General features: G+C 36.4%; 2 protein-coding genes and 3 pseudogenes across 2 annotated transcripts; all 5 read right to left on the reverse strand.

Annotated features, from left to right (window-relative positions):
• Positions 1-6,515: 6,515 nt before the first annotated feature.
• LOC139177704 (olfactory receptor 4C3D-like) lies at positions 6,516-8,954 on the reverse strand. Its single transcript, XM_070774263.1, has 2 exons — positions 8,034-8,954; positions 6,516-6,557 (listed from the first exon to the last, which is right to left on the reverse strand). The coding sequence occupies exons 1-2, from the start codon at positions 8,952-8,954 to the stop codon at positions 6,516-6,518; spliced, it is 963 nt and encodes a 320-aa protein (XP_070630364.1).
• Positions 8,955-28,167: 19,213 nt separating this feature from the next.
• Positions 28,168-29,117, reverse strand: LOC139177705 (olfactory receptor 4A47-like; annotated as a pseudogene).
• An 11,389-nt stretch (positions 29,118-40,506) lies between these two features.
• On the reverse strand, positions 40,507-42,247 carry LOC139177706 (olfactory receptor 4C3D-like; annotated as a pseudogene).
• Positions 42,248-58,256: 16,009 nt separating this feature from the next.
• Positions 58,257-59,598, reverse strand: LOC139177744 (olfactory receptor 4A15-like; annotated as a pseudogene).
• Positions 59,599-68,541: 8,943 nt separating this feature from the next.
• LOC109569067 (olfactory receptor 4C3D-like) lies at positions 68,542-69,468 on the reverse strand. The gene has a single exon (XM_019974391.2). It carries the CDS (start codon positions 69,466-69,468, stop codon positions 68,542-68,544), a length of 927 nt encoding a protein of 308 aa, XP_019829950.2.
• Between the last annotated feature and the right edge of the window lie 2,621 nt (positions 69,469-72,089).

Here is a 72,089-nt window from a genome sequence, read left to right on the forward strand (position 1 = left end):
TAAAGGATTTAAAAATGTACCTCAGGTTTGAAAAATAATAACCAAATTATTTCTCAATGCATGCATGATGCTAAGTCATTTCAGTCCTAACCAATTTTTCAAGGCCACGGGGACTGCAGCAGCCAAGCTCATTTGTCCATGGGATTCTCCAGGCAAGAATACTGGTGTGGGTCTCCATGCCCTCCTCTAAGGGATCTTCCTGACCCACGGATCAAATCCACGTCGCCTATGTCTCTTTCATTTGCAGGCATGCTATTTACCACTAGTGCCACCAGGTAAACTCTTATCAGTGCACAATGATTAGTATTAGCATGTGACATACTTTCACTTTAGAAATATTTAGGGTTATAGCCTTCATTATTTTTCTAACATCATTTGTAGTAAATATCAATTTACAACACATTTCACAACAGATTACAACTTGTCCCTTAATGTAGTTAGCCACTTAATGAAGTCTCCCGAGAAGGAGGAGCATCTGAATTTTACTGAGTATGATTCTTGAATGTGATGGGTCATGTTCCGTGTTTGGATGATCTTTACTATATTTCTAAAGTTACTCCATGATCTTACCTAATGGCTTAGAGACAAGTTAGTGATTTTTTTTTCTTTCACTATTAATCCCAGATGTGCTTTCTTAGATATTTTGCTCCTTAATTTTCTCTGCCTTGAAAAGAGTAATACCACAAATATACCAGCTATTAAGTTGATTTGTGTATATCTGTGCATTATAGCCAAAAAAATACTAAGAAATATTCAACTCCCAAGGAATAAGTTTTGCTTTGTTGGGAGAGATATTTCCTCTATTTCAAATGCATGTTTTTAAATAACCTACTTCTTTTTCAAAAGGAAGATGTATAATGCAGTTATTTAAACTTGGATCAAACTGAAAATCTGTCTTTACTTCAAATAACTACACAATTAGTTCTTCAAGGTGCTACCTTCTACTCAAACAGAATATCAATTTCCTTGCTGATTGAGCTGCTTATTTTTCCTTAAATACATCTTTCACCCAAGTGTCACTTCCTTTGAAACTCAGACACTTGAATTTCATTTCCTGAGCCTATTTCATCCCATTTATCATGATGCACAGGAAGGGAATATATCTGCAGAAAAAATCATCAGGTGGATTTTCATTAACACCAGAAGAGTCTACAGAGTATAAATAATCTAGGAAATGAAGGTAAGCAGGGAGATGAAGGAAAAAAAATACCTCCCACTGAGAATAATGTCTCAATGACACTCTTCACAATGTGGCCAATGATCAGATAAGTGCTTAGCTATATTTCACTTCATGATATCAAGGAGAATTGATAAGTGAGAAGAGTAGAGGAAGTAAAGACTAAAAGACCTGATAATGTTGTCTAACTTCACTGAATCACATTTTCCTCCTGTATAAAATGGAGTGAAGACCTCTCTAATAATACTTGCTGCTACATGATGTAAAGAACCTATCAAAGTGTATGCATCATACACGCCTCCAACAGTTATACACTCATTCCACTCACTTAATGCCTAATATTTTTATGGAATTAAAAGTTCAGATTAAACCAAAATATCCTTACATAACAGATCCAAACATTGTTTATGCCATTATTTTTAGTGAAAAACATATTTACTACTTTTTTTTTTTTTTTTAAGTATCAGAAATAAGCAGACGACAGTTGGTTCTTAGGGGAGATTCGTGGTGATGGAGCAACGGATCATCTAAACAAGCATTAAACTTACAAACCATCAAGACTATCCACTGACAATGCCAGAATGCTTTGCATTTCCTCTTCAGTTCTTATACTTTGATAGATTGCTGTTTGCAAATAATAATTTATACATCATTAACCTCCTCGCCCTTCCATTGAGTCCCAGGTATAGCCTCTAAGACGTAATCATTGGCCTGAGTTTCCCTCTCCAAATCCTCTGTTTGATCTTAGCATAGAAACCACACTTATTTAGTGCTATTCCCATCCTTACCCCCAGAACACTATCCTCTCTTCTGTAAAAATCATTAGACAAAATGAACCACATAGCATTTAGTCGAGATTCTGTTGAAATGTTTAATTCTCATCAGAATTACAAATTGGATAATTTTATTTTATTTTTAATATGCTGCTGCTAAGTCGCTTCAGGCATGTCTGACTCTGTGCGACCCCATAGATGGCAGCCCACCAGGCTCCCCCGTCCCTGGGATTCTCCAGGCAAGAACACTGGAGTGGGTTGCCATTTCCTTCTCCAATGCATGAAAGTGAAAGGTGAAAGTGAAGTCGCTCAGTCGTGTTCAACTCCTAGCGACCGCATGGACTGCAGCCCACCAGGCCCCTCTGTCCATGGGATTTTCCAGGCCAAGAGTACTCGAGTGGGGTGCCATTGCCTTCTCCGTATTTTTTTTAATATATTTTTTTTTGATTTTAATTGAAGATTTATTACTTTACAATATTGTATTGGTTTTTAGATTAAATACTGATGATATGTTTTAGACCTAGACTTTGTTGGAAAATGTTTGGTTTCTTATGAACTGGAGACATTTAGTGCGGGTGGCTGTGACCAGCCCATTTAGCACGGGCGACTGCGACCTGCATCTTTAGTGCGGGCGAGAGGAGCCACCCCACATCAGAGGTCAGAGGCAGAAGCGGGAGGACCACAAGCCTGAGAGGAGGCAACCAAGAGGAATTACCCCATGTCCGAGATCAGGAGCAGAGGCCGAGCAGGCTGTGACAGCGCAGAAACAGCCTAGAGGAGCTACCCTGTGTCCGAGGCCAGTAGTGGCGACCAGGAGGACCTACCCTGTACCCAAGGCCAGGAGCTGTGGCCGGGAGGAGCAACCCCACTTCCAAGGAGCGGAGGTTGTGCTGGTGCTGGAGGGCCTAGCTATTCCATGTTCAAGGTCAGAAGGGGAGGTGGTGAGGAGATACCCCTCATCCAAGGTAAGGAGCAATGGCTGCAATTTGCTGGAGCAGCCATGAAGAGATACCCCATGTCCAAGGTAAGAGAAACCCAAGTAAGACCGTAAGTGTTGCAAGAGAACATAAGAGGGCAGACACACTGAAACCATAGTCACAGAAAACTAGTCAATCTAATCACACTAGGACCACAGCCTTGTCTAACTCAATGAAACTAAGCCATGCCCGTGGGGCCACCCAAGACAGGCGGGTCATGGTGGAGAGGTCTGACAGAATGTGATCCACTGGAGAAGGGAATGGCAAACCACTTTAATATTCTTGCATTGAGAACCCCATGAACAGTATGAAAAGTCAAAATGATAGGATACTGAAAGAGGAACTCCCCAGGTCAGTAGGGGCCCAATATCCTACTGGAGATCAGTGGAGAAATAACTCCAGAAAGAATGAAGGGATGGAGACAAAGCAAAAACAATACCCAGTTGTGGATGTGACTGGTGACAGAAGCAAGGTCCGATGCTGTAAAGAGCAATATTGCATAGGAACCTTGAATGTAAGGTCCATGAACCAAGGCAAATTGGAAGTGGTCAAACTGGAGATGGCAAGAGTGAACATTGACATTCTAGGAATCAGCAAATTAAAATGGACTGGAATGGGTGAATTTAACTCAGATTACCATTACATCTACTACTGTGAGCAGGAATCTCTCAGAAGAAATGGAGTAACCATCATGGTCAACAAAAGATTTCAAAATGCAGTACTTGGGTGCAATCTCAAAAATGATAGAATGACCTCTGTTCATTTCCAAGGCAAACCATTCAATATCACAGTAATCCAAGTCTATGCCCCAACCAGTAACACTGAAGAAGCTGAAGTTGAACGGTTCTATGAAGACCTACAACACCTTTTAGAACTAACACTCAAAAAAAAGATGTCCTTTTCATTACAGGGGACTGGAATGCAAAAGTAGGAAGTCAAGAAACACCTGGAGTAACAGGCAAATTTGGCCTTGGAATACGGAATGAAGCAGGGCAAAGACTAATAGAGTTTTGCCAAGAAAATGCACTGGTCATATCAAACATCCTCTTCTAACAACACAAGAGAAAATTCTACAAATGGACATCATCAGATGCTCAACATGGAAATCAGATTGATTATATTCTTTGCAGTTAAAGATGGAGAAGCTCTATACAGTCAACAAAAACAAGACCAGGAGCTGACTGTGGCTTAGATCATGAACTCCTTATTACCAAATTCAGACTGAAATTGAACAAAGTAGGGGAAACCACTAGACCATTCAGGTATGACCTAAATCAAATCCCTTATGATTATACAGTGGAAGTGAGAAATAGATTTAAGGGCCTAGATCTGATAGATAGAGTGCCTGATGAACTATGGAATGAAGTTCGTGACATTGTACAGGAGACAGGGATCAAGACCATCCCCATGGAAAAGAAATGCAAAAAAAGCAAAATTGCTCTCTGGGGAGGCCTTACAAATAGCTGTGATAAAGGAGAAGCAAAAAGCAAAGGAGAAAAGGAAAGATATAAGCATCTGATTGCAGAGTTCCAAAGAATAGCAAGAAGAGATAAGAAAGCATTCCTCAACATTCAATGCAAAGAAATAGAGGAAAACAACAGAATGGGAAAGACTAGAGATCTCTTCAAAAAAATTAGAGATACCAGGGGAACATTTCATGCAAAGATGGGCTCGATAAAGGACACAAATGGTATAGACCTAACAGAAGCAGAAGATATTAAGAAAAGGTGGCAAGAATGCACAGAAGAACTGTACAAAAAAGATCTTCACGACCCAGAAAATCACGATGGTGTGATCACTGACCTAGAGCCAGACATCCTGGAATGTGAAGTCAAGTGGGCCTTAGAAAGCATCACTATGAAGAAAGCTAGTGGAGGTGATGGAATTCCAGTTGAGCTATTTCAAATCCTGAAAATGATGCTGTGAAAGTGCTGCACTAAATACACCAGCACAATTGGAAAACTCAGCAGTGGCCACAGGACTGGAAAATGTCAGTTTTCATTTCAATACCAAAGAAAGGCAATGTCAAAGAATGCTCAAACTACCGCACAATTGCACTCATCTCACATGCTAGTAAAGTAATGCTCAAAATTCTCCAAGCCAGGCTTCAGCAATATGTGAACCGTGAACTTCCAGATGTTCAAGCTGGTTTTAGAAAAGGCAGAGGAACCAGAGATCAAATTGCCCACATCCTCTGGATCATCAAAAAAGCAAGAGAGTTCCAGAAAAACATTTATTTTTGCTTTATTGACTATGCCAAAGTCTGACTGTGTGGATCACAATAAACTGTGGAAAATTCTGAAAGACATGGGAATACCAGACCACCTGACCTGTCTTTTGAGAAATTTGTATGCAGGTCAGGAAGCAACAGTTAGAACTGGACATGGAACAGCAGACTGGTTCCAAATAGGAAAAGGAGTATGTCAAGGCTGTATATTGTCACTGCACTTATTTAACTTATATGCAGAGCACATCATGAGAAACTCTGGCCTAGAAGAAGCACAAGCTTGAATCAAGTTTGCCAGGAGAAATATCAGTAACCTCAGATATGCAGATGACACCACCCTTATGGCAGAAAGTGAAGAGGAACTAAAAAGCCTCTGGATGAAAGTGAAAGTGGAGAGTGAAAAAGTTGGCTTAAAACTCAACATTCAGGAAATGAATATCATGGCATCTGGTCCCATCACTTCATGAGAAATAGATGGGGAAACAGTGGAAACAGTATCAGACTTTCTTTTTTTGGGCTCCAAAATCACTGCAGATGGTGACTGCAGCCATGAAATTAAAAGACTCTTACTCCTTGGAAGGAAAGTTATGACCAACTAGATAGCATATTGAAAAGCAGAGATATTACTTTGGCAACAAAGGTCCGTCAAGTCAAGGCTATGGTTTTTCCAGTGGTCATGTACGGATATTAGAGTTGGACTGTGAAGAAAGCTGAGCACCAAAGAATTGATGCTTTTGAACTGTGGTGTTGGAGAAGACTCTTGAGAGTCCCTTGGACTGCACGAAGTTCCAACCAGTTCATTCTGAAGGAGATCAGCCCTGGGATTTCTTTGGAAGGAATGATGCTAAAGCTGAAATTCCAGTACTTTGGCCACCTCATGCGAAGAGTTGACTCATTGGAAAAGACTCTGATGCTGGGAGGGATTGGGGGCAGGAGCAGAAGGGGACGACAGAGGATGAGATTGTTGGATGGCATCACTGACTCGGTGAACGTGAGTCTGTGTGAACTCCGGGAGTTGGTGATGGACAGGAAGGCCTGGTGTGCTGCGATTCATGGGGTCGCAAAGAGTCGGACATGACTGAGCAACTGAACTGAATTGTACTGGAGACAGCACAACTTAGTAAACGTAGTCACACCAGTATGATGCTCTGGTATTACAGTATGTGTAAATTATGGGGAAAAAATGGTTTCAGTTGATCATTGGATTTGAGAAAGTGATATTTCTGAGAAGTAACAGAAGTAACATTTGCTACAAGTGCTGTAGTCAGAGAACTTAAATTTATGAGTTATATAATGTAGGATGACTTTTTTTCCTTCAGATGCATAGAGGAGCATTGCAGACTTGCTATAGTTCATCTTAGCTATTTTATTTTTATGATGGACAATTTTAATACTGGGAAAGTCTGAAATGAATTTTTAGTTTTATAAATGGGAAAATTTATATTAATATATATCACATCATTGCTGATATTATAAATTACTAATAATATTAATATGATATATTATTGAATGTTTATTAATGGGAAAATCTGAAAGAAATTTTTAGTTTTATAAAAGAGACATACTTTGCAATACTATCAACTTGTGGTGCTGTATCTCTGAGACCTTTGCTATGAGGCTGCAGCAATACCAATATGATTTTCTTGAAGGATAAAGTGGATAATTTTGAATTATATAGATAAGAAACTACAGGTAAGTTTCGTATCTATATACCTAAACATAGTATGGACTACTAAGTTTCATTTGAATGAAAGCAAAACTAAGTTTTAAAGTTCTGGTCAGAAGTTCATAGCTGAAAGTTTTGAAAGGAAGCTGTATTCTAGCTTTCCTGACACACACTGTGGGATAAAAATGTGTGATTTGATTTCAGTAAATTAATAAATATTCATGGTTTCAATTTGTTTCTTTGTAAAATGGGGATAATGATAATGGAACCCCCAGTTTACATGGACAAATCAACTGAAGCAAATATCCCTTATAGATAATAGGGGGGTCATTTAATGTAAATATATGTATTAGACCCACACATAGCTACATATAGTTCCCTTCATAGCTTTGAATCTAATTAAATGACTTTCTGTTGAAACTTGATTTTAAAAAAAAATGCTTGCCATTCTTATTTCAAATATTTCCTCAGTCTTCATATGGAGGAAAACATTTCCTTCATATTCAAGGAAAAATGAGCTATAAGGATATTTAAACAAAAAAGAAAAAGCAAATTAAGAGTAATTTCAAAATTTCTGGCCTAAATTATGTGGAAAAAAAAATGAAGTAGACTGTGAGTTATTCATTCTCCTTTTGTGGGGCACTTTTCTATTTGTTTTTAGTAAATTCTTATTTCAGAAAAAGAAAATCTGTAGTGATTCTTGCACTTCCCATATGTCTCTTATCCATATATCTATCTGAAAATTTCTATACCAGACTACTTTCTCACAGGCTAAGCATAAATTAAAGAAGTTATGAAATCAGATCCTATGGAAAGCAACTTTCATCCAAGAAATACATATGAAGAATTTAGTAAAGGAGCGGTAAGACTCTGGAGAAAAATTATGCAACCATGATCCACTAGGGGATTAGAGTTCTTTCCCTTGCTTATTTAGAATCTATAAATGTCAACATACAAGCCTTGGTAAAGTGCATTAAGAGTTATCAAAAAGACTAAAAAATAACTAGCCATTATCAAATACCCAACAAATGTTAGCTTCTAGTCATTTTTTCAGTGGATGAAATACCTTTTTCTGGGGAGAAATCAGCTTGGAAAATATTTTTAATGGAAATGATCTAAAAATTTTCCTAAATTACTTTCACAATTTACAATAGGTAAAATCTTCCCTATGTATATAATTAATTACTTTCTCAGCCTCAAGGACAGCCTAAGCTACTCTCCTCTTCAACAAACTCCACGTGGCATTTTTCACCTCTGTGTTTCTCACTGTGTAAATGATAGGATTTAACATGGGAGTGATTATTATAAAGAACACACTCACCAACTTGTCCCCAGGGTAAGTGGCCACAGGACGCATGTAACTAAATATACAAGGGACAAAATACAGCACCACTACTGTAAAGTGGGAGCCACATGTGGAGAGGGCTCTGCGCCGTCCTTCAGAACCATGGGATTTCAGGGAGCTCAGAATGACTATGTAGGAGATGAGTAGCATGAAAAAAATGAGCAAGCACATGGCCCCACTGTTGGCTGCCACCACCATTCCAAGTGTGTGTGTGTGACTGCAGGCAATTTCCAAGAGTGAGAAGAAATCACACATGAAGTGGTCCATGACTTTGTGACCACAGAAGGTCAAGTCTACTGTAAAAAGAATCTGTACAGTAGCATGCAGGATCCCCCCAATCAAGGCCACCACAACCAGGAGCTGGCAGAGCCCCTGTTGCATGATGGCTGTGTAGTGCAGAGGCTTGCAGATGGCCACATAGTGGTCATAGGCCATGACGATGAGGACTATAATCTCTGATCCTCCCAGGAAGTGTACCAAAAAGAGTTGAGCCAGGCATCCATGCCAAGAGATGGTTCTCCTCTGGTACAGCAGGTCAATGGCCATTTTGGGGGTTGTGGTAGATGTGTAAAAGGCATCTATGAAGGCCAAATAAGTGAGAAAAAAGTACATTGGAGCAGAAAGTGTGGGGCTGAGGGAGATGGTGATGGCAATGAGCAGATTGGCCACCATGGTAAACAGGAAAATAAGCAGAAAGACAATAAATAGTACTTTCTGCAAATGTGGATTTTGTGTGAGTCCCAAGAGAACAAATTCAGTCACATTGTTTTGAAGCATAAGAAGATCCATTCAGCATGTAACAACTTCTTAGGGCCTGAATTACCTAAAAAGTAATAAAAAACAGTACTTGTTAATATTGAAAGGCTTCTGTTCTGAATTTCTGAGAACAAAAACAGTGCAGTCATTGTAAACATGGAGCATGTCTTTGGCATTCTTGCTCAGTATTTCCTTCAAGACTTTCTTACTTCTTCAATGATGGTTTTTATCTCTTCAGACTCCTAGTATCTATCACCTGTAAAATATTGCTAAGGACATTTGATACATGATTTACTGAAAAGCACTGCACTATGTATGTGAGGCAAGCTGGAATCAAGATTGCCGGGATAAACATCAGTGACCTCAGATATACAGATGACAGCACCCTTATGGCAGAAAGTGAAGAGGAACTAAAAAGCCTCTTGATGAAAGTAAAAGAGGAGAGTGAAAAAGTTGGCTTAAAGCTCAACATTCAGAAAACAAAGATCATGGCATCTGGTCCCATCACTTCATGGGAAATAGATGGGGAAACAGTGGAAACAGTATCAGACTTTGTTTTTTGGGGGCTCCAAAATCACTGCAGATGGTGATTGCAGCCATGAAATTAAAAGATACTTACTCCTTGGAAGGAAAGTTATGACCAATCTTGATAGCATATTAAAAAGCAGAGATATTAATTTTCCAACAAAGGTCCATCTAGTCAAGGCTATGGTTTTTCCTGTGGTCATGTATGGATGTGAGACTTGGACTGTGAAGAAAGCTGAGTGCTGAAGAATTGATGCTTTTGAACTGTGGTGTTGGAGAAGACTCTTGAGAGTCCCTTGGACTGCAAGGAGATTCAACCAGTCCATTCTAAAGGAGATCAGTCCTGGGTGTTATTTGGAAGGACTGATGATAAAGCTAAAACTCCAATACTTTGGCCACCTCATGCAAATAATTGACTCATTGGAAATGTCTCTGATGCTGGGAGGGGTTGGGAGCAGGAGGAGAAGGTGATGACAGAGGATGAGATGGCTGGATAGTATTACCAACTCGATGGACATGAGTTTGGGTGAACTCCGGGAGTTGGTGATGGACAGCGAGGCCTGGCGTGCTGTGATTCATGGGATGGCAAAGAGTCGGAGATGACTGAGCGACTGAACTGAACTGAACTGATGTATGTGAGATCTGGATTTTCACTTTGATTCCTTCTCCATTGGACTTTGCTGCATCATCTCAGTATCTCAAACTTTCAAGCCCTCCTCTGTGTCTATGAGGTTATAAGTTATAATTCTCAGATGTATCTTGTAGGCTCAGAGGTCCTGTGCAAATATAATTCTTTCCTCCATAATAATTTATATTTGAACACTCAGTTTTAACTGTGAAAACAAATACATGGTCAACAATTTTCTATCACAGTGAAGTGTGAGTCGCTCAGTCGTGTCCAACTCTTTGTGACTCCATGGACTATACAGTCCATGAAATTCTCTAGGCCAGAATACTGGAGTGGATAGCCCTTCCCTTCTCCAGGTTATCTTTCCAACCCAGGGATTGAAGCCAGGTCTCCTGCACTACAAGCAGATTCTTTACCAGCTGAGCTACCAGGAAAGCCTCTATCTATCATAAGCAAGTAATTTATGGAAATGTATATAAGTCCTTGGTGACACATCCACCCTGGTACCTATCAGAATACATAAGCTATTCAGGTGTGTTTTTTCTTTCTGGGAACTATAGTGTCTGGCATGATGTCTGCAGTGCCTGAAACCTATTAAGTGATAAGACATGCTTGGTAAATAGTCATTCTCCATGGATAAGAATAACTCTGCTTTTCCAGATTATGGGCTTTCCTGCTGGCTCAGTCAGTAAAGAATCCATCTGCAATGCAAGAGATGGGGGTTTGATCTCTGGGTCGGGAAGATCCCCTGGAGAAGGAAATGGCTACCCACTCCTGTATTCTTGCCTGGGAAATCCCATGAACAGAGGAGCCTGGCAGGCTAGAGTCCATGGGATCACAAGAGTTGGATACAACTTAGTGACTAAACCACCACCACACAGACCAGAAAACTACATGGATTCAAGTGCTGTTGTCCTCTAGCTATGTTTATTATTATTCTTTATGAGAAACATAAATTAATTATTGAAAGGTAGTTGCAGTCTAGGTTTATAATTTCTGGCACACATTATGTGGTAGGTATAAAAATAATTATTGCCTCTTGGAAAGAGCATGTTAGTATATCAAGATAATTATATTATTTTAAGTGATTTTTTTCTCCTTCGAAATTATATTCCACATATAATTTAACATAGTCACCTTCAAAAAATTGATAGTTTCAGTAGACTTGGATTAAAAAAAAGAACTTGCATAGGTATTCAGTGGAAGAGAATTTGTTAAGAAAAGGAAATCCCTATTTTCAACATTCTAAAAGAAAAAAATATCGAGAACAGAGAGAAATAACATTAATAGATAAGTTATAGAGATAGGTAATACACTATACATACAAACATATTAAAACCAACTAATAGAAACACATATGAAGTATATTACTATATTATATGTATATGTATATGTGTATACTGCATGTTCACTCATTCAACAAATATTTCTTTGATGCCCACTAAGTATGCTGAAGTATCCCTAGTAAATGCCCTTAAATGCCTGAAATGCTCTTACCAAACAGTAGCAGTTCATCCATGACAGGAAGGACCTTCCCACCCCTTCCTGTTTCTGCTACATGTGTTCTCATGGCCCCTTCTCCCATCTTCCCACAGCATCCATTCTGCAAAAAATATGTCTTTTCCTTTCAATGATACATGGATACTTTTTAAATTATCCAAAATGAAAATTCTATACTTATGGAAACAAAGTGAAAATACAGTGGAGCAAATACAGCTCCACTGTATATCCTTATTCTGAGATGGCACCCCCCTGCATACACCCTTACATAGAAAGAGACTAGTATGCATAAAGCAAGAATTAGACATATTATAAATACAAGTATTTTAGACGTAACTATGAAGAAATAGTTTTTATTTTTTTTCTCTCCATAATACCTTTTTCTGGGAGGAAATCAGATGAAAAATAATTTTAATGGATAAAGATCATGATATACAAATATGTTAAACATATTTTGGAAAATTGTGGAAAATTCAAAAACTACAATGATCACTTAACATCAGAGGAATGGATAAGTAATAGATAGTGCATCTTTTTTATTTAAGTGTAATTTTTAATATAAATGTTTTATTTTTTATTTTTTTTAAATTTTATTTTATTTTTAAACTTTACAAAATTGGTCAGGTTCTTAAAGGAAATTCTTATGTTGTATTGCTAACTGGGAAACATTTTGATGTTATTCTTAACACTAATTATTTTTAATCCTAATTTAAATATGCATTAATAGGAAAAAAGCAAAATATCTTCATTTCTATATCGGTAGTATTGTAGTTGAGTCTACCTTTCTTGATATTTTGCATGTTAAAGAAGGGTGCCAAATTTCAGATAAGTGTGGATAAGGCATGATTCTATGATTTATAAAACCCATTTAAACCTGAGTTTATGATTTTATGTTTTCCTGAAAATAAAAATCTTACCTATGAACTTGTCTAATATACACGTCCATGGCCAGAGCCCAAGGCAGCTGTTAGTTCATAAACAAAGAAGTTATATGATTAAAACTGTCTGTAAGTGTCTTCATTAATTTATAAATATTACCTTTCTGTAAGGTCTGTCTGTTGACTCTTAAAAGTACAATCACATGTTCTATTTGTAGGTAAATTTTATGAACTTTCTTAACTCTGGCTAATTGGACCCCAAGGGTATTTAATCATCCTTAGCATACCATGTCAACAATTCAATTATTTCATATAAATTAAATGGGCTTTGGAGGATAACTTTTTGTACTCATCTTTAATTTTGAACTTCTCCTTAGGTCTACATGAAAACAAAACACTATGACAAGAGAACAGAATAAGTTAATCATTCATGGATTTATGCATTTGATAACAAATGAGATTAATATGGAGCCTGAATATCACCATTATATAAATTAGTCAAAGTGGATAACTATCTGATGTAAATTTTTTTCATGATAATACTTATTACTTTCCATCTGTCTACCATTCATGCAAATCATAATTTTTACTACTGTTTTCAGATGCACCTTAAATGATAATACAAACTTTATAATAATACTTGCCACAAAGAATTGGGCATGACTTAACAACTGAACAACAGCAACAATAATATTGGCACTTCAAAACAAATAAAGCTTACAATACTTTTTCAAAATGGCTGCATCTTGAATTTATTCTGGGATTAGATTAATGTGATAATTATGAAAATAAGTCTATCAAATTATATTCAGAGATGGTAGAACACTATATTTTAGTCTTTTAAATTTACCTCATAATAGGCCTACTAAGTAGAGAAAAAAATAAGCATAATAAGTCTACTAAATAGAAAAGAAAATAGCCACAATTAATAGCAAGGAAATACATGAGACAGAATCAAAACACCATTTGCAAATTCAGAATAAGAAGCCAGGGCACTAAACTCAGGGACAAGATTTCTTTAAATTACTGTTTTTCAACATAAGTGTCATGAGAAGCTCAGGTTGCCACCTCATGTAAGGCCTATTACAATTACTACTAAAATAGACTGATATTTGAAATTATATTGAAAATGTATTTAATTCAATTTAATTGAGAAATTTTCTTATATAGAAACATACACTGTTCAAATATGGTTGTATTAATAGAAGAAAAAATAGGTTGTACCTAACTTTTAATTGGCTCCAGAATATGTGTCACTGTGAGCAGCACATGTCATGAAGGAAAAGAAAACTGAAATGACATGATTAAACCTAGTTTGACTAAACACTCCAATATTATAAAAGGCAGTAATAATATGAGTGATGGTAGATTCCAAAGACAGTCTGAATGAGGATTTGAAGCTATCTAACAAATTATAGAAATATGGATTTTTCTGATTGTCACTCTGGAATGAAAGGCAGAATCATGTCAGAGAAACATCATGTACTGACAAGGGCATCAATTCCAAGCTCATAAAGATTGAAATCCATTCACTATGCTCATTGAGTGGCTGTTCAACTTTTACTTAAATAGCTATGGTACAGTGTAAATAGATTGCTTTACAACTCTTATACCTGTCTAGTCCAGCTGTCTAAGGCCTAGAGTTGCACCAAAATGGAAATAGAGTTATGTCTAAATCAGTGAAGACTGTCCATGGCAATATATATATATATATATATATATATATATATATATATATATATACACACACACACACATACATATATATATATATATATATATATATATATATATTTTTTTTTTTTAAAGGAAGTCCTGAAGCTATACCAGGAAAGTGTGGTTTCAGATTACAAATCCAAGGACAGAATGGTTGAAAACCACTGAGAAAGAGCCACACAGATTCTCAAACTTAAAGGCTAAAATGGAATGAAAGCAGAAGAAATTATATATGAATCTTCTCATAGTTGATTGGAAAATAGTTGAGGAATGGTTTGACTTTTGATAGTTTCAGGGACTAATTTCACAAAAAGTGGGTACCTGCCAAATTATTCTTATGGGCAGTGTTGTGCATTTCCATGAGTAGAGAAGCATAATATCAAAGGCAGAAGGCACTTCAAAGTAGGGCTCATATTATGTTAATCCAATCCCAAGGTACTTTAATCGCAGAGAGCATCTCCTAAATTGTTTATCAGAAATGGAACAGTTTGGGGAAGTGGATTGTAGTCACATAATTCTTCCCATTTTACTTCTAAATGAAGCAGAAGCAACTATGTTTATGGCAATAATCATACTTGCTTGGGCAGAATCACAGAAATTGGAAACAGTTTCCATTTACTTAAGTAAACTACTTGTAGAAATAGGGATGACTGGTTTAAAGTTATAGAAAATGATGACATAATGTGAAATAAAACTCATATCTTCTTATCCTAAAGATAGTGTTCTTACTCTACATCATAATTTTATAGCAATAACATTTCCTAAAGATTGCTGCACTACAGCATTGATTGATTTTATTTTTATTTTTAATAAAACATATGGACCCTTGAAGTTGCACGCAGGATGTTTATGTCAAAAGAGAAAATGATAAACACATATATGACACATACACACGTTTTTTATTTTGAATCAGACTTCACTTATGAAATATTCATATTTTAAAACAAAGTCTTATAATTTATTTGAGTTGTTTAGATGAGAAATATTTTCTTTGGTCAACAGTGGACTAATGATTCCTGTTTTGTTTTTGTATATCCCATTTAAATGATTTCTTAAAGCAGTTTTCAATAAAGATTCCATATTCAAGGGGCTAAGTATTAAGCCAACATTCTAATAGTAAATGTTTTCACAGGTCTAGTTTACTATGTGCCTTTGAAAAATACCTGCACTTAGTTGCTACTAATAGTTAATAATTCAATAATCAAAAATATTTTTATTTTCTATATTTATCTAATTTCTATATATTTTCTAATTTCTTATATTGTAAACCATAATCACATACCATTCCCAAGGAACTCTGTATAATGTAAAGTTCATAGGATGTGGATTAAGAGTATTTGGGTTTAAAGCTGACTTACCTGTTGTATGGTCTAGTTATTTAGCATTTCTTCGCAAAGGGTCAGACACGACTGAGCCACTGAACTGAACTGAACTGAATCTTCCATTGTTTCTGTAAAATAAGAACAGTAAATTTTAATTTTTTAATGTCCTTCTGACCATTTTAGAGTGCCAAAGAATTGATGCTTTTGAACTGTGGTGTTGGAGAAGATTCTTGAGAGTCCATTGGACTGCAAGGAGATCCAACCAGTCCATTCTAAAGGAGATCAGTCCTGGGTGTTCTTTGGAAGGAATGATGTTAAAGCTGAAACTCCTGTACTTTGGCCACCTCATGAGAAGAGTTGACTCACTGGAAAAGACTGATGCTAGGAGGGATTGGCGGCAGGAGGAGAAGGGGACTACAGATGATGAAATGGCTGGATGGCATCACCAACTCGATGGACATGAGTTTGAGTGAACTCCAGGAGTTGGTGATGGACAGGGAGGCCTGGCTTGCTGCAATTCATGGGGTTGCAAAGAGTCGGACATGACTGAGCAACAGAACTGGACTGAACTGAACTGACCATTTTAGAACACTCAAAATATTCACATCAATTTAAATGGAGGACAATTGTTTTTTAGAAGAACGGACAACTTGTTCACAGCAGAATAATAAACAGGGAGGCCTGGCCTGCTGTGATTCATGAGGTCACAAAGAGTCGGACACCACTGAACCACTGAACTGACTGATATTTCAAGATGTTTAGACTTGTTTCCAGTACTGGGGTGTAAGACAGGCTACAAGGAAGTATTGTACAATACAGGGACTATAGCCAATATTTTGTAAGAACTGTAGTTGGAGTGTCACCTTTAAAACTTGTATAAAAAATTATTTTAAAAAATTAAAACGACAAAGTATTTTTTAATATAAAAAAAATAAACTCAATACAATTTTAAATGTTGGGTATATCATGTGTGTGTAAAGAGAATATTGGCAGGTGTCTTCTCTCTACTTTATGTTCCACACCAACCTAGAACCAGCAAGCCACATAGCTTTCTGAGGGCCAATGCCTAATATACACAGGCATATTATATAACTCTGTAATCAGAGTTACTACAAAACAAGTAAGATTTTTCTGAAATGCTGTCTTTTATTCCAATATTTTATTCCAATATCATTTGAAACGGTTGAAAGACTATCACAATTGGACTTAGAATAATAAAGATGTAAATACTAGCTCTGTCTTTAACAATGGGCAGATTATTTAACTTTTTTGAATCTCAATGTTCTTCATCTGAAATATAAGAATAACCATAATAATAGCATCTATCTCACAAATATGCTGTTAGTGCTTGGTGAGGTATACCAGTGTTTCACAGTAATAAAATATGAAAATGTAAAGATTGTGATAGGAATAAAATCCTCTTCCACTGCTCAGAGAATTCAAGTACTTGATAGTACAGGATTGTGTCTGAAGTCACACCCACAGTGGCCACCTAATTTTACCATGGATGGATGAACCATAGCTTTTCATTTGATCATAAAGGCTCTTTTAAATTTGTTGTGCTGGAATTTTTCATAAAATGCCTCAGTCTGAACTTTTAAAAGGCCTCTTTCTCAGGGCCAGGAAAGCCACATCAAGTGCCTGTCACAGATTTCATGTTACAAATTTAGGCGAATTCCTCCCTTTTTCAGCCCCTAAAATATCACCAGTCAGTCCATGGCCTTCCAGATTTACCTGATAAAGCTGATAGGAACCTTAGAACTTCCATTTCTGGAATGGATGACTTGAGAGAGAAAATAATAAATTTTATAATTTTATTTACAAAAGTGTAATTTACCAAGTTATTACAAATCATTATTAGCTTATGGAGAAAAGTTTCCTTACATCTAAAAAAAAAGATTAAAAGTTAGTAATATATCAGACAAAACAAAACAAAAAAAATTATTTATCAGTTTATTCAATTCTATGTGATTCATATAGGTAATAACTAGAACACCTCTATTAATGTTTGTTCATGCTGTATAATCTGCAGAGCTTATTATTCATTTTACAATGCTTCCTTTGTAATTTAATATACCAAATAATCCTATTTGGTTTAATGTTAATATTTCTCTCCAACATAGCTCAGGGATCCTCTGAAGCATTCCAAATTTAAGGTGTCAAGAGAGCTTTCAATAGAATTTGATAGAAAGCTTGTTAAAAATATCAAGACGTTTTAAAACACTTGTTCAGATAGGATCAGGTGAATGTTTATTCACTTAATCAAAGTGATAAAAGATTTCAAAAGCAAATACAATTCACTTAAAGGCAAGAAAGTTCACATTAGCTTTATCAAAAGCCACATCAAAGTAAACTTATTCTCTTTATAGAGAGTAACCAAATTGAATCCTACACCTGCTTATTTTAATAATAAAATTCCTTTACCCAATTAAATTTAATGTAATCTCAACCCTCCCATACACAAAACTCCTTTTTTCAGGGTTCACTTTCTAAAAACCTTCCATAAGTTTTTGAATCCATAATAGTTTGTTCCTTAATATTACTTCAATAAAACCATTTTTGAGGGGAAAAAACTACCTTTTTTTTGGGGGGGGAGGGTTATAAGGCATATATGAGACTTCCCTGGTAGCTCAGCTGGTAAAGAATCCACCTGTAATAAAGGAGATCTGGATTCAATTCCTGGGTTGGGAAGATTCCCTAAGAAGGGCTAGCCTACCCACTCCAGTATTCTTGGCTTTCCCTGGTGGTTCAGACAGCAAAGAATTCTCCTGCAGTGTGGGAGACCTGGGTTCAATCTCTGGGTTGGGAAGATCCCCTGAAGGAGGGCATGGCAATCCATACTAGTATTTTTGCCTGGAGAATCCCCATGGACAGTGGGGCCAGGCGGACTGCAGTTAATGGGGTTGCAAAGAATCGGACACAACTGAGTGACTAAGCAAGGTACAGCACAATGCATATATGTATAGTATATATACTATATATATATATACGAATATATACTATCTATATATAATATTTCCTTTATGTATTCATCTATCAGTGGATATTTTGGTTGATATTATGTTGATCATGGAAGTGTGGGTATCTCTTCAGATTCCTGGTGTCATATTTTTGAATATTTACATGAATATTTACATGAGCATTGAATTGCTGAACTTTATGGTAGTTTTACTTTTAATATCTTGAGAAACCTCCATAATGTTTTCCATAGTCACTGAACAAATTTATAGTCCCAACAGTGGTATAGTAGGCTTCCATTTTCACTACATCCTTATCAAAGTTTTTTGTTGATGAATATTTGATATAGCCATCCTTACATGTATGAGGTGAGAATTCATTTGGAGAGTTCATTTTGATTGCATTTCCCTATTGACTATCAGTATGAGCAATTTCCAATTTCCTTTTGGCAATTTCTACGTCTTCTTTCAAAAAATATTCAGTTTCTTTGTCCATGTTTAGATTTGATTATTTGAAGGAGGGTTTCTTGCTATTTAATTGTATAAGTTCCTTATATATTTTATTTATTAACTTATTATGAGAGTCATGTTCTGTGTGTGTATATCCACTTCAGTCATGTCTGACTTGTGGATTGAAAATTGCTAGGCTCCTCTGTTCATGGGATTGTCTAGGCAAGAATACTGGAGTGGGTTTCCATGCCCACCTCCAGAGGATTTTTCCAACCCAGGGATCGAGCCTGAGCCTTCTGCATCTCCTGCACTACAGGCAGATTCTTTACTGCTGAGCAACTGGAGAAACCCATGAGATACATAATTTGCCCATGTTTTCTCCCATTCCATAGGTTACCTTTTCGCTTTGTTGATCATTTCCTTTGATGAATAAAAGCAGTCTGAATGTAGAATTTGAAATCCTGAACTTCAAAATGATGTCATGATGGAAAGAGAGTTAACTGACCAAATAGGTTTTTTTTTTTTTTTTTTTTTTTTTTTAAAGTAAGGTTAAAATTTTTAAAAGTATTGAAAGAGTATGGAGTTTTCCAAGAGTGTGTGATAGAATAAATAAAAAACTAAAATAATATTAAAATAACATTTTATAATAAACATTCATAACATAACATAAATACTTGAAGCAAATGTCAAAGGAGAGTAAATATTTGTAGCAAATATATACATATATATATAGTGTAAAAAACATTTATTAAAATCCATTAGTAGTAATTCTTTTTTTTTCTAATTTTATTTTATTTTTAAACTTTACATAATTGTATTAGTTTTGCCAAATATCAAAATGAATCCACCACAGGTATACATGTGTTCCCCATCCCGAACCCTCCTCCCTCCTCCCTCCCCATACCATCCCTCTGGGCCGTGCCAGTGCACCAGCCCCAAGCATCCAGCATCGTGCATCGAACCTGGACAGGGAACTCGTTTCCTACATGATATTTTACATGTTTCATTGCCATTCTCCCAAATCATCCCACCCTCTCCCTCTCCCACAGAGTCCATAAGACTGTTCTATACATCAGTGTCTCTTTTGCTGTCTTGTACACTGGGTTATTGTTACCATCTTTCTAAATTCCATATATATGCATTAGTATACTGTATTTATGTTTTTCCTTCTGGCTTACTTCACTCTGTATAATAGGCTCCAGTTTCATCCACCTCATTAGAACTGATTCAAATGTACTCTTTTTAATGGCTGAGTAATACTCCATTGTGTATATGTACCATAGCTTCCTTATCCATTCATCTGCTGATGGACATCTAGGTTGCTTCCATGTCTTGGCTATTATAAATAGTGCTGCGATGAACATTGGGGTACACGTGTCTCTTTCCCTTCTGGTTTCCTCAGTGTGTATGCCCAGCAGTGGGATTGCTGGATCATAAGGCAGTTCTATTTCCAGGTTTTTAAGGAATCTCCACACTGTTCTCCATAGTGGCTGTACTAGTTTGCATTCCCACCAACAGTGTAAGAGGGTTCCCTTTTCTCCACACCCTCTCCAGCATTTATTATTTGTAGACTTTTGGATTGCAGCCATTCTGACTGGTGTGAAATGGTACCTCATAGTGGTTTTGATTTGCATTTCTCTGATAATGAGTGATGTTGAGCATCTTTTCATGTGTTTGTTAGCCATCTGTATGTCTTCTTTGGAGAAATGTCTATTTAGTTATTTGGCCCATTTTTTGATTGGGTCGTTTATTTTTCTGGAGTTGAGCTGTAGGAGTTGCTTGTATATTTTTGAGATTAGTTGTCTGTCGGTTGCTTCATTTGCTATTATTTTCTCCCATTCTGAAGGCTGTCTTTTCACCTTGCTAATAGTTTCCTTTGTTGTGCAGAAGCTTTTAAGGTTAATTAGGTCCCATGTGTTTATTTTTGCTTTTATTTCCAATATTCTGGGAGGTGGGTCATAGAGGATCCTGCTGTGATGTATGTCGGAGAGTGTTTTGCCTATGTTCTCCTCTAGGAGTTTTATAGTTTCTGGCCTTACGTTTAGATCTTTAATCCATTTTGAGTTTATTTTTGTGTATGGTGTTAGAAAGTGTTCTAGTTTCATTCTTTTACAAGTGGTTGACCAGATTTCCCAGCACCACTTGTTAAAGAGATTGTCTTTAATCCATTGTATATTCTTGCCTCCTTTGTCAAAGATAAGGTGTCCATATGTGCATGGATTTATCTCTGGGCTTTCTATTTTATTCCATTGATCAATATTTCTGTCTTTGTGCCAGTACCATACTGTCTTGATAACTGTGGCTTTGTAGTAGAGCCTGAAATCAGGTAGGTTGATTCCTCCAGTTCCATTCTTCTTTCTCAAGATTGCTTTGGCTATTTGAGGTTTTTTGTATTTCCATACAAATTGTGAAATTAATTTTTCTAGCTCTGTGAAGAATACTGTTGGTAGCTTGATAGGGATTGCGTTGAATCTATAAATTGCTTTGGGTAATATACTCATTTTCACTATATTGATTCTTCCAATCCATGATCATGGTATATTTCTCCATCTATTAGTGTCCTCTTTGATTTATTTCACCAGTGTTTTATAGTTTTCTATATATAGGTCTTTAGTTTCTTTAGGTAGATATATTCCTAAGTATTTTATTATTTCCGTTGCAATGGTGAATGGAATTGTTTCCTTAATTTCTCTTTCTGTTTTCTCATTATTAGTGTATAGGAATGCAAGGGATTTCTGTGTGTTGATTTTATATCCTGCAACTTTACTATAGTCATTGATTATTTCTAGTAATTTTCTGGTGGAATTAGGGTTTTCTATGTAGAGGATCATGTCATCTGCAAATAGTGAGAGTTTTACTTCTTCTTTTCCAATTTGGATTCCTTTTATTTCTTTTTCTGCTCTGATTGCTGTGGCCAAAACTTCCAAAACTATGTTGAACAGTAATGGTGAAAGTGGGCACCCTTGTCTTGTTCCTGACTTTATAGGAAATGCTTTCAATTTTTCACCATTGAGGATAATGTTTGCTGTGGGTTTGTCATATATAGCTTGTATTATGTTGAGGTATGTTCCTTCTATTCCTGCTTTCTGGAGACTTTTTATCATAAATGGATGTTGAATTTTGTCAAAGGCTTTCTCTGCATCTATTGAGATAATCATATGGTTTTTATTTTGCAATTTGTTAATGTGGTGTATTACATTGATTGATTTGCGGATATTGAAGAATCCTTGCATCCCTGGGATAAAGCCCACTTGATCATGGTGTATGATCTTTTTAATGTGTTGTTGGATTCTGATTGCTAGAATTTTGTTAAGGATTTTTGCATCTATGTTCATCAGTGTTATTGGCCTGTAGTTTAGAAAACATCCTACAGCCCAGATTATTGTACCCAGCAAGGATCTCATTCAAGTATGAAGGAGAAATCAAAAGCTTTTCAGACAAGCAAAAGATGAGAGAATTCTGCACCATCAAACCAGCTCTCCAACAAATACTAAAGGATATTCTCTAGACAGGAAACACAAAAACGGTGTATAAACTCGAACCCAAAACAATAAAGTAAATGGCAACGGGATCATACTTATCAGTAATTACCTTAAACGTAAATGGGTTGAATGCCCCAACCAAAAGACAAAGACTGGCTGAATGGATACAAAAACAAGACCCCTACATATGTTGTCTACAAGAGACCCACCTCAAAACAGGGGACACATACAGACTGAAAGTGAAGGGCTGGAAAAAGATTTTTCATGCAAATAGGGACCAAAAGAAAGCAGGAGTAGCAATACTCATATCAGATAAAATAGACTTTAAAACAAAGGCTGTGAAAAGAGACAAAGAAGGTCATTACATAATGATCAAAGGATCAATCCAAGAAGAAGATATAACAATTATAAATATATATGCACCCAACACGGGAACACCACAGTACGTAAGACAAATGCTAACAAGTATGAAAGGAGAAATTAACAATAACACAATAATAGTGGGAGACTTTAATACCCCACTTGCACCTATGGATAGATAAACTAAACAGAAAATTAACAAGGAAACACAAACTTTAAACGATACAATAGACCAGTTAGACCTAATTGATATCTATAGGACATTTCATCCCAAAACAATGAATTTCACCTTTTTCTCAAGCGCACATGGAACCTTCTCCAGGATAGATCACATCCTGGGCCATAAAGCTAGCCTTGGTAAATTCAAAAAAATAGAAATCATTCCAAGCATTTTTTCTGACCACAGTGCAGTAAGATTAGATCTCAATTACAGGAGAAAAACTATTAAAAATTCAAACATATGGAGGCTGAACAACACACTGCTGAATAACCAACAAATCACAGAAGAAATCAAAAAAGAAATCAAAATCTGCATAGAAACGAATGAAAATGAAAACACAACAACCCAAAACCTGTGGGACATGGTAAAAGCAGTCCTAACGGGAAAGTTCATAGCAATACAGGCACACCTCAAGAAACAAGAAAAAAGTCAAATAAATAACCTAACTCTACACCTAAAGCAACTAGAAAAGGAAGAAATGAAGAACCCCAGGGTTAGTAGAAGGAAAGAAATCTTAAAAATTAGAGCAGAAATAAATGCAAAAGAAACAAAAGAGACCATAGCAAAAATCAACAAAACCAAAAGCTGGTTCTTTGAAAGGATAAATAAAATTGACAAACCATTAGCCAGACTCATCAAGAAACAAAGGGAGAAAAATCAAATCAACAAAATTAGAAACGAAAAAGGAGAGATCACAACAGACAACACAGAAATACAAAGGATCATAAGAGACTACTATCAACAATTATATGCCAATAAAATGGACAATGTGGAAGAAATGGACAAATTCTTAGAAAAGTACAACTTTCCAAAACTCGACCAGGAAGAAATAGAAAACCTTAACAGACCCATCACAAGCAGGGAAATTGAAACTGTAATCAAAAATCTTCCAGCAAACAAAAGCCCAGCTCCAGATGGCTTCACAGCTGAATTCTACCAAAAATTTAGAGAAGAGCTAACACCTATCCTGCTCAAATTCTTCCAAATAATTGCAGAGGAAGGTAAACTTCCAAACTCATTCTATGAGGCCACCATCACCCTAATACCAAAACTTGACAAAGATGCCACAAAAAAAGTAGTAATTCTTAATAGACTAAGAATTCATTCTTTTACAAGTGGTTGACCAGTTCTTCCAGCACCACTTGTTAAAGAGATTATCTTTAATCCATTGTATATTCTTGCCTCCTTTGTCAAAGATAAGGTGTCCATATGTGTGTGGATTTATCTCTGGGCTTTCTATTTTGTTCCATTGATCTATATTTCTGTCTTTGTGCCAGTACCATACTGTCTTGATGACTGTGGCTTTGTAGTAGAGCCTGAAGTCAGGCAGGTAGATTCCTCCAATTCCATTCTTCTTTCTCAAGATAGCTTTGGCTATTTGAGTTTTTTTGTATTTCCATACAAATTGTGAAATTATTTGTTCTAGCTCTGTGAGGAATACCGTTGGTAGCTTGATAGGGATTGCATTGAATCTATAAATTGCTTTGGGTAGTATACTCATTTTCACTATATTGATTCCTCCAATCCATGAACATGGTATATTTCTCCATCTATTAGTGTCCTCTTTGATTTCTTTCACCAGTGTTTTATAGTTTTCTATATATAGGTCTTTAGTTCTTTAGGTAGATATATTCCTAAGTATTTTATTCTTTTCATTGCAATGGTGAATGGAATTATTTCTTTAATTTCTCTTTCTATTTTCTCATTATTAGTGTATAGGAATTCAAGGGATTTCTGTGTGTTGATTTTACATCCTGCAACTTTACTATATTCATTTATTAGTTCTAGCAATTTTCTGGTGGAGTCTTTAGGGTTTCCTATGTCAGAATGGCTGCGATCCTAAAGTCTACAAGCAATAAATGCTGGAGAGGGTGTGGAGAAAAGGGAACCCTCTTACACTGTTGGTGGGAATGCAAACTAGTACAGCCACTATGGAGAACAGTGTGGAGATTCCTTTAAAAACTGGAAATAGAACTGCCCTATGATCCAGCAATCCCACTGCTGGGCATACACACTGAGGAAACCAGAAGGGAAAGAGACACGTGTACCCCAATGTTCATTGCAGCACTGTTTATAATAGCCAGGGCATGGAAGCAACCTAGATGTCCATCAGCAGATAAATGGATAAGAAAGCTGTGGTACATATACACAATGGAGTATTACTCAGACATTAAAAAGAGTACATTTGAATCAGTTCTAATGAGGTGGATGAAACTGGAGCCGATTATACAGAGTGAAGTAAGCCAGAAAGAAATACACCAATACAGTATACTAACACATATATATGGAATTTAGAAAGATGGTAACAATAACCCTGTATATGAGACAGCAAAAGAGACACTGATGTATAGAACAGTCTTATGGACTCTGTGGGAGAGGGAGAGGGTGGGATGATTTGGGAGAATGGCATTGAAATATGTATAATATCATATATGAAATGAGTCACCAGTCCAGGTTTGATGCATGATACTGGATGCTTGGGGCTGATGCACTGGGACAACCCAGAAGGATGGTATGGGGAGAGAGGAGGGAGGAGGGTTCAGGATGGGGAACACATGTATACCTGTGGCAGATTCATTTTGATATATGGCAAAACCAATACAATATTGTAAAGTTTAAAAAAATTCAAGTAATTGACAATATCTGTAGAGTGAAATTTACTTTCTATATATTGTACAAGAAACTGAGAGCACACAGACAATTAAGTAACTTTTTCTGACTTCAGGGAGATTACAGACCAGTAATCATAGACAATTAACAAAGACTTTTAAATCTTCATATAAAATAAATACACAAAGTTGAAAATTAACTAAGTTTCTCTCTATTGGTCCATTTGGGCTGTTATAACCGAATACCAGAATACCATTGGATGGCTTAAACAATGAACATTTATTTTCAGAGGCTTGCTGTCTTGGAAGTCAAATATTAGTCTTCTAGAAGATTCCATGTTTGGTAAGGTTTCCTCTTTAGTTGATAGCCACCTTTTCCTGTCTTCACATGGCCGAAAGATCAAGTGAACTCTTGGAGGTCTCTTTATAAGGTTATTGATTCCATTCATGAGAACTTAAACTTTATGATCTAGTCATTTCCTGGGGTCCACCTCCAGGTACCACCAATTATGAAGAAGTTAACTTATGATTTTGTAGAAAAGACACAAATATTCAGTCTATAGCAACATCCAAATGATGGGGAATAAATTACATAAGATCTGATAAAGTCAAATGTTTGGTTTCACTTGTTGAATAGTATTGTTTTGAGAAGGACTTCTCTGGTGTTTCACATGGTAAAGAATCTGCCTACAATGCAGGAGACCTGAGTTCAATCTCTGGGTCAGGAAAATCTCATGGAGAAGGAAATGGCAACATGGCAACCCACTCCAGTATTCTTACCTTGAGGACTCCATGGACAGAGGAGCCTTGCAGGCTACAGTCCATACAGTTCATGGGGTCACAAAGAGTCAGACATGACTGAGCAACTAGCACTTTCACTTTCATTGTTTTGAGAAGACTTTGAGATATTATAATAAATCTCCATGTAACCGGGATAAAAATCAGGATATGAGGTTCCTTACACAGTGTGATTTACTAGTGAAAATAACCCATGGTCCAATAGCTTTACCTCTCATATGAATGCAAAAGTCGCTTAGATGTGTCTGACTCTTTGTGACCCTATGGACTGTACAGTCCATGGAATTCTCCAGGCCAGAATACTGGAGTGTGTAGCTCTTCCCTTCTCCAGGGGATCTTCCCAACCCAGGGACTGAACCCAGGTCTCCTGCATTGCAAGCGGATTATTTATGAGCTGAGCCACCAGGGAAGCCTACCTCTCATGAACCCAGCCTAAATAAGGGAGGCAGAATAATGTTTCTTTGATCACAAACTTCCAATCATTCTGAGGCAAATAATGTTTTATTTCAAGCCTCATTCAGAAAGAGAGACAATTTTACGAATGATGTCTCTGTTAAATAAAACAACAAACCTATTCTATTTCATAGCAACTTGTATATCATTAATAAGGGAGATAGAATGGCATATATGGCTAGCATTTTTAAAACTGTATCACCCAAAATATCTATTATTAAGCTCTGAAGTTCATTTCTGAAGTTTGTGGATTATAGTTTATGCTAAATTTACACATGAAAGGCAGAGCCTGAGTCTCCATAGAAAGCTATGGACACTATAGCAAAAAAGGAGATGGGGATATTAAAAAATATCAGCAGTATCATCAAATATTCTAAAGTATCTAGGAAAGTGAAAAGGTCATATTTATGATAATATAACTCCAAAAAACTTAGTCCCCTTGAAGAGATAATGATGACGAAAAATATTTCATTTACACCATATTCATTCAAATTATATTTTTAAATGTACCCTCCTTATGATTAATAACTATGAAACATCACTCTACTTCAACATTAACATGATAACAATATTAACAAATACAGCAATGATAAAGCAATTTATTTAACATGATAAAGCAATATTAACTTACAATTACAAAACTAAGATACGAACTTCAAATATTAATATAGATTATCTATATGTGCGGCTTCCTTAGTGGCTCAGTGGTAAAGATCCTGACAGCCAATACAGGAGACACAAGTTCAATCTCTGGGTCAGGAAGATCCCCTGGAAAAGGAAATGCTAACCCACTCCAATATTCTTGCCTGGGAAATTCCATGGACAGAAGGAAACTGGCAGGCTATTGTCCATGCATTTGCAAAAGAATTCACCATAACTTAGCAACAAACAACAACAATGTTTGTGTGTAAAGGATTGAACAAAAATTTTATGACATATTACTTATTTTTCTGAAATCTGTAATGATTTATATTAATTTTGAAAAATATTATATTATTTGAGAGAGCAATGAGAAATTCCTACAATAACTAAAATATGTTTACAGTATTAACTGTAACTAAACTCATATATAGAATATATATCTATAGTCTCAGTAGAGACATTTTACACTGCAAAACTATATATAGTTTATTTTAAAAAATGAGACAAACTTACAGGTGTATTTCAAACAAAATATATACTTTGAAATAGAAAATAATGGAAAAATTAAAGACATATTTTATTCTTTAGAAGAATTCACATAATAAATATTTTTATCATACCCAATTAATTGAATTGTGAGGAGAAATTTAATAAATTTTGATATTACACAAGAGCATTTGATATTACACCATAAAAGAGCAATTCTTCATTGAAAATGGGCCATATATTTCCCAGCTGTCCCATTTCTTTTTCTGGTCCAGAGCTTTTTCATGGCAGTTTTTATCTCACTATTTCTCAGAGTAAAGATTAGAGGATTCAACATAGGGGTGATAATTGTATAAAACACAGTTAAGGATTTATCAGTGGGTAAGGTGGAAGGAGGCCTCACATACAGAAAAATACAAGGCAAAAAAGAGAGGACCACCATGGTAATGTGGGAGCCACAGGTGGACAAGGTTTTGCACCTCCCTTCTTGACTAACATTTCTTAGGGAGTGCAGGATGACCCCATAGGAGATGAGTAAGAGTGTAAAGGTGACCACAGACATTGCCCCATCATTGGCCACCACTGTGAAAGCAGTGATGTAGGTGTCAGTGCAAGCAATTTTTAACAAGGGGTACACATCACAGATGAAATGGTTAATGATATTCGGGCCACAGAAGGGAAGATTGTAAACAAAGAGAGGATGAAATACTCCGTGTAAAACCCACCAATCCAGGCCAACAACAGCAGCAGAGCACACACTGGCTGATTCATGATTGTCAAATAATGCAAGGGTTTACAAATGGCCACATAACAGTCATAGGCCATGACGACCAAGAGGCATATATCAGCATCACCAAAAAAGTGCCACATAAAAATCTGGGTCATGAAAGCTAGGAAGGAAATGGGTTTCTTCTCACACAGTAAGCCTGTTATCATATCTGGCATGACTGTAGTAGAATAAACAGCATCTATAAATGATAGGTAGCCAAGAAAGAAGTTCATGGGAGCATCCAGGGTTGGGCTGACCATCACAGTCACAATAATGAGTAGGTTGCCCATCATGGTCACAATGTAGATTAGCAAGAACATGACAAGTAATATTTTCTGACCCTGGACACTCTGAGTGAGCCCCAGGAGGATACATTCAGTTACATTGTTCCTTTGTTTCATAGTTGCTTCTGAATGTCTATGTTTCAGATAAAATTACCTGTAAATATAATTATTATGAGAGATTCCCTGAAATCTTTAGAAATTTTGTTTTTTCATTCAATCAATAGGCAATATGGTTATTATGTTTCATACTTTTAGGGTACATAATACAAAACTGATTAAAACAACATCTCTAACCTCAAAAATCATATATACTAATGAAGAGGAAGTAATTTAAAGACATGTGAAAGAAGGACACATTTTTAAGTAAATGAGGTGCCTCACTTACCTTTCCAACTGAAAACTAACTAAATTGCATGTATAGTTAATATTTTATCAACGCTGAATGTCAATTAAACTTTTAATAAGGAGGTAAAGTAAAAAGTATCTTTACTTTTAATTTACCAAGTTGATGACTGTGTGCATTCTAGGGGTAGAAGAATCTTCTTTACCAATCACTGAAATTCCATACAGATATATTTAACAATTTCACTTTTTTCCAAAACTCAAGAAAAGAAATTCACACCATCAATTAACAAAAGTATAGTAGTTTAAAGAAAGATTTACATTTGAGAGGATATACACAGAATTAATATCTAAATTAAACCACTATCTCTAAGCAATGAACAAAAAATAAATAAATAAAAATGTAAAATGGATAAAAATACAAAACATTAAAGGAAAAATAAATTTAAATGACAAATGAATATGTGATAAGATGTTGTAGGTCACTAATCAACAGAGAAGTAGAAATTTTTCCCATAGCCTTACCTATACTATGTATTATGATTTTTGAATATAGGTTAGCCAAGCAATAAAGTAAAAAGAATCCCATTTTGTTTTGCATTTAATCATTCATTTATAAAATTTCATTAATGACATAAATGATAAATGTATGATTGGTCTCCAGATAAAGTTAAATTAACTGCAATGTTTATATAGAAACACATAATTTATATACAGATACAAATTTTAAAAATATAAATAATAAATCATTTAATACATGCTATGCACCATGTACCAGACATTTTATACATATTTTCTCACTGAATTCTCAAATGAGGTATAATGAGACATTTTATGACTGAGATAAAGCAAAACATAATTTGCTTAACAATATGCAGTTTGTGGTGTTAAAGCCTGGATTTGAATCCAAGAAGCTGATATGTGTTTCTTGAATCTGAATTTCTCATGGAGCTAAATTATTTATTATTTATTCAATAAAATCCTGGACAACAGGCAGTGATAACAATGTATTTAGGGGGAGCCTCTCGGTCATCATTTTACAGAAGGAGCAGTGCCCTGTGTTCCTCAGAGACCCATGCCTTGAACACAGGCATCATCAACAGACTCTAATGAAGGACTTTATTTATTTATTTTTTATATGGTAATGATAACCCTGTATGGGAGACAGCAAAAGAGACACAGATGTATAGAACAGTCTTTTGGACTCTGTGGTGGAGGGGGGGGAATGTTTTGGGAGAATGGCATTGAAACATGTATAATATAAGAAACGAATTGTCAGTCCAGGTTCGATTCAGGATACAGGAAGCTTGGGGCTGGTGCACTGGGATGACCCAGAGGGATGGTACGGGGAGGGAGGTGGGAGGGGGGTTTCAGGATTGGGAACATGTGCACACCGTGGCGGATTCATGTTGATGTATGGCAAAACCAATACAATATTGTAATTAGCCTCTAATTAAGATAAATAAATTAAAAAAAAATAAAGAGATTGTCATATTGGATTTATTTATTTTGGAGGGACTGGTTATTTCAAAAAGACATTTATCAATTTTCAGTATCAAAACAGTTACACTATTGTTTTTTTTTTTTTTTTTTTCTCCCAATTGGTCCCCAAAGAGACCACACCAAAGGAGAGAACATTTTAAGCCAATTAAGCTGCAGGATGCACCCCTAACAGACCTCACTGAAACCTCATCAAAAAAGGGGGATTGGGTAGGGAAAGAAACTTTAAAAGATCAGCACACTGCTAGCCCACAGACTGTAGAGAGCAGAGGGGTGACCAGTTTGCCTCAACCCCAAAGATGAAGGACTTTAATGGGGTTATTTTAACTCACAATCTCCCAAACTCACTGTTTTCCTTGAAAGATGAGAGGAGATGGAATTATCTGCAGTAGGACTTTCTCTTGTTGGAAATTCCTACCCCATTGTTTATACAAAAATTAATGCTTCTTTGTGATGCTTCCAGAAAGAGGGGCCTAAATCCTTGAACAATCTCTATTGATTTCACCACTCCCCATCCCAAGTAAATCATCAGCATCACCCTCAGCACCAATATTAACACCACCCATGTATGTGAGTACATATAAACTGTGGAAAATTCTGAAAGAGATGGGAATACCAGACCACCTGATCTGCCTCTTGAGAAATTTGTATGCAAGTCAGGAAGCAACAGTTAGAACTGGACATGGAACAACAGACTGGTTCCAAATAGGAAAAGGAGTAAGTCAACCTGTTTATTTAACTTATATGCAGAGTACATCACGAGAAACGCTGGACTGGAAGAAACACAAACTGGAATCAAGATTGCCGGGAGAAACATCAATAATCTCAGATATGCAGATGACACCACCCTTAGGGCAGAAAGAGAAGAGGAACTCAAAAGCCTCTTGATGAAAGTGAAAGGGCAGAGTGAAAAAGTTGGCTTAAAGCTCAACATTCAGAAAAGGAAGATGATGGCATCCGGTCCCACAGTTTCATGGGAAATAGACGGGAAAACAATGGAAACAGTGTCAGATTTTATTTTTCTGGGCTCCAAAATCACTACAGATGGTGACTGCAGCCATGAAATTAAAAGACGCTTACTCCTTGGAAGGAAAGTTATGATCAACCTAGATAGCATATTCAAAAGCAGAGACATTACTTTGCCAACAAAGTTTTGTCTAGTCAAGGCTATGGTTTTTCCTGTGGTCATGTATGGATGTGAGAGTTGGACTGTGAAGAAGGCTGAGCATGGAAGAATTGATGCTTTTGAACTTTGTTGTTGGAGAAGACTCTTGAGAGTCCCTTGGACTGCAAGGAGATCCAACCAGTCCATTCTGAAGGAGATCAGCCCTGGGATTTCTTTGGAAGGAATGATGCTAAAGCTGAAAGTCCAGTACTTTGGCTACCTCATGTGAAGAGTTGACTCATTGGAAAAGACTCTGATGCTGGGAGGGATTGGGGGCAGGAGGAGAAGGGGACGACAGAGGATGAGATGGCTGGATGGCATCACTGACTCGATGGACGTGAGTCTGAGTGAACTCCAGGAGTTGTTGATGGACAGGGAGGCCTGGCGTGCTGCGATTCATGAGGTTGCACAGAGTCGGACACGACTGAGCGACTGATCTGATCTGATGTGTGTGAGATGTGTGTGTAATCCAACTTACTGATTTCATTATATAAAAATAATAATTAACTCATCAAAACAGAAAGAAAACCATTGCATGAATACTTTCTCAAAGATAATTAGTAGAAAAATAAAGTTAAATAGTAGTAGTCTTACCTGGCGGCTCAGAGGTTAAAGTGTCTGCCTCCAATGCGGGAGAGCTGGGTTCGATCCCTGGATTGGGAAGATCCTCTGGAGAAGGAAATGGTAACCCACTCCAGTATTCTTGCCTGGAAAATACCATGGACGAAGAAGCCTGGTAGGCTACCACAGGCAAAGAGTCGGACACGACTTTGCGACTTCACTTTCACTTTCTTTAAATTTAAATAAAATTAGTACAAGAGGAAAACAGAAATATACATGTAATACACACAATAGAAAACTGCATAAAAGAGAAATATACATTGTCTTAAGACTCTCCTATACATATTAGATGCTCATGTTCCTCCTTTTTCTAATAAATATCTCTGAAACACAGACATGCTCTTTTATCCACTCATCTAATGATCTACATACTGACCAAACTGTAAACACTTAAGTTTTGATATTTTTCCAAAAGAGATTAAATAGAGCTAACAGTTGATAGCTCAAGGCTTTTCATCCTGAGGCTACAATTTGTTTACACAGACAAAACAGGTGAAATACTGACACGTTTTAAATATGATATAACTGTCCCTATATACAAGTGGTCCAGTTATATCAATAGTTTCATAATAGAAGTTCATATTAATACCATGTTAATCACCTCAAAAACTCAGTCTAATGTCTTCTCTGTGATCTTTAAAGTCCAGTTACCTGATGGCTCCTGTATGTAGAAGACAAGATATTATCCAAATAAAATTTCTCGGATCATGTCAGTGTACCTAAAGAATGGCTTCATCCAACACGTACTGACTAGAACTTCACTCTACAAAAAAAAAAAAAAAAACATACAGACTTGAAATCATGACGCATTAGAGTTTCAACTTAGCAAATCTAAGCAGTAGTCAAGTAAATCAGGATCAAACTTGGAGCAAATTGTACAATCACTTAATGAGGAGTTATTTTTTAAATTTATTATTATTATTATTTTACTTTATAATATTGTATTGGTTTTGCCATACATCAACATGCATCTGCCATGGGTGTACACATGTTCCCCATCCTGAACCCCCCTCCCACCTCCCTTCCCATACCATCCATCTGGGTCATCCCAGTGCACCAGCCCCTGTATCCTGCATCCTGCTCCTGTATCCTACATCGAACCTGGACTGGTGATTCATTTCTTATATGATATTATACATGTTTTAATGTCATTCTCCCAAATCATCCTTATTTTGATATGACCAGAGCTCTTAAGGTTTTTAAAGAAAGATTTAAAATAGATATTCTAATTTTTTAATAAAAGAAGATGTTCTAAATGTCTAAGTATTTAGACCTGGTGGGTGGCAAAGAAATTCAAATTTCATCTACATAAGAAATGCCAAGAGGGTGGGAAGATTTGGGAGAATGGTACTGAAACATGTAAAATATCATGTATGAAACGAGATGCCAGTCCAGGTTCAATGCACGATACTGGATGCTTGGGGCTAGTGCACTGGGACGACCCAGAGGGATGGTATGGGGAGGGAGGAGGGAGGAGGGTTCAGGATGGGGAGCACATGTATACCTGTGATGGATTCATTTTGATATTTGGCAAAACTAATACAATTATGTAAAGTTTAAAAATAAAATAAAATTAAAAAAAAAAAAGAAATGCCAAAAAGACAGTCACCTAAGCTGGTTATAAAATGATAGAACTATACCTGTCATTTAGCTATATTTAAGTCTAATTTGTAAACAGTTTCCAGGGGACACCTTCGAAGACATATCATTATCACTGTATTCTCACTTGGGGAAAAAACCTGGATAAAAGAGGGCAGAATGTCATTTTCAAATGGCACAGGATTTCAAAATGTGTGAACTTGCATCATTTCAATGGCATCCTTTTGAGGCTATGCCTCTACTGACTAAGACACTAATCATCATAGGAGTGAATTCCCATCAAACCCTGCAATGATCCACTTTTCCCAGGAGCAGAGCTCACTGGGACTGGTCAAGCTGATGCTTCACCAGAAACTAATATGATAGTATTAGCCATTCAATTATTTGTTCATTATGTAAGCTTTCTCTTGAATAGAAGAATAGTCACAAAATGATACATTTGTGTGATAATACAAATGAAGAAATGTGAAGAGGACTTATTCTTGGCCACCTATCTACTACCAGGACTGAATTCTATCACTTCATCTGCTGCTCTGTACATCCTTCAAAGCTATTAGTAATAATGTGTCACATCTAAGTACGGGACAGTTGTCATTATAAAGGATTTGAAAATGTTCCTCTGGTAGAAAATAAAAGAACTAAATTCTTTCTTGATGCATAATGGTTAGTATTATAAAGCTATATGCTCTCAGTTCAGAAGTATTTAGGTTATGGTCTTCATTCTTTCTCTAACTTAAGTTCCAGTAAATAACAACTTGCAACACACTTCACAGATTGCAACTGGCTCATTAACATACTCAACAAGTCTGAGAAGTGGGAGCCTCTTAATTTTCCTGAATATGATCTTTACAGGTGATATGCCAACCTCTGTGATTGGATTATCTTTACTATCACTCTAGTTACTCCATGGTCTTACCTAACCTTTTAACATGAGCTAAGCAGTATTTCTCAATCTTTCTTAAACTTTTGCTCCTTAAAGCTATTTTGTAGACATTCTGTTCTCTTAATCATCTGCACTTTGAAAACAGTAATACCACAAATAATATACCCATTTATGTGTGTTATGTATATTTGTGTCTTGTATAAAAGGCAGTAAGAAATTTTTATCACACCATAACCTATTTTTACCTTATTGGAAGGCATATCACCCCATTTCTAATGTACTTTTCTAAATAGTATCAGTTCAGTTCAGTTCAGTTAGTCACGTCCAACTCTTTGTGATCCCATGAATTGCAGTCCACCAGGCCTCCCTGTCCATCACCAACTCCTGGAGTTTACCCAAACTTATGTCCATCAAGTTGGTGATGCCATCCAGCCATCTCATCCTCTGTCATCCCCTTCTCCTCCTGCCCCCAATCCCTTCCAGCATCAGAGTCCTTTCCAATGAGTCAACTCTTCACATCAGGTGGCCTAAGTATTGGAATTTCAGCTTCAGTATCAGTCCCTCCAATGAACACCCGGGACTGATCTCCTTTAGGATGGACTAGTTGGATCTCCTTGCAGTTCAAGGGACTCTCAAGAGCATATTTACTTTTAAAAAGAAAGAGACATAATGTGGTTACTTACATGGGCTAAACTGAAATTCTAACTGTGCTTCAAACAAATATAAATCTCTATCCAATTATTTTCCCCTGTATCATACTATTTTAAACTGTCCTTCATCTTAATCATTATCAAAAATTACATTGTTAGCTTATTTTATTGCTTACTATCCATCTATTCTCCACTAGAATTTTAGTTCCAAAAAACACAAGCCCTGTTTGTATTATTCCGTTTTGTATATCCAGCTCCCATAACACTCTGGCCCACTGTAGGCACTGAAATCTATTGTTTGATAAATTAAATGTCAAAATTCCCTAAACTGAATTGATTATAGATTTATTTTTTTTCCATTTATAAATGTTAACATGTGACAACAATGGGACAATCCCTATGGAAAGAGTACCTATTTAGCTCTTCAAGGTGCTACTCTCAGGTTAAAAGTATCAACCTTCTTAATGATTGCATTGCTCTGCTTTCATATAAACATTGCTTACACTCAAATGTCACTTTCTTTGAAATTCAAATATCTGGAATGTTGTTTCAAACCTGTTGCATCCCACTTTTCATGATGCCTACAAAAGCCAATCTATGTTCAGAGAAAACATCATTGAATGGCTTTTCCTTGACACAGAGGAATCAAGAAAGTGTATGTAACCTAGGTAATGGGGATCAACAGAGTGTTAAGGGGAAGAAAATGCCCCTTTCCTTCAAAAATAAGGGAATACTGTCTCAATGATAATCTCCACAATGTGGCTAATGATCAGTTCCCTGTTTGGATATTTTCACATTGTGTTAACAAGCAAAAGTGAAAGTCGTTCAGTCCTGTATGACTCTTTGCAACCCCATCGACTATACAGTCCATGGAATTCTCCAGGTAAGAATACTGGAGTGGGTAGACTTTCCCTTCTCCAGGGGATCTTCCCATCCCAGGGATCAAACCCAGGTCTCCCACATTGCAGGCAGATTCTTTACCAGCTGAGTCAGAGTATTTTCATTGGGAGGGGTAGAGAACGCTGACTTTAAAAGACTTGATATTGTTGTTTAACTCTATTGAATCTCATTTTTTATTGTATAAAATGGAGTATAAACCTCTCTAATAATACTTACTGCTACATGATTCATGTATGTAAAGAGTCTAGTAAAATGTATGCCTCTTATCCCTCCAAGAATCATGAGCTCATTCCCCTCACTTGATATTCTCAAGGAATAAAAAGTCCAGATTAAACCAAAATAGCTTTGCACAACAGATCCAAACACTATTTATGTATTTATGTCATTAATTTTTAGATGTTTATTCATTTTCTCATTTTTTAATTGTCAAAAATAATCAAGTGGCTGTTGATTCCCAGGAGACATTCTCAGTTATGAGGGCCAAGGAGACTCTAAACAAGTTCCAAACTTATTCACAAACCCCAAGATTATTCACTGAGAATGTCAGACTGCCTTGAATTTCTTCCTTCAGTTCTTGCACCTTCCAAGTTTGCTGTTGCAAGTTTATCATTTGTGCCTCATCAATCTTTTCACCCTCTTGCTGAGTCCTTTGTATGGCTCCTAAGATATAATCATTGGCTTTGTTTCCCTTCTTCACATCCTCTGTTTGGTCTGAGAGTGGAAGCAACCTTTACTCAGCACTTTTCCTATCTTTACCCATAGGTTACAATCTTCTCCTAACAGTCACAAGACAAAATGAACCACATATCATGTCACCTAAATTTTGTTGAAATGTTTTGTTCTCACCTGCAATTGCAAACTTGATCATTTTAATAGATTGCATGCTGATGATTTCATCTTCCAGGGCTAGACTTTATGGGAAATAGTTCTGCTTCTCATATGTTTGAGACAGCCATGGACAGCTTAGTAAACACATCACCCTCAGAACCACGCTCTAGCATTACTGAATAGTCAAATTATAGAATAAATAGCTCCAGTAGAACACTGATTCTGAGAAAGTGAGATTTCTGAGAAGTGATTGCCATTTGACTGTTGTAGTCAGAGAACCTTAGGTTTATGATTTATAAAACAATGTAAGATGTATTTCTCACATGCATAGAGGAGCATCACAGGTACCTCAACTTTCCAAAAGTTCACCTTAGCTATTTCATTTTCATGGAGGCCAACATTAATATTTGCTTTCAATAATGGATACGAACTCTAAAAGGGATTTTTAGTAAAAATATTTTTTACCATGGGTGTTTAATTTTCAAATACATATGGTTTTTAAAGTACTTTGACATTAATTTCCCAGTTTGAAATTAACTTCTCATTTTGATATTAATTTCTCATTTAAATGTTTCTTCTTTGCAGTCACTCTGTTTTTTCAGTCTTTAACTTTATAGAGGCTTTCAATGGCTAAAGACAAAGCTCTGTCTTGGGTGTGTCACACTGAACTTTAAAATTTGTGGATAATTTTCAAAGAAACATATGTTACCATGTCTCTTGGCTTATAGTGTATAGGAACTTTAATATAATTTGTATTCTGCTCTTGTGTGAAAATTGTATAAATCTTAATTATTTGAATTGGTTCATAGTGTTTTTCAGGTCTATTATATCCTTATACTTTTTGTCTATTCATTCTATCAATTTTTGAGAGTTTGATACTGAAACTCCAACTACAAATCTTATTTTATATACTTAAAAATAATTGTAATATATAGGAGAACTATATGTAACTTTGTTCTGCATTTTCCAAATCTCCTTTAAATGTTTTATCATACTTTCATAATTTAGAAAATAAAAAAAAAAAAATCACTTACCATATTAATAACATGTAGTGCTGCACTTGAAACAAGCCAGGAAGGTCCCCTGGAGTAGGAAATGGCAACTCACTCCGGTATTCTTGCCTGGAGAATCCCATGAACAGAGGAATCTGGTGGGCTACAGTCCATGGAGTAGCAAAGAGTCAGACACGGTTGAGCATGTATGCATCGGTACAATAATTTTAACATCATTTTTTGAAAGGCAAATGAATAATTAAGACTGCAGATAATTTTATCATTTATAGATCTAAACATTCCAAGTATGACTGTTTCATTTGAAATAAAGTAAGGCTTAGTTTTAAAGACCTAGATTGGAAGTTTGCAGGTGAAACTTTTGAAAGGAAACTACTTTCTAGTTTTCCTGACACATACTGTGGTTCAGTAAATTAGTAGCTTTCTCTTGGCTTCAATTTGTTTTCCTGTAAAATGGGAATAGTGATAATGGAACCACTAGTTTAGTATGAGGATAAGTCAGTTGAAGCAAATATGGAAGATAAATAATAAAGTGTTCATTTAATATAAATATATGAATCAGATCTACATATAACGACAAATAGTTCCTTCCATAGCTTTGGAACCTAATCAAATGCCTTTCTGGTGAAATGTAATGAAAGATGCTTATTATTATTGTTTCAAATTGTTCCCCAAGTCTTATTTAAAGTTTTATTGGCATGTAATTGCTTTACAATGTTATTTTAGTCTCTACTGTACAACAATGTGAATTAGCTCTATATATACCCCTTTCCTCTTGAGCTTCCCATCCCCCAACCCACCCCTCCAGGTCATCACAGAGGGATAAATGTGTTATCATATTTTCATAATTTAGAAAATAAAAAATGGAAGAAGAAAAAATAATAATTTACTATATTACCAACATGTAGTGCTTCATTTGAAACAAGCCAGGAGCACCAAGCTGAATTTCCTGCATTATATCAGCTTCACATTAGCTATCTGTTTTGTACACAGTATTTTGTGTGTGTGTGTGTGTATATATATATATATATATATATATATATATATATATATATATTCTCAATTCTTCCCAGTGTCTCCATCCCACAGTGTATCCACAAGTTTGTTCTCTAGGTCTGCCCTGAAAATAGATTCATCAGCACCATTACCTCAAGTCAGTACTGAAAAATAGAACATTTCCTTCATATTCAAGAAAGCTTGTAAGTCATAGGATTTTTAAGTAAATAAGATCAAATTAAGAGTAATTTCAGGCCAAATTTATATGGCAATAAAGGAATTACATTGTGAATTATTCATTTCTCCTTTCTGGTATTTCTCTATTTGTTTCTGGTAAATTCTTACTTCAGAAAAAGAAATCCAGCAGTGATTTTTGCACTCACAACCTGTCCCTTCCCTATGTATCTATCTGAGAATTTTTACCGTGACTACTTCATCATGGACTAAGCAAAAATAACACCTTCACTGGTGGCTCAGTAGTAAAGAATCCACCTGCCATTGCAGAGACACAGGTTTGATCCCTGGGTCAGGAAGATGGTAACCCAGTCCAGTATTCTTGTCTGGGAAATCCCATGGACAGACGAGAATGTCGGACTACAGTTCATGGTATCACAAAAGAGCTGGACACTACTTAATGACTAAACAACAAGCAAAGATAAAAGAAATTCTGAAGTCAAGATCTTATGAAAAAGTTAATTTCATGCATGTGATTATATAAAAAATTTAGTAAAATAACAATAAGACTCTGGAGGAAAATTTAAGCAACAGTGATGAAACTTAGGGGCTTATAGATGTTCTTTACATTGCATATTCAGAATCTTAAGTGTGGATGTAGAGTTCTTAGCAAAGTACATTAAAAACTGTTAAAAGGCCCCCAAATAATTAGCCAATGTTAAATACTTTGCACTAGTTCCTGATATTATTTTTCTGCAGTTTATCTGGAAAATTTCTTTATTTTCTTTCACAAGAGGTATAATTCTCCCTATGTATATAAATTGTCACTTTCTTGGCATCATGAAAAGCCTGTTACTCTCCTCTTTAATAAACACTTCATGGCATTTTTCACCACTGTGTTTCTCACTGTATACATAATAGGACTTAACATGGGAGTGAGGATTATAAAGATCACACTCACCAACTTGTCTGCAGGGTAAGTGGTCACAGGATGTGTGTAGCTGAAAATACAAGGGACAAAAAAGAGCACCACTACTGTAAAGTGAGAACCACATGTAGAGAGGGCCTTGTGCCTTCCTTCAAAACCATAGGATTTCAGGGAGATCAGCATGACTATGTAGGATATATGCAGCATGGAAAAAATGAGCAAGCACATGGCCCCACTGTTGGTTGCCACCACCATTCCAAGCATGTAGGTGTGACTGAAGGCAATTTCCAATGGTGAGAATAAATCACACATGAAATGGTCAATGACATTGCAACCACATAAGGTCAAGTCCATTGTGAAAAGAATCTGCATTGTGGAATGTAGGAAGTCTCAGCCAAGGCCACCACCACCAAGATCTGTCAGAGCCCCTGTTGCATGATGGTCGTGTAGTGCAGAGGCTTGCAGATGGCCATGTAGTGGTCATAGGCCGTGACCATGAGGACAGAGATCTCTCATGCTCCCAGGAAGTGTACCAAAAAGCTGAGTCAGGCAGCCAGCCCAGGAGATGGTTTTCCTCTTGTTCAGCAGGTAATTGATCATTTTAGGGGTGGTAGCAGATGTGTCAGAGAAGGCAATGGCAACCCACTCCAGTACTCTTGCCTGGAGAATCCCATGGACTGAGAAGCCTGGTAGGCTACAGTCCATGGGATCACTAAGAGTCGGACACGACTGAGCGACTTCACTTTCACTTTTCACTTTCATGCATTGGAGAAAGAAATGGCAACCCACTCCAGTATTCTTGCCTGGAGAATTCCAGGGACAGCGGAGCCTGTTGAGCTGGTGTCTATGGAGTCGCACAAAGTCAGACACGACTGATGGGACTTAGCGGCAGCAGCGCCAGCAGCATATGTGTAAAAGGCATCTATGAAGGCCAATTAAGTGAGAAAAAAGTACATGGGAGCTGAAAGCGTGGGACTGAGGGAAATGGTAATGACAATGAGCAGATTGGCCACCATGGTAAACAGGAAAATGAACAGAAAGATAATAGAGTATTTTCTGCAAATGTGGATTCTGTGTGAGTCCCAAGAGAACAAATTCAGTCACATTATTGGGAGATATTAAGAGATCCACTTTGGAACTACACCTCCTGATGTCTGAATTACCTACAAAGGAATAAAGAATGATACCTATTAGTCATCAAGGGTTTCTGGTCTGAATTTTTTAGAACAAAAGTAGTCACTATACCTGTGGAGCATGTCCCCCAATATCTGTGTCAAGTCTTTCTTAATTCATCCATGATGGTTTTTTATCTCTTTAGGCATGTTAGTTCTGTCACCTGTAAAACATTTATAAGGACAATATTTGACGTGTATTTTACTGAGAAAGGGCTTCCCTTGTAGCTCAGCTGGTAAAGAATCTGCCTGCAATGCAGTAGATCTGGGTTTGATCCCTGGGTTGGGAAGATTCCCTGGAGAAGGGAAAGGCTACCCACTCCAATATTCTGACATGGAGAATTCCATGGACTGTATAGTCCATGGTGTAGCAAAGAGTTAGATATGACTGAGCAACTTGCACTCACTTGCTCATTCTTACTAGAAAATATGGCACTAAGTACTTGAGATCTGGATTCTCTTTCTTGTTCCTGCTCCATTTGACTTTACTGGATCATCTCAGTGTCTCATGCTTCCAAGACCTCCTCTGTGCCTGTAGGATTACAAATTGTAATTCTCAGATGTATGTCATAAACTGAGAAGTCCTGCACAAAGGTAAGAACTATTCCTTATTCCATGAGAATTCACATTTGAACTCTAAGTTCTAACTGCAGCAAGAAAAACAGTCAAAAATAATCTATCATAAACAGGAAGTTTAGGGAAATGTATGGAAGCCCTTGGTGACAAATATTCTCTAGTACCTACTGGAACACACATGCTATTGAGGTGTGTTTCCTCACTGAACCAACTATGGTGGCTGGAAAAGTGTCTACAGTGCCTGAAACAAACTAGGCGGCAAGAAATACTTGGTGAATTGCCATTCTCCACAGATAAAAATAGTCCTGCTTTCCCAGACTATAAACTTACCAGGAATTCAAGTGTTGTTGTCTTCCAACTCTATTTATAAGAAATATAATTTAATGTTTCAAAGGGAGCTGCACTCCAGGTTAATACTTTCTGACACACACTATGGAGTAAGTATGAAAATAATAACTGCCTTAGGAAAGTGTAGTTTCATGACAATTATAGTGACTTAATTGACTTTTTTCATTCTTCAAAATTCTGATCTGCATACATTTTAACATAGTCATCTTCAATACATTTACAGATTCAACAGACTTGAATAAAAAATCTCTTAAATAGGTATTCAGTGCAAGAGGATCTGTTCAGAAAAGAAAATCCTTAGCTTCAAAATCCAAAAGGAAAAAAAAAAAATGTAATATGGGGAATAGAAAGTAGTTTAATAGATAAGTTAAATAGCTAATGTACTATACGTATAAACATATAAACACCAGCTAACAGAAATACATATAAAATTTATTACTTATTGTAAGTACCTATCACAAGTTCATTCATTCAACAAATATTTATTTGTTAATTGCCAGGGGCGGTGCCCGGGAGGACCAACCCCATGTCCAAGGAGCCAGGGCTGAACAGGTGCAGGAGAGCCTAGAGGAGCTATCCCACACTGAAGAGCAGGAAGGGTGGTGGTGAGGAGATACCACTTGTCCAGGTAAGGAGCAATGGCTGTGGTTTGCTGGAGCAGCGCTGAAGAGATACCCCATACCCAAGGTAAGAGAAACCCAAGTAAGATGGTAGGTGTTGCAAGAGAGCATCAGAGGGCAGACACACTGAAACCATATTCACAGAAAACTAGTCAATCTAATCACACTAGCATCACAGCCTTGTCTAACTCAATGAAACTAAGCCATGCCTGTGGGGCAACCCAAGATGGGAGGGTCATGGTGGAGAGATCTGACAGAATGCGACCCACTGGAGAAGGGAATGGCAAACCACTTCAGTATTCTTGCCTTGAGAAGCCCATGAACAGTACGGAAGGCAAACTGATAGGATACTGAAAGAGAAACTCCCCAGGTCAGTAGGTGCCGAGTATGCTACTGGAGATCAGTGGAGAAATAACTACAGAAAAAATGAAGGGATGGAGCCAAAGCAAAAAGAATACCCAGCTGTGGAAGTGTCTGGTGATAGAAGCAAGGTCTGATGTGGTAAAGAGCAATATTGCATAGGAACCTGGAATGTCAGGTCCATGAACCAAGGCAAATTGGAAGTGGTCAAACAAGAGATGGCAAGAGTGAATGTTGACATTCTAGGAGTCAGTGAACTAAAATGGACTGGAATGGGTGAATTTAACTCAGATGATCATTATATCTACTACTGCGGGCAGGAATCCCTCAGAAGACATGAAGTAGCCATTATGGTCAACAAAAGATCTGAAATGCAGTACTTGGGTGCGATCTCAAAAACGAAAGAATGATCTCTGTTCACTTCCAAGGCAAACCATTCACTATCACAGTAATCAAAGTCTATGCCCCAAGCAGTAACGCTGAAGAAGCTGATGTTGAACGGTTCTATGAAGACATACAAGACCTTTTAGAACTAACACCCACAAAAGATGTCCTTTTCATTAAAGGGGACTAGAATGCAAAAATAGGAAGTCAAGAAACACCTGGAGTAACAGGCAAATTTGGCCTTGGAATACGGAATGAAGCAGGACAAAGATTAATAGAGTTTTGCCAAGAAAATGCACTGGTCATAACAAACACCCTCTTCCAACAACACAAGAGAATACTCTACACATGGACATCAGCAGATGGTCAACATCGAAATCAGATTGATTATATTCTTTGCAGTCAAAGATGGAGAAGCTCTATACAGTCAGCAAAAACAAGACCGGGAGCTGACTGTGGCTCAGATCATGAACTCCTTATTGCCAAATTCAGACTGAAATTGAAGAAAGTAGAGAAAACCACTAGACCACTCAGGTATGACCTAAATCAAATCCCTTAAGATTATACAGTGGAAGTAAGAAATAGATTTAAGGGCCTAGATCTGATAGATAGAGTGCCTGATGAACTATGGAATGAGGTTTGTGACATTTTAAAGGAGACAGGGATCAAGACCATCCCCATGGAAAAGAAATGCAAAAAAGCAAAATGGCTCTCTGGGGAGGCCTTACAGGTAGCTGTGATAAGAGGAAAACTGAAAAGCAAAGGAGAAAAGGAAAGATATAAGCATCTGAATGCAGAGTTCCAAAGAATAGCAAGAAGAGATAAGAAAGCCTTCTTCAGTGATCAATGAAAAGAAATAGAGGAAAACAATAAAATGGGAAAGACTAGAGATCTCTTCAAGAAAATCAGAGATACCAAAGGAACATTTCATGCAAAGATGAGCTCGATAAAGAACAGAAATGTTATGGACCTAACAGAAGCAGAAGCTGTTAAGAAGAGATGGCAAGAATACACAGAAGAACTGTACAAAATATCTTCATGACCCAGATAATCATGATGGTGTGATCACTGACCTACAGCCAGACATCCTGGAATGTGAAGTCAAGTGGGCCTTAGAAAGCATCACTACGAACAAAGCTAGTGGAGGTGATAGAATTCCAGTTGAGCTATTCCAAATCCTGAAAGATGATGCTATGAAAGTGCTGCACTCAATATGCCAGCACATTTGGAAAACTCATCAGTGACCACAGGACTGGAAAAGGTCAGTTTTCATTCCAATCCCAAAGAAAGGCAGTGCCAAAGAATGCTCAAACTACTGCACAATTGCACTCATCTCACACACTAGTAAAGTAATGCTCAAAATTTTCCAAGCCAGGTTTCAGCAATATGTGAACCGTTAACTTCCTGATGTTGAAGCTAGTTTTAGAAAAGGAAGAGGAACCAGAGATCAAATTGCCAATATCCACTGGATCATGGAAAAAGCAAGAGAGTTCCAGAAAATCATCTATTTCTGCTTTATTGACTATGCCAAAACCTTGGACTGTGTGGATCACATTAAACTGTGGAAAATTCTGAAAGAGATGGGAATACCAGACCACCTGATCTGCTGCTTGAGAAATTTGTATGCAGGTCAGGAAGCAACAGTTAGAACTGGACATGGAACAACAGACTGGTTCCAAATAGGAAAAGGATTAAGTCCAGGCTGTATTGTCACCGTGTTTATTTAACTTATGTGCAGAGTACATCATGAGAAACACTGGACTGGAAGAAACACAAGCTGGAATCAAGATTGCCAGGAGAAATATCAATAATCTCAGATATGCAGATGACACCACTTTTACGGCAGAAAGTGAAGAGGAACTAAAAAGCCTCTTAATGAAAGTGAAGGTGGAGAGTGAAAAAGTTGGCTTAAAGCTCAACATTCAGAAAACGAAGATCATGGCATCTGGTCCCATCACTTCATGGGAAATAGATGGGGAGATAGTGGAAACAGTGTCAGACTTTATTTTTCTGGGCTCCAAAATCACTGCAGATGGTGACTGTAGCCATGAAATTAAAAGACGCTTAGTCCTTGAAGGGAAAGTTATGACCAACCTAGGTAGCATATTCAAAAGCAGAGACATTACTTTGCCAACAAAGGTTCGTCTAGTCAAGGCTATGGTTTTTCCTGTGGTCATGTATGGATGTGAGAGTAGGACTGTGACTGTGAAGAAGGCTGAGCACCGAAGAATTGATGCTTTTGAACTGTGGTGTTGGAGAAGACTCTTGAGAGTCCCTTGGACTGCAAGGAGATCCAACCAGTCCATTCTGAAGGAGATCAGCCCTGAAATTTCTCTGGAAGGAATGATGCTAAAGCTGAAACTCCATTATTTTGGCCACCTCATCCAAATTGTTGACTCATTGGAAAATACTCTGATGCTGGGAGGGATTGGGGGCAAGAGGAGAAGGGGACTACAGAGGATGAGATGGCTGGAAGGCATCACTGACTTGGTGGACGTGAGTCTGAGTGAACTCCGTTAGTTGGTAATGGACAGCGAGGCTTGGCGTGCTGCGATTCATGGAGTTGCAAAAGTCGGACATGACTGAGCGACTGATCTGATCTGATATACGAGATGGAGAACGAAATGGCAGCCCACTCCAGTGTTGTTGCCTGGGAAATCCTATGGACAGAGGAGCCTGGTGCACCACAATCCATGGGATTGCAAAAGTTGGACATAACTTAGCAACTAAACCACCATGACCACCATGTATATGAATGCATGTTTATTCACACAAAGTCATGAAGTGTGCCCTTGTTAAATGCTCTTAATGCCGAAATTTTATTACCAAACAGCAACAGAGCACCCACCCATAATAATAACTTTCCCACTCTTTTATGCTTCTGCTACATGCATTTTCATGCTTTCTTCTCCCATGTAGTCATAGCATCCATCTCCCATCATTCCTGGTTACAGGAGGCTCTACTACTAATGGAATGAATAATTTGGGGGACATTTATTTCCCAAAGAAGAGGGAAGATAATAAAATGTATTCTGCAAAATATATTTTTCTTTCAAAAATAGTTTTATTTTTTGTTATGTAAAATGAAAATGTTATACTTTGTAGAAGCACAGTGCAGCAGCTCCAATGCATTTTCTTATTCTGAGATGTGATTTCCCCAACATATCAGAAAAAAGACTGATGTACATAAAATAAGAGTTAGACATAGCAAATACAGTTGTTTTAGAAATAACTTGAAAAAATATAAATTGTTTTTTCTTTGGCTCCATAATTCTTTTTCTGGGAGGAAATTCTAATGGAAAAGATTTTTAATGGTGAAAAATCAGTATTTATAAATATATTAAACACAATTTTTAAGACCTACAATGATTAGGGAAACAATGAAAATATACTGCAACTCTAAATAATGTGTAGCTTTTAACACAGGTGTTTTTAAAAATTGTGCAGCATCATAACGAAATTCTTATGTTGTATAATTAATTGGGGAAAATTGTGGATGCCAATTTTAATTGTATAATTATTCTTTTATATTATGACATTATTTTATTATCCTAATTTAAATATATATCAATATGAAAAAAATATTTCTAAGTTTATTGTATTATTGTTGGGTCTACCTTTCTTGATTGCTTCCATGCTGAAGAAAGAGGTTGTTAAATGACAGATTGGTGAGAATGAGGTGTGACTATATGACTTGAAAGATCTACTTAAACCTGAGAATTCATGATTATATCATTTCCTGGAAACAAAAATCTCACCTATGCATTTATCTGACGTTGGTCCACGGGAAAAATCCCCAGCAGATGCAAGTTAACCAAGAAAAAAAGTAAGTTGTAAGATCAAAAATGTCAACTAGATCAGTTACATTAAATGTCTTTCTTAATTTATATATGTCCCTCTCCCATGAAGCCTTTCTATCAAACTTTAAAAGTACAACCAAAATTCCTATTTGCAGGAAAATTCTGAGAACTATGTTAGCTGTGGCTAATTGGACCCCAAGTGTGTTTTACCATCATTAGCAGATCTTGCCAGCAACTCAATTATTTCACATAACTTAACTGAACTTCAGAATATAACCTTTTTTTTAATTATTTCTAAAAAATGTATTTCTTTTTAAAGGAAGGATAATTGCTTTACAATATTGTGCTGATTTCTGCCATACATCAACAATAATCAGTCATAGGTATAGGCATATCCTCTCCCTCTTGAAGAGGATAACTTTTATGGCATTCATGTTTAATATCAAGCTCCTCCTTAGGTCTCCATGAAGACAAAACACTATGATGAGAATAGAATATTTTAACTTAACCATTCACAAATTGACGTATTTGGCAACACATGAGCTTAATATGGAGTCTAAATAAATTAATCATTTAGGTGGGTAACTACCTGTTTTAACATTTTTTTAATTATAACATTTTGTATTTTTAATTTATTCAAGCAAATCATAATTATTATTTTCTCATGTACATTAACTGATAATATGAACCCACTATAGAACATCAGCACTTCACAATAGGCAAGGTTTATGGTACTTTCTCAAAATGGCTGTCTCTTGCATCAGTTCTGGAATAAAATTAGTGTGATAATTATGAAAATATGTATATCTTCAATTTTATTCAAAGATACTAGAATATATTTATTTCAGTTATTTAGATTTAGTCTCATAAATGTCTATGAAATAGAAAAAAAATAAGCATAGAAGAAAAATAAGCTACAAGTAATAACAAGGAAACGTAAGACAAGGAATCAGAACAACAATTGCAAATTCAAAATAAGAAGCCAAGTTACTAAATCCAGGATATTCCTTTGAAAAAGAATTACTGTTTTTCAGCCTAAGTGTTATGGCAAATTAGGCTGCCACCTAATGTAAGGCTTATTACAATTACTTAGTAAAATAAACAAATACCAACCTTTGAAATTATATTTAAAATAAATTCAATTTAGAAATAATGTCATATAGAACAATACACGGTCACCATGTCCAAATGTTCTTGCATTACTGAGAAGAAAAACAAATTGTGTATAGCTCTCAGTTGACTCTAGGAATGTGTCACTGTGAGCAGCATGAAGAAAGAGTTTAAGAACACTGAGAGGGTGTGACTCAACCTAGTTTTGGCTAGACACTCCAGTATTATAGGGCACTGATGATATGAGTAATGGCAGACGCCAAAGACAGTCTGAATGAGGATTTGAAAATATCTAATGAGCTATAAGGAATATGGATTTTGCTAAGGTGTCATCATGAAAATGTCTTAAACTTGTCTTTCCACTCTGGAATGAAAGCCAGAGGTAAATCAGAGAATTAGCATGTGCTGACACAAATAGTCATTCTCAACTTCCTAAAGCTTGAAGTCCATTCACAATGGCTCATTGGCTGTACTGGAGAAGGCAATGGCACCCCACTCCAGTACTTTGGCCTGGAAAATCCCATGGATGGAGGAGCCTGGTTGGCTGCCATCTATGGGGTTGCACAGAGTCGGACAGGATGGATGTAACTTAGCAGCAGCAGCAGCAGTGGCTCTACTTAAATAGCTACAGTGCTGGGTAAAGAGATTGCTTTAGAACCCCTACACCTGTCTAGTCCAACTCTCTAAGCCCTAGAGTAGCAACAATATGGAAATAGAGAAGAGTTAAGTCTAAGTCAGTGAAAATTGTTCATGAAAACAATTTTTTAAAAAGGAGTTCCAGGAAAGTGTGTTTTCAGGATGTAAATCTAAGGGCAGTATGTTTTAAAAGCCTGGAGAGACAGCAACACAGATTTTTAAAATGGAAGGGTAAAGCAGAATTAAAGCAGGAGAAATTATATGTGGATCCTATCATAGTTGATCAAAAAGTAGTTGAGATATGGTTTGACTTTTGATAGTTTCAAAGACTAATTACACAGAACCAAGGTACCTGCCAAATTGTTCTTATGGACAGATTCAATAGGTAGAGAGAAACATGTTATTGAAAGTAGCAAGGCACTCCACAGTAGAGCTCATATCATGTTAGTCCAATCCAAAGATACTTTCACTGCAGAAGGACATCTCCTAAGTTGTTTACTAGGTATGGAAAGTTTTGGGAGGTGGATTGTGGTCTACTAATTCTTCCAATTTAATTCTAAATGAAATATAAGCAAATAAAACTATACTTATGGCAATACACATATTAAATTGGGTAGAATCTCAGAACTTGGAAACACCTTCCATTTACTTAAGCAAATTACTTGTAGAAATTGGGAAGACTGATTAACGTTATAGAAGCTGATAGCATAGTGTGAAAGAAAACTCACGTGTCCTCATTCTGAAGCTAAGGTTATTACTCTCCTTCATGTTTTTGTTAACAGTAGTATATTTACTAAACATTGTTACACATAGAGTCCATTGATTTTTTTTTCTGATAAAGTATACAGTACCCTGGAGGTGGGAGGCTGGACCTTTCTGTCAAAAGTGTAATCTATAAACATATCTATGACATATACACAAATTCATATTTGGAAGCAAACTTCATTTATGAAAGATCCATAAGTAATTTACAACAAAGCCTTGTCTTGTAAGTTAGAAAAGCTGTTTAGCTGAGACTTAGTTTTCTTGGTATAATGATTTCTGCTTTGTATTTATTTATCCCTTGTAAATGACCACCTAAAACAATTTCAGTGAAAATTCTAGATTCAAGGACCTAAGTGTTAAGCCAAGTTTCTAATAGTGGAATTTTTACAGATATATTTTAGTGTGTGATTTTGAAAAATGCCTGTATTTTGTTGCTACCAATAGTTTTTTAATCTAATAAAGTGACACTTCATATTGGATATAATTAAGAGGATTTTAATATTCTAAATCATAGTCAAATACCAGGACCAAGCAGTTCTGTGTAGTGTAAAGATTGCAGGATTTTGAGTAAGAATATTTGGGCTTAAAGGTGCCTTAAATGTTGGATGATCTGGTTATTTCATCTTTCATATCCTCCATTTGTTTATAAGAACACTAAATTTCAATTTTATAATATTGTAGTGACCATTTAAGAACAAATGTTTCATATCAATTTAGATAGAGTACAATTACTTTTTTAGAATAACTGGTAACTTGTACCATACAAAACGATAAACTCAATGTAATTTTAAATACTATGTATATCTGGTGTGTATCAAGAGAGTACTTGGCAAGTATTTTCTTTCTATTTTATTTTCTGTGCCCATCTAGGTACCTGTAGGCCATAAGCTTTCTGAATACAAATTCTTATATATACAAGCACTTTATATAACTCTGTAATCAGGAAGGAAAACATTTCAGTTGCTATGAAACAAGTGAGGTTTTGATGAAATGCTGTCTCTTTCCTGGTTTCATTTTAAATGGTTGAAAGAGTAACAAAATTGAATTTAGAATAATGTAGATCTGAATACTAACTCTGTCTCTAATATTGGTCAGATTAATAAAACATGTTTGAATTTCAGTTGTCATCTATAAAGTAATAATTGTATTAATAATATATATTTATATCTTGCAGAGGTGCTAATATATATATATATCTTGCAGAGGCACTAATAGCATGTTTATAGAAGAAATAGCATATTTGATGGAAGTTAATCAGAAACTCAGTGAGGAAACTGGTATTATAGTGACTTGATTTCCATCTCCAATGCTGTGGTGAGTGAAAGTCACTCAGTCATATCTGACTCTTTGCTATCCCATGGACTGTAGCCTTCCAGGTTCCTCTGTCCTTGAAATTCTCTAGTCAAGAATATGGGCGTGGATAGCCAGTCCCTTCTTCAGGATATCTTACCAGCCCAGGGATCAAGGGCTTTGAAGGGATTCAAAGTAATAAAATATGAAATATGAAAATGTAAAGATTATGATAGAAATAAAACCTTCACATTTGGTCATTTCCTATCTGAAATTGAAATTGAATTCTTGTTCAATAACATTCTAATGGCATTTCTGCCCCCTGTATTTCTTACTGTGTAGATAACAGGGTTTAACATGGGAGTAACAAAAGCAGAGAATACTGCTATGGCTTTAACCATGGGAAAAAAGAGCTTCTGGTCACAGACACATAAAATCACAGGGCACAAAAGACAAGATAACAACTGTGATGTGGAAATGTTACTGAGCCAAACTTTGGTCTCCTTGCCCACACAGAAAACCCAATCTACTGACACCAGGTCGTGGTGAAGAAACTTTAACATGCATTGTAGGTGTCCAGCATGGAGTTCAGAAAAGCTAGTGAGTGGTAAGAACACCAGAATGCCCTGATGGGTTTCAGGAGAGCATTTTTAACATCCAGGTGAGGGGGCGGGTGGGGGCGTCCCCAGGAGTATGTGAGGACATTCGTGGTTCTCTGACTTGTTGATGGTGATGTAACAAAGTTGTGTTGAAGGGATCCATCTTTAGGCTATAGATCTAGGGGCTATGTGTCAAGTTGTTAACTCTCCCATTTGGTGTGTTTTTTTAGTACCTGTAAAACAGTTTTGGAAATGTGCATCAAGTACTGTTATCTACATACTAAAGTGGAGAATATAGGGGATGGACCTGTACAGGGATAGCCCTGTATAGTCATGCTCAGTTACAATGTTACAATTCCCCTTTTTGTTGAATACTCCTCAATCCTGAAGAGAACATTTGTCAAACAATAAAAGCAATAGCTTAATTGATAGAAGTTCAGAAACTCAGTGAGAAAGCTGGTATTATAGTGACTCAGTTTCCATCTCCAATGCTGTGGTGAGTGAAAGTCACTCAGTCATGTCTGACTCTTTGCAATTCCATGGACTGTAGCCTGCAGGCTCCTCTGTCCTTGGAATTCTCTAGTCAAGAATACTGGTGTGAGTAGCCAGTCCCTTCCTCAGGGAATCCTCCCAATCCATGGATTGCACCCAGGTATCCTGCATTGCAAGCAGATTCTTTACTATCTAAGTCACCAAGGATAAGCTTCCCTAAATCTTTCAGAGAATGAGGCAATAACCAGTGGGGCTATTTCTTGCTGAAATGGTACATGTGTGTGTGTTCAGTCATGTCCAGTGATTTGTAGTTCCATGGACAGTAACCCACTAGGCTCCTCTGTCCATGGGATTCTCCAGACAAGAATACTGAAGTGGGTTGCTGTTTCCTTCTCCAGGGAGTCTTCTTGACCCAGGAATCAACCCCAAATGTGGTCAAACTCTCACATCTCCTGCACTGGCAGGTAGATTATTTACCTATGAGACACCTGGAAAGGAAATGGGACATAGTCCTGCCTCAATTTAGGAAATAAATACACAAATAGATCAAAAATTCAAATGATTGACAAAGTCCATAGAGTGAAATTTATGTTCTGTACTTTGTGCAAGAAACTGAGAATACAAAGGCAATTAACTAATATCCCCTGATTTCAGAGAGATTGCAGACCAATAAACATATATAATGAATAATGAACAAAAGCTTTCATCTCCTCACTTGAAATAACTACACAAATTCAAAAATTAAGCTTCCCTCTCTTGGTTCATTTGGGTTGCTAAAACAGAATACCATAAACAGTATTGTTTAAACAATAAACATTTATTTTTCACAGGTTTGGAATCTCAAAAGTTCAAGATTAAGATGCTGACAGGTTCCATGTTTGGCAAGATTCCTTCTCTAGTTGATAGACAGACATCTTTTTCCTGTGTCCTCATATGGCTGATGGATCACGTGAGCTCTTGTGGTCTCTTTATAAGGATGTTAAGCCCATAGCCTTATGTGTGTGTTCAGTCACCTTAGTCCCTCATGAATCCACACTGAATAAGGAAGGGAGAATAATAAGCTTTTTGACCACATGCTTCCAATCAGTTTGAGGCAGGTTCAGTTCAATTCAGTCACTCAGTTGTGTCCAACTCTGTGAACCCATGAATCACAGCATGCCAGGCCTCCCTGTCCATCACCAACTCCCAGGGTTCACACAAACTCATGTCCATCGAGTCAGTGATGCCATCCAGCCATCTCATTCTTTGTCATCCCCTTCTCCTCCTGCCCTCAATCCCTCCCAGCATCAGAGTCTTTTCCAATGAGTCAACTCTTCCCATGAGGTGGCCAAAGTACTGGAGTTTCAGCTTTAGCATCATTCCTTCCAAAGAAATCCCAGGGCTGATCTCCTTCACAATGGACTGGTTGGATCTCCTTGCAGTCCATAGAACTCTCAAGAGTCTTCTTCAACACCACAGTTCAAAAGCATCAATTCTTCGGTGCTCAGCTTTCTTCACAGTCCAATTTTCACATGCATACATGACCACCGGAAAAACCATAGCTTTGACTAGACAGACCTTTGTTAGCAAAGTAATGTCTCTGCTTTTGAATATGCTATCTAGGTTGGTCATAAATTTCCTTATAAGGAGGAAGTGTCTTTCAATTTCATGGCTGCAGTCACCATCTGCAATGATTTTGGAGCCCCCCAAAATAAACTCTGACACTGTTTCCACTGTTTTCTCATCTATTTCCCCTGAAGTTATGGGACCAGATGACATGATCTTAGTTTTCTGAATGTTGAGCCTTAAGCCAAATTTTCACTGTCCTCTTTCACTTTTATCAAGAGGTTTTTTAGTTCCTCTTCACTTTCTGCCATAAGGATAGTGTTATCTGCATATCTGAGGTTGTTGACATTTCTCCCAGCAATGTTGAGTCCAGCTTATGCTTCTTCCAGCCCAACGTTTCCCATGATGTCCTCAGCATATGAGTTAAATAAGTAGGGTCACAATATACATCCTTGATGTATTCCTTTTCTGATTTGGAACCACTCCGTTGTTCCATGTCCAATTTTAACGGTTGCTTCCTGACCTGTATATAGGTTTCTCAAGAGGCAGATCAGGTGCTCTGGTATTCCCATCTCTTTCAGATTTTTCCACAGTTTATTGTGATCCACACAGTCAAAGGCTTTGGCATAGTCAATAAAGTAGAAATATATGCTTTTCTGGAACTCTCTTGCTTTTCTGATGATCCAACAGATGTTGGCAATTTGATCTCTGGTTCCTCTGCCTTTTCTAAAACCAGCTTGAACATCTGGAGGTTCATGGTTCACGTATTGCTGAAGCCTAGCTTTGGGAATTTTGAGCATTATTTTACTAGTGTGTCAGATGAGTGCAATTGTGCGGTAGTTTGAGCATTCTTTGGCACTGCCTTTCTTTGGGATTGGATTGAAAACTGACTTTTCCAGTCCTGTGTCCACTGCTGAGTTTTCCAAATTTGCTGGCATATTGAGTGCAGCACTTTCACAGCATCATCTTTCAGGATTTGAAATAGCTCAACTGGAATTCCATCACCTCCACTAGTTTTGTTCATAGTGATGCTTTGTAAGCCCCACTTGACTTCACATTCCAGGATGTCTGGCTCTAGGTGATTGATCACACCCTCATGATTATCTTGATTGTGAAGATCTTTTTTGTATGGTTCTTCTGTGTATTCTTGCCACCTCTTCTTAATATCTTCTGCTTCTGTTAGGTCAATACTATTTCTGTGGTTTATAGAGCCCATCTTTGCATGAAATGTTCCCTTGGTATCTCTAATTTTATTGAAGAGATCTCTAGTCTTTCCCATTCTGTTATTTTCCTCTATTTCTTTGCATGGATTGCTGAGGAAGGCTTTCTTATCTCTCTTTGCTGTTGTTTGGAACTCTGGAGTGGGAAAGGACTGGAAAAGGTCAGTTTTCATTACATCCCAAAGAAAGACAATGAAAGGCAAAGAAAGGTTTTCCTACTTTCTTCAATTTAAGTCTGAATTTGGAAATAAGGAGTTCATGATCTGAGCCACACTCAGCTTGTTTTTGCTGACTTTATAAAACTTCTCCATCTTTCGCTGCAAAGAACATAGTCAATCTGATTTCTGTGTTGACCATCTGGTGATGTCCATGTGTTGTCTTTTCTTGTGTTGTTAAGAGGGTATTTGCTATGACCAGTGTGTTCTCTTGGCAAAAGTCTATTAACCTTTGCCCTACTTCATTCCATATTCCAAGGCCAAATTTTCCTGTTACTCCAGGTGTTTTTTTTACTTTCTACTTTTGCATTCCAGTCTCGTATAATGAAAGGACATCTTTTTTGGGTGTTAGTTCTAAAATATCTTGCAGGTCTTCACAGAACCATTCAACATCAGCTTCTTCAGCATTACTGGTTGGGGCATAGACTTGGATTACTGTTATATTGAATGGTTTGCCTTGGAAACAAACATTCTGTTGTTTTTGAGATTGCATCAAGTACTGCATTTTGAACTCTTTTGTTGACCATGATGGCTACTCCATTTCTTCTAAGGGAGTCCTACCCACAGTAGTAGATATAATGGTCATCTGAGTTAAATTCACCCATTCCAGTCCATTTTAGTTTGCTGATTTCTAGAATGTCGACGTTCACTCTTGCCATCTCCTGGTTGACTACTCCCAATTTGTCTTGATTCATGGACATAACATTCCAGGTTCCTATGCAATATTGCTCTTTACAGCATCGGACCTTGCTTTTATCACCAGTCACATCCACAACTGAGTTTTATTTTTGCTTTAGCTCCATCCCCTCATTCTTTATGGAGTTATTTCTCCACTGATCTTCAGTAGCATGCTGGGCACCTACCGACCTGGGGAGTTCCTCTTTTAGTATCCTATCATTTTGCCTTTTCATACTGTTCGTGGGGTTCTCAAGGCAAAAATATTGAAGTGGTTTTCCATTCCCTTCTCCAGTGAACCACATTCTGTCAGACCTCTCCACCATGACCCTCCCATTTTGTGTGGCCCCACAGGGCATGGCTTAGTTTCACTGAATTAGGGCTGTGGTCCATGGGATTAGATTGATTAGTTTTCTGTGGTTATGATTTGTGTGTCTGCCCTCTGATGCCTCTCACAACACCTACCATCTTACATGGGTTTCTCTTACCTTGGACATGGGATATCTCTTCATGGCTGCTCCAACAAAGTGAAGTCGCTGTTCCTTACCTTGGACAAGGGGTATCTCCTCACAGCCACCCCTCCTGACCTTGAACATGGAGTAGCTCCTCTTGGCCCTCTTGTGCCCAGGCAGCCACCGTTCCTTAGACGTGGGGTTGCTCCTCTTGGCCACCACCCATGACCTCGGATGTGGGGTAGCTCCTCTCAGCTTCTCCTGTGCTGTCGCAGCCTGGGCAGGTAATGTTCCCTTTAAAGCCTGATGCAGAGATAGACAGAAGATTGTGTGAATGATGTCTCTGTGAAATAAAACAATATATTCTTGCTTCTTTATTTCTTAGTAATATGTGTTTCATTAGCAAGGTAGATAAAAATGGCATATATTGTCAGCATATTTCTTAAAAATTATATCACCCAGAAAACCTGGTATTAAGCTCTGTAACTCGTGGGTTATGGATTATGCTAAATTGACATATGATAGGCAAAGCCTGGATCTCCATATAAGGTTATGGAATACCATAAGTAAGGAAGGAGGTAGGCATATTGAAATATAGCAGATATTTTACTAGGTGTTCTACATTATCTGGGAAGATTAGTGAATTGTCTTTATGATAATGTAACTCCAAAACAATCTAGTCCAGTTGAGACAATTCAATTAGGAAAATGAGTAAGATATGGTTGTTTTCCCATATTTACATCCTGTTAATTCAGATTATTTTATAAATTTAGTCTCCTTATGATAAATATTTTCAACTTTGAAATATCATTCTACTTCAACATTTACATTCTAAGCAATATTAGCACAATAATATATGCTTCTTGCAGAAACAAAAGCAAGATAAATATTTCAAATATAAATATGGGTTATATTGTGTGGAGAGAAATGTACAATAATTAATTTCATATTACTAATATTGTTTTTCTGAAATTTATAATGCATCCTATTAATTTTGAAATTATTTTAAAAAGAAACGTGAGAAAATCTTCCAATAACTTAAATAAATTTATAATATTAACTATGGCTTACCTCTTTTTTTTTTAGCTTAACTCTTATATAGCACATAAACCTATAGTCAAAATAGAGAGATTTTAGATTCCAAAATGATACATACTTTCATAAGAAAATGTGAAAATCTCAACAACATATTTCAAAGAATATATATACTAAGAACTATGGAATTATGAAAATCTTGATAATATATTTTATTCATCAGAAGTATTCATATAATAGATGATTTCATCATGTCCAAATTAATAAAACATGATGGAAAATTTAATACACTTAAATATCACACAAGGCATTCCTAAAAAAAGAAAAATTCTTCATTGAAAATGGGTCACACATTTCCCAGCTGTCTCATTTTCTTTCTCTGGTCCAAAGCTTTTTTATTGCATTTTTCATCTCACTATTTCTCAGAGTATAAATTAGAAGGTTCAAGCATAGGTGTGATAATGGTGTAAAACACAGTCAAGGATTTATCAATGGGTAATGTAGAAGGTGGTCTCACATAAAGAAAAATACAGGGCACAAAGAAGAGGAGCACCACAGTGATGTGGGAGCCACAGGTGGATAATGCTTTGTGCCACCTTCCTGACTAACATTCTTCAGAGAGTGCAGAATGACCCCATAGCATATGAATAAGAGTGTAAAGATGATCACAGATATTGCCCTATCATTGACCACCACTGTGAGGGCAATAATATGAGTGTCAGTGCAGGCAAGTTTTAACAGGGGGTACATGTCACAGATGAAATGGTCAATGACACTGGGGCCACAGAAGGGAAGGTTGTAAACAAAGAGAGGATGAAATATACCATGTATACAGGGTTATTGTTACCATCTTTTTAAATTCCATATATATGCGTTAGTATACTGTATTGGTGTTTTTCTTTCTGGCTTACTTCACAATAACCCTGTATATGAGACAGCAAAAGAGACACTGCTGTATAGAACAGTTTTTTGGACTCTGTGGGAGAGGGACAGGGTGGGATGATTTGGGAGAATGGCACTGAAACATGTATAATATCATATATGAAATGAGTTACCAGTCCAGGTTCGAGGCACGATACTGGATGCTTGGGGCTGGTGCACTGGGATGACCCAGAGGGATGGTATGAGGAGGGAGGGGGGAGGAGCGCTCAGGATGGGGAACACATGTATACCTGTGGTGGATTCATTTTGATATATGGCAAAACCAATACAATATTGTAAAGTAAAAAAAAAAAAAAAGATATATACCATGTAAAAACCCACCAACCCAGGCCAACAGCAGCAGCAGAACACACACTTGCTTATTAATGATTGTCAAATAATGCAAGGGTTTGCAAATGGCCATGTAATGGTCATAAGCCATGACCACCAGAAGGCATATATCGGCACCCCCAAAAAAGTGCCATATAAAAAGGTAGGTCATGCAAGCTTGGAAGGAAATAGTTTTCTTTTTAGACAGTAAGTCCTAAATCATATCTTGGGTGACTGTAGTAGAATAAACAGCATCTATAAATGATAGGTAGCCAAGAAAGAAGTACATAGGGGCATCCAGGGTTGGGCTGACCATCACTGTCACAATAATGAGTAGGTTGCCCAACATGGTCACAATGTAGATGAGCAAGAACAAGACAAATAATATTTTCTGGCCTTGGTTGTTCTGAGTGAGCCCCAAGAGGACAAACTCAGTTACACTGTTCCTTTGTTTCATAGGTCCTTATGTACATCTTATGTTCCAGATAAAAGTACCTGTAAATATAATTATTATGAGAAACTTTCTGAAATCTTAAGATTTTTTTTCATTCATTCATTCAATCAATAGGTTGTATGGTTTTTATGCCTTGGTATTTTCAGAAAACATATTTCAAAGTTGATTAAAAGTTGATTCCCTAACCTCAAAAATCTTACAGACTAATGGAGAAGAAGTATTTAAGTGGGAAGAAATATTTAAGTATATGTGGGAAAAGGACACATTTTTTAATGTAAATGAGGTGCCACAATTACCTTTCCAACTGAAAACTAACAAAATTCTATGCATAGTTAATATCTTATACAAAGCTGAATATTGATCAAAGTTTTAATAATGAAGTAAAGCAAGATTTTCCTTATTTTATTTTTCATTTATTAAAGTGATGACTGTCAATTATAGTGGTGGAAGGATCTTCTAAATCAATTTATTGAAATTGCAAGTAGATATATTTAACAGTTTCATCTTATTCAAGGAGTCAGGAAAATAAAACACAACATCAATTAAGAAAAATAAAATAATTCAAATAAAGATTTATATTTTAGAGTATATACACATAATTAATATTTGTACACAGTGAACAAAAATGTAAAATGAGTAAAAATATAAGCAATTAAAGAAAAAATAAATGATCAACAAATATGTGATAGGATGCTATAGCCTACACATGAACAGAAACCAAACAAAAAAGCAAAAAAAAAAAAATTCCATTTTTCATTCATTCAATCATTCATTCATAGTATTCTATTGGTAACATAAATGATAAATGTGTTATTTGTATCCAAATAAAGTTAAATTAACTTCAATGCAATGTATATATAGAGATACCTAATTTATATACATGAAAATAATAAATAATTTAGTAAATGCTGTCTACTAGGTTCAAAACATTTTGCTAATACTTTACACATGTTTTCTCATTTAATCTTCAAATTAGTTATGATAAGACATTTTATGGCTAAGATAAAGCAAAATATAATTTTCTTAACAATATACTGCTTGTTGTCATAAAGCCTAGATTTGAATCCAAGAAAACAACTTTACAGCTGATATATGATTCTTATGTCTGAATTTCTCATGGAGCTAAATGATTTATTCAATAAAATCCTAGATAATAGCAAGTGATAGCAGTATACTTAGGGAGAGCCTCTGGGTCATAATTTTTAAAGAGAAATAGCATCCTGTGTTCCTCAGAAGACCTGTGCCCTGAGCATAGGCATCGTCAACAGACTACATCTAATGTAGGACTTTAAAAAGTTTTTTTCTAACAGTAAGTCTTCAAAACGTATTTGCTTTCCTTGAAAGATGAGTAGAGATGGAATTATCTGCTGTAGCACTTTCTCTGGTTGAAAATTTCTATCCCATTGTAGATAGGAAAATTATTGCTTTCTTGGAATGCTTCCAGAGAGAAGGGGTCAATCCCTTAACAAAATGTCTTAGTTTCATCACCTCATCCTTGAGAAAATTATCAGCATCATCCCTAGCACAAACACCAACACCACCCCTGTGGACAGAGCTGCTCAGAAACAAATGGACTTGTATGCATATATATATATATATATATATATAGAGAGAGAGAGAGAGAGAGAGAGATTCTGTGTGTGTATGTGTGTATAATCAAACTCATTGCTTTCATTAAATAATTAGAATCATTAACTTATCAAAATAGAAAATCACCACATAAATTCTTTCTCAAAGATGATTAGTAGTATAGAAGTAATGTTAAAGGAAATTAGTAGAACAGGAAAGCAGAAATATATATAGTACATAAACACACAGAGAAAACTGTATAAAAAAGGGAAATAAAAGTTATCTTTAAAACGCTCCTTATACATATTAGACACTCCTGTACCTCCTTTTCCTAAGATGTGTCTTTGAAACTTAAACACACTCATTTATTCTTTTATCTCATAATCTGAATAGAGACCAAAATGTAGATACTTATGTTTTGGTAATTTGCCAAAATATGTTAAAGTAAACAAAGCTAAAAATTGTTAATGACTCTGGAGTCTTCGTTCTGAAGCTGTAATTTGTTTATACAGACAAACTATAGGTGAATTACTGACACATTTCAAATATAACTGTCCCTGTATATAAATGATTCAATTATCTCAATGATATCAAAATATCTGTTTAAATTAATAAGATGATGTTTAATACTCAAATAAATTATTAAAAAATCACCTCAAACAGTCTTATTTCCCTCCGTGACCTCTAAAACCCAGTTACCTGATGGTTCCTATATGTAAATGGCAGAGATTGTTCAAGTAAAAATTTTAGGATTATGTCAGGTAACCTAAAGTATGGCTCCATCCAGCATGTACTGATGATAACTTCACTCTACGAAAAAGCTGGAAATCATGATACATTAGAGTTTCAGCTTTGCAAATCCAAGCATTAGTCAAGTAAATTAGGATCACATTAAGACCAAAACAATAGGGATTTATTTTGATAGGGTCAGAGTTTCTAAGGATTTAAAATTATATGTATTTACACAGATATTCTGAATGTCTAAGCATTTATGTAGGATACAAACCTTTGGGTAGCCAAGAAATTCAAATTTATCTCAATAGAAAAGGTTTTCAAAAAGACTGTCAAGTAAGCTGTTTGCAAAATGTTGGAACTATGCCTGTCACTTACCTATATTTGAGTCTTATTTGTAAATAGTTTGCACTCCACACCTTATGAAACACATCGTTATTGAAATGTTCTCTTTTGGGCAATAGACCTGGGCTGAAAGAGTACAGAGTGCCATTTTCAAATGGCACAGGATTTCAAAACATGTAGACTTGCATCATTTCAACTGCCTCCCTTTGAGGCCGTGTCTCTACTGACTGAGGCACTAATCACTATACCAGTGAATTTCCATCCACCCCTACAATGATCCACTTTTTCCAGGGGCAGAGCTTCACTGGAATCTTGTCAAGCTTACTCTCCACAGACAGAAACCCAAATTGTGGTATTAGCCATTCAGTCATTTGTTCAACAAATAAACTGTTTTCTTGCATAGAAGAATGGCCATGTGATGCTTCACTGTGTGATAATACAGATGAAGAAATGTCACTAGAACTTCTTGGCCAACTAGTTAGTACCAGGACTGAATTCTTCTATCACCTAATCTTGTGAATACTACTCTTTCAAGACTATTATTACAAAAATGTCATATCAAGCTTCAAGACTGTTGCCATTATAACTGATTTGAAAATATTCCTGAGCTAGAAATAGAAGAACTAAATTATCTCTCAATGCATGATGATTAGCATTATTAAGTGACATGCTTTCAATTTAGAAATGCTTAGAGTTATAGCATTAATTCTTTTCCTAACTTCAGTTGTAGTAAATATCAGTTTGCAACACCCTTCATAGATTACAACTGGCTCAGTAACATAGCTGACCACACAGTCTGGGAAGACTCCTGAGAAGAAAGCATCTCTCAGTTTTACTGATGTGATCTTCACAGGTGATAGACCAACAACTGTGCTTGGATTACCTTAACAGTCTAGTTACACCATGCTTTTACCTAACAATTTAGACATGAATTAGGGCAGTATTCCTCAATCTTTTTTTTCATTATTGCCACATGGAGATGTTTTTGGACATTCTGTCCCCTTGACCATCTGTCCTTCAAAAGTAGTAATGCCACAGATACATTACCCATCTATGTGTGTTATGTATAAAAGCAGTAAGTTATCCTTATACTCACATAAACTATTTTTATTGGGAGACATATTGTCCCCATTCCTAATGCATGTTTTTAAATAGCATAAAACTTTTTAGTTTTAGTTTTCCTTTTTGTTTTTTAAAAGGAAGAGATTTAATATGGCTATTTAAGCTCAGGCCAAACTGAAATTCCAGCTGTGGTTCAAACACATACACAAATCTCTATCCAATTCTTTTCTCCTGTACCATGTCTTATAAAATGTCTCTCATACCACTCATTACTAACAAAACTATATTTTTAGTTTAGTTGCTCACTTGTTTATTATCCATCTATTCCCCACTGGAATTTAAGTTCCTCATAAAAACAATTCTTGACTCTATTGTTCAGTGTTATATACCCAGCTCCAATAACTGTTTGGCCCACTGTATGCACTGACCTGTATTTTGTGATAAATTAAATAAGTGAAAATCTTCTAAATTTAATTGGCCATGAATTCATACATTTTTTCCAGTAATTAATATTACCACTATGTGATAACAATGGGAAAATGGCTGTGGAAAGAGGATATGTTTAGCTCATCAAGGTGCTCTCCTCTTGCCCAAAGTATCAATCTCCTCAATGATTAGGTTGTTTTGTTTGTCCTCTATTTTACCCAACGTTCATTTTCTTTAAAATTCAAACCTATCAATTTTGCTTCTTGAACCTGTTACATCCCACTTTTCCTGATGCCCACAAAGGATAATAAATGTGCAGAAAAAGATCATTGGATGACTTTTTACTGGGACACAAGAGGAATCAAGAAAGTGTATGTAACCTGGGAAATGTGGTCAACAGAGTGTTAAGGGAAGAAAATGCCACCCTCCAAAAACAAGGAAATAATGTCTTAGTGACAAGGTGGCCAATGATCAGATCCATGTTTGGTATGTTCAGTTCATGATATCAAGTAGTAGTGTTATTGTGAGGTACAGAGGAAGCTGAGTCTAAAAGACTTGATATTGTTGCTTAACTCTAATGAGTCTAATTTTCTTCTTCATAAAGGAAATATAAACACCTGTAATAAAATTTGTTGGTACAATGATGGATTTAAAGTATGTAAAAAACCTAGTAAAAAGCATTTCTCATAGTTGCCTCAATAAGCTCATCCCCCCACTTAATGCCTAATATTAATGTTTTCACTGAATTAAGGGTCCATATTAAACAAAAATATCCTTACACAACAGATTCAAACACATTTATGTATTTATGTCATTAAGATTTAGGACACATATACTCACTGTCTCATTTTTTTAATTATCATAAATAATCAGGTTCATTCTCAGGAGAGATTATTGGTGATGAGTGCCAAGGAGCATCTAAACAAGTTTTACACTTACTCACAAATCAGCAAAACTCTGTCCACTGAGAATATGAGACTGCCTTGCATTTCCTCTTTTAATTCTTACACCTTCCACATCTCTCTTGACAATTTATCATTTGTGCCTCATTAATCTTCTCACTTCCCCATTGAGCCCTTGCTATAGCCCCTAAAACACATGCATTGACCTTTGTTTCCCTCTTCAAATCTTCTGTTTGGTCTTAGGCTAAAAGCAACATTTACTCAGGGTGCTGTACTTAATCCTAGGTATTCATAGGTAACTCTCCTCTTCTCCCTAATACTCACTAAACAAAATGAACCATGTATCATCTAGTCTAGATTTTGTTGAAATGCTTCATTCTAACCTGCAATTTTTTAATAGATTAGGTGCTGATTATTCCATCTTCCAGGCTGACTTTTTGGGAAAAATGTATCTTTCTCATCAATTTGAGATAACCATGTACAGCATAGCAAAGCAGTTGGAACCTTGCTTGGGCATTACTGTATAGTTAAACTAAGAAAGAAATAGCTTCAGTTGATCACTGAGCTTGATAAGTTGATATTTGTGAGAACAAACAGGCACTGGAGTATTGTAGTCAGAGAAGCTCTGATTGATAAGATTTATGTAATAAGATGGAATAACCTGATAATTTCCCACATGCATAGAGGAGCATTGCAGGTATCCCACACTTTGTGAAACTTCACCTTAGCCACATTGCTTTTATGAAGGCCAACATTAATTAACATTTGTATTCACTACTGAAAGAAATCTAATGGGGTTTTGCTTTTACAAATAAAAAAAATCTATTATGCTACCCATTTGCTGTGCTCAGATATTTTGCTTCATATGAGATAAGGTGGCAGCAAATTTTAAACCATCTTCTTGAAATAAAAAATGAATCATTAAGACTGCAGATAATTTCTTATCTATAGAGCTAAACAAACCATATGACTGTGCTTCATTTCATAGAAAGTCCGAGTTTTAAAGACCTAGGTTCGAAGTTTGCATCTGAAATTTGTGAAAGAAATCTGCACCCCAGTGTAATAGCTCCTGACACACTTTATGAATGAAGCACTTGTGATATGAGTGAATTAAGTTAGTAAACCTCTCTTACCTTCAATTTGCTTCTCTGTAAAATGTAGATAATGATAAAGGAACACCTACTGTAGTACGTAGATGAATCATCTGAGGTGCATGTGCCTGATAGATACTAAAGGGTTTTGAAATGTAAATATATATATATATATATATATATATATATATATATATATATATATATATATATCAGACTGATATATATATATGAAAAAATATATATTATATGTATATAATAATATAATTATATATAATGTATAATATTATACATTATATATATTATATTATGCCACTTCCTTTATGTCACTTGAATGAAAGTGGCTTTTCCATAGGATCTTGACCTCAGAACTTTTAAAAATTGCTTTGCCTATCATGCAGACAATAAGGGATATAGATTTTTAGATTGATACCTGGGGGTGGACAGGAAAGAAATGCTGCTGATTTATTTTTCTGCACTATGATTTTAACAAAGTCATACAGATTTTAACTATGACTCTAACAAAGTCAGTTAGAGAAACACCTTCAAAGGAGAAAATAATAATTCACAATTTATCTTTGATTTTGTTGTAGCACAAATATTAAGCCAAATTTTCTGAAATTGCTCATAATATATGTTATATTATATATATACATTATATTGAATATATCATAATATATTACATAATATAATATTTATATATTATATATATCAGTTCAGTTCAGTTCATTCGCTCAGTCGTGTCCAACTCTTTGCAACCCTATGAATCACAGCACACCAGGCCTTCCTGTCCATCACCAACTCCTGGAGTTCACTCAGACTCACATCCATCGAGTCAGTGATGCCATCCAGCCATCTCATCCTCTGTCGTCTCATTCTCCTCCTGCCCCCAGTCCCTCCCAGCATCAGAGATTTTTCCAATGAGTCAACTCTTCGCATGAGGTGGTCAAAGTACTGGAGTTTCAGCTTCAGCATCATTCCTTCCAAAGAAACCCCAGGGCTGATCTCCTTCAGAATGGACTGGTTGGATCTCCTTGCAGTCCAAGGGACTCTCAAGAGTCTTCTCCAACAACACAGTTCAAAAGCATCAATTCTTCAGCACTCAGCTTTCTTCACAGTCCAACTCTCACATCCATACATGACCACTGGAAAAACCATAGCCTTGACTAGATGAACCTTTGTTGGCAAAGTAATGTCTCAGCTTTTCAATATGTTATCTAGGTTGGTCATAACTTTTCTTCCAAGGAGTAAGCGTCTTGTAATTTCATGGCTGCAGTCACCATCTGCAGTGATTTTGGAGCCCAAAAAAATAAACTCTGACACTGTTTCCCCATCTATTTCCCATGAAGTGGTGGGACCAGATGCCAAGATCTTCATTTTCTGAATGTTGAGTTTTAAGCCAACTTTTTCACTCTCCTCTTTCACCTTCATCAAGAGGCTTTTTAGTTCCTCTTCACTTTCTGTCATAAGGGTGGTGTCATCTGCATATCTGACATTCTTGATATTTCTCCCAGCAATCTTGATTCCAGCTTGTGCTTCTTCCATCTCAGGGTTTCTCTTGATGTACTCTGTATATAAGTTAAATAAGCAGAGTGACAATATACAGCCTTGACGTACTCCTTTTCCTATTTGGAACCAGTCTGTTGTTCCTATAGCAGACCTGCAATAGCTTTGGATCCCAATTATAGGCCTTTTTGTTTAAATTTGGTAAAAATGTTAACCTTTCTTGTTTCAAATGGCTTATCAAGTCTTGATATGGAAAATGAGTACACTATATTCAAGAAAAATTGTGAGGCATTTAAGCAAATAAGATTAAGTTAAGAGCAATTTCAGAAATTTTGGCTTAATATTTGTGCCACAAAAAATCAAAGATAAATTGTGAATTATTATTTTCTCCTTTGTGGGTATTTCTCTGACTTTGGTAAATTCATAGCTCAGATAAATAATTCAGCAGCAGTTCTTTCACATACCATCAGTCCTGTCCACCCCCAGGTATCAATCTAAACATCTATATCCTTTATTGTCTGCATGATAGGCAAAGCAAATTTTAAAGTTCTGAGGTCAAGATCCTATGGAAAAGCCACTTTCATTCAAGTGGCATAAAGAAAGAATTTAGTAAAGTTGCAATAAAACTGGATAAAATAATAATCTACAATCACCAAACCAGGAGTTCATAGTTGTTCTTTCCATTGCCAATTATAAATCTCTGGACATAAATATTGAAGTCATGATAAGTACATTAAAATTTATCAAAATGCCTAATAAATGCCTGCTACTGCTAATTCCTAAGTCACTTCAGTCGTGTCCGACTCTGTGCGACCCCATAGACAGCAGCCCACCAGGCTCCCCCGTTCCTGGGATTCTCCAGGCAAGAACACTGGAGTGGATTGCCATTTCCTTCTCCAATGCATGAAAGTGAAAAGTGAAAGTGAAGTCACTCAGTCGTGTCCAACCCTCAGCGATCCCATGGACTGCAGCCTACCAGGCTCCTTCATCCATGGGGTTTTTCAGGCAAGAATACTGGAGTGGGGTGCCATTTCCTTCTCCAAATAAATGCCTAGCCATTTGAAATAATCAACAAATGCTAGTTTATAGGTTCTTTAATTTTTCTGTCAGTGATCTGCAAAATTTTTTTTCTCTCACAATTTGCAATAGGTATAAGCCTTTTATGGGCTTTCTCAGTGGCTCAGTGGTAAAAAATCTGGGCTACAGTTCATAGGGTGTCAAAGAGTTGGATATGACTGAAGCAACTTTGATCACACCCACACAATATCTGTTCTATGTATGTAAACCATCACTTTGTTGCTATTATGAACAGCCTACATTACATTCCTCTTGAACAAACTACTCATGGCATTTTTCACTTCTATATTTCTCACTGTGTAAATTATAGGATTCAACATGGGTGTGAGGATTGCAAAGAACACAGTTACCAATTTGTCTGCAGAGTAAGTAGTCACAGGTCGGGTGTAGCTGAATATACAAGGGACAAAGTAGAGTACCACTACTGTAAAGTGAGCACCACATGTAGAGAGGGCTTTGTGCCGTCCTTCAGAGCCATGGGATTTCAGGGAGCTCAGGATGACTATGTAGGAGATGAGAAGCATGGAGAAAATGAGCAAGCACATGGCCCCACTGTTGGCTGCCACTATAATTCCGATCTTGTAGGTGTTGCCGCAGGCAATTTCCAAAAGTGAGAAGAAATCACACATGAAGTGATCAATTACATAGAGACCACAGAAGGTCAAGTTGACCATGAAAAGAATCTGCACAGTGACATGCATGATACCCCCGATCCAGGCCACCACCACCAGGAGCTGGCAGAGCCCCTGTCGCATGATGGCCGTGTAGTGCAGAGGCTTACAGATGGCCACGTAGCGGTCATAGGCCATGACAATGAGGACAATCACCTCTGTTCCTCCAAGAAAGTGTACTAAAAAAAGCTGAGTCAAACAGCCACCCCAGGAGATGGTTGTCCTCTGGTACAACAGGTCAATGGTTATTTTGGGGGTGGTGACAGAAGTGAAGGAGGCATCTATGAAGGCCAAATAAGTTAGAAAGAAGTACATGGGAGCAGAAAGTGTGGGGCTGAAGGAGATCGTAATGACAATGAGCAGGTTGGCCAACACAGTAAACAGGAAAATGAGCAAAAAGACAACGAAGAGTATTTTCTGCAAGTGTGGATTCTGTGTGAGTCCCAAGAGAACAAATTCAGTCACATTGCTGGGAGGCCTGAGGACATCCATTCAGCAAGTAATACCTTCCTGGGGGTCTGAATTACCTACAAAGGAATAAAGTATGATACCTGTTAATCATGAAAGATGTGTGGTCTGCACTTAGAACAAAAACAGCAGTTAGTGTAACTATGGAGCATGCCCTTGGCATTCTTGCCCCACTACTTGTTTCTTACAAGGGTTTCTTACTTCTTCCATGATATCTTTTAATGTCTTCAAACACCTAGTACCTGTGACCTGTAAATCATCTATAGGTCAACTTTCAATTTGTAATTTATTGAAAAACATGGTGCTATGTACATGAGATCTGGATTATCCTTCTGGTTCCAACTGCATTTGACTCTGCTAAGTCTTCTGAATGCCCAATGTTTCCAACTGTCTCTAAGGTTACAATCGTAATTCTCAGATGTATATTGTGAGGGATCCCTCACAAAGGTAAGAGTTATTCCTTTTTCTAGGAGAATTTATATTTGAACCCTCAGCACTAATCACAGAGGGAAAAACATGGCCAACAAATATGTATCCAAGCAGGCAGTTGAGGGAAATGTATATAAGTCCTTGGCAATGCACATTGACTGGTATCTATCTGTCAGAACACATAAAGCTATTTAGGCATGTTTCCTCACTGTCCCTACTTTAGTGCGGTGAACACAGGATGTCAGCAATACTGAAACCTATTAGGTTATGAGAGAATGCTTGATGAGTTGTCATCCTCTATGGGTAAAATTGTCCTGCTTCCTTAGACCATAATCTTAGCAAGAATTCAAATGCCCTCATCCTCCAGCCTTGTTTATCATTACTTTTTTTAAGAAACATAAATTAATGTTTGAAAGGAAGCTACACTTTAATTTAATACTTTCTGATACTTTCTGGCACACATTATGGGGTAAGTATGAAAACAATTCTCTTTAGGAAACAATATGTTACTGGGTCATATTAAAATCAAGATAACTATAATATTTTAAGCATTAGTTTTTATTCTGAAAAATTCTGTTCCACGTACAGCCAAATTCAATAAATTTACAGTTTCAGTAGATATGAAAGATAAAAAAAAAAAAACACCTTTTGCATAGGTGTTAAGTACAATAGGATCTATTAAGTACAGGAAATCCTTACATTCAAAGTTCTAAGTAAAAAGCTAATATGGAGAAAAAAATGGTTTCTTAGATAAGTTAGATAAATAGATAATATACGTTGATATAAATATATATATACACTAACTCAAACATATCTAAAATCTACTATTTGTTGTAAGTACCTATTATAAGTTGACTCATTTATCAAATTTTTTTCTGGACACAAACTTTGTATGTTAATGTACATGTGTTCACCTAAGTTGTAAAATGTATGCCTGTTAAATGCCCTTTAATGCCTGAAATTTTATTACCAAACAGCAGCAACTCATCCATCCATGACAGAAATGACCTTCCCATGCCTTATGTTTCTGATACATGCCTTTTCTTAAATCCCCATAGCATCCATCAATCATCATTCCTGGTTTGAAGGAATCCTGGTTTGAAGGCATTACTAAGAGAATGAGAAGTTTGGAGGACATAAATTTCCTAAGGAAAAGACATGAATAAAATAAAATGTATTCTTCAAAAATAAATCTTTTCCTTTCAAAAATAAGTTGATAAAGAGCTTTATTTTTTAATAATCCAATACGAAAATTTCATACTTATGTGAAAGCAAAGTGAAGCAGGTTATTGTATTCCCTTATTCTGGGGTGGGATCCTCTAGTGTATCAGAAAAAAGTATGGTGTATATAAAATAAGAATTTTACATAATTAATAAAAGTTATTTAGGGATAACTATGAAAAAATAAAAGGGCTTCTCAAGTGGCTAAGTGGTAAAGAATCCGTCTGCCAATGCAGGAGATGCAGGAAGCACAGGTTTGGTCCCTGGGATAGGAATGCCCTGGAGGAGGAAACGACAACGCACCCCAGTATTCTAGCCTGGAGAATTCCATGGACAGAGGATCCTCTCGAGCTACAGTCCATGGGGTCAAAGAGTCAGACACAACTGAACATTCACATACACCCTGATGAAGAAATAAAAACCACTTTTTCCTTTTTCTTTGGCACCATGAAACTCTTTCTAGGGATAAACTGTAAAAGAAAACACATTTAAAGTAGATAAATCATTATTTACATATATGTTCAACATAATTATTATGAAGTGTAGACAACTGAGAAACTACACGGACTGTTCAAAATTTTAAAATTTGATAGCTACAATACAGTGCATCTCTTTGATTAATGTACAGTTTTTAACAGAAGTGTTCTAAAAAATTGTACAATATTGTAGGAAATTTCCTATGTTGCATTATTAAATGGAGAAAGTTTTGTACCTAAATTGCAATTACATCTTTATTCTCATTTAATTAGAATTAATTTATTGACTACTCTAATTTATATAGCAATAAGACACATATTTTTCTTCCAGTTTGATAATACTGGAATTGAGTCTACCTTTCTTGATGTTTTGCTTCCTAAATAAGCAGTTTAATCTAAGATCGGTGAGGATGATTTGCAAAATCCACTTGAACCTGAGAGTCTCTGATTATTTGATTTCCTGGAAAAACAACAACAACAACAACTCACCTATGAACATAACTGATGTAGGTCCATGGT

This window comes from Bos indicus, chromosome 19, assembly GCF_029378745.1.
Source record: "Bos indicus isolate NIAB-ARS_2022 breed Sahiwal x Tharparkar chromosome 19, NIAB-ARS_B.indTharparkar_mat_pri_1.0, whole genome shotgun sequence".
NCBI lineage: Eukaryota > Metazoa > Chordata > Mammalia > Artiodactyla > Bovidae > Bos > Bos indicus.

What these genes read in the sequence shown, in the direction of transcription:
- LOC139177704 (XM_070774263.1), bottom strand. Translation starts at nt 8,954, where the DNA reads ATGGATCTTCTTATGCTTCAAAACAATGTGACTGAATTTGTTCTCTTG. An exon ending in GTTTGTTGAAGAGGAGAGTA is followed by an intron (nt 6,558 to 8,033) that starts GCTTAGGCTGTC and finishes AATTCATTTCAG; the next exon opens with ACTTTCCCAGTATTAAAATT.
- LOC109569067 (XM_019974391.2), bottom strand. Translation starts at nt 69,468, where the DNA reads ATGGATGTCCTCAGGCCTCCCAGCAATGTGACTGAATTTGTTCTCTTG.